The following is a 67,393-nucleotide window of genomic DNA, read 5'->3' as shown; positions in this document are numbered from 1 at the left end:
GTGAATAGGTTTATATGACGCAAGGCTTGGCTTCAGTAATGTTGAAGAGCACTGTGAAAAACAATTGCCCTTTCTAATTTGTTGTCAGTCCTTCTAATTAGGTTAAGGAGAAATTCTCAATATGGTGGTAGTAGGCCCTTAATACCTATATTTTGTATTTTTTAAAAAAAGATTTTATTTATTTATTTGACAGACAGAGACCACAAGTAGGCAGAGAGAGAGGGGAGGAAGCAGGCTCCTTGCCGAACAAAGCTCGATGCAGGGCCTGATCCCAGAACCCTGGGATGACCTGAGCCAAAGGCAGAGGATTTAACCCACTGAGCCACCCAGGTGCCCCTCTCTGTTGTCTTTTTAACAAAGGGAGAGTAGATGTTAGTTTCAGACAATAGTGTAAAGTAAGAATTACTAACAATCTTTGGTTTTTTGAAAATGGTTTCTCTATTTATGGAATGGTTTCTCTATTTATGGCAGGTGATACTGGTTTTCCATTTGAGGTAGTGATACAAAGTTTGCTCTAAAAAAATCAGTGGTTATCCATTTTGGCTGTACATTAAAATTATCCAAGGAACTTTAAAAAATACTGTTGTCTGGGTTTCATCTTGGATATTGGGTTTTTAAAAAGCTTCCCCAGGGTGTATAACCATTATTTTAAAGCACAGCAGTGCAGTCCTTCTCACATTTTATGTGTGTATGAATCACCTGGGATCTTGTTAAAATTCAGATTCTGGTTCAGCAGGTTAGGGTAGGGCCTGTGATTCCACAGTTCTTACAAACTCCCAGGTGATGCTGATGCAATATGAGCTGCTGTTAGGGGGACCACAGTTAGAGGAGCAAGGCCCCAGAAGAGTTTGCTTTGTAAGCAAGAGAGATCCTATCTTAAATAGTTTAATAAAGGAATTAATACTATATCAGTTTCTTTTCTAATGAGAGGGAGCAAATATGTATCTTTATACATAAAATTTTCTTAACATGGGGCACCTGGGTGACTTAGTCAGTTAAGCATCTTGCTCTTGATTTTGGTTCAGGTCATGATCTCAGGATTGTGAAATAAAGCCCCTCATCAGGCCCCATGCTGGACATGAAGTCTGCTTAAGATTCTCTCTCTCCCTCTCCTTCTGCTCCTTCCCTGCCTCTCTCCCTCTATGAAACAAACAAAAAAACCCAAAACAAAAAAAAAAAATTTTTTTTTCTTAATTGATACTGCCTTTCTTGCTCAAAATCTTAGTTGTGGGTAAATGATTTCAGTACCTTGGACAGAGGCACAGGGCTAGCCACTGAACTGAAAGACGAAGAGGTGAAATCTGTATAAGAACAGTTGCAGGGCGCCTGGGTAGCTCGGTGGGTGAAACCCTCTGCCTTCGACTCAAGTCATGTTCCCGAGGTCTTGGGGTTGAGTCCTGCATTGGGCTGTCTGCTCAGCGGGAAGCCTGCTTCCCTTCCTCTCTCTCTGCCTACTTGTGATCTCTGTCAAATAAATAAATAGGAAAAAAATTTTAAAAAATTGTAAAACATTGTCATTGAAAATATTAATGCAGTTTGTTTTTAAAAGTATATACTTTTGGGGTATCTGAGTGGCTTAGTTGGTTAAATGGCTGCCTTTGGCTCAGGTCATGATCCCAGGGTCCTGGGATTGAGCCCCGCATCAGGCTCTCTGCTCAGCAGGGAGCGTGCTTCTCCCTCTCCCTCTGCATGCCTCTCTGCCTACTTGTGATCTCTGTCTGTCAAATAAATAAATAAATAAATAAAATCTTTTTTTTTTTTTTTAAAGATTTTATTTATTTATTTGACAGAGAGAGATCACAAGTAGGCAGAGAGGCAGGCAGAGAGAGAGAGAGAGAGGCAAGCAGGCTCCCTGCTGAGCAGAGAGCCCGATGCGATGCGGGACTCGATCCCAGGACCCTGAGATCATGACCTGAGCCGAAGGCAGTGGCTTAACCCACTGAGCCACCCAGGCGCCCCAATAAATAAAATCTTTTAAAAAAAATCTTAAAAAATATGTACTCCTAAAGTTTTAAAAAGTGTGTGTGTGTGTATGTATTTTTTTTTTTTTTTTGCCTTACCTACCAGTAGGGTCTATATTCTTTTTTATCTGCAGTCTTGTGTGACTAATACTCTGTCAGATTTCATCAGACATATGGATTGGGTCATGAAATAGAACCATATGCTATCATGAACTGATGATTTCTGACTTTTCATTACTGGAATTAGAGGGTGGCTTTAGTCTAAGTATCAACTTGGGTAATGAAAAGGCTAATGGAAACAAGCTGCTAATTCAGAAGAGAGAGTGTGAGTTGTGAAGGGAAACGTGTCAAAGTAGCCTGATATCAGAGGGAAGGAAAAGAGAGATTGGGGATCCTCCACTTCCTCTCTGACATCACATCTCTGGCAGTGGTGTGTCACCTGCTTGCTGGAAGGCCTCCCCTCCAAAGCTCTGCTCACACTGAGCTGCAGTAACACTATTTTTTCCTGTTACCCATCAGGCCTAGAGAGGTAAGGCTTCCTATTATTTCTGGTTCCTGTATCTCAGTTGCTCTTGTTGGTTCCTTTAATCTTGCTAAGACCATTTAGAAAAATTCCTGGTTAAAGGCTTTTCATTGAAACCATCTGAGTGAGATTTGCTTCCCTCCAGGATTCTGATATACAGTCCATTTGGAAGTATACCTAGAGAAGCAGATGCTAAGAACCTATTTTGTGGAGTGAATAGACATCACTATGAAGACATCCCCTTTGGGTTTCGTCTGGATCTCTCATACTTGAGTTTACGTCTCACATGCTTTTGTTTCTTCTCCACTAAAGAGAAATACTGTTATTGCCATTCAGTAGGTAACAAAGCTCTGTGGATATAGTAAACTCCTCATACGGAGAGTTGATGAGAAGCAATCTCTTTACTGTAGCCCTGTTTTGCTCCTGTTTCTCAGAAAAGTTTTCTCCTTCTGGCATGCCAGTGACACATTCTCCCAATAAACCCGGGAAATTCACAGTATCTATTTATCCCCTTAGACACAAGTCTCTTATCCCTCTTGTTGTGTCTGGCAAGTACATGGATTTATTGCACACCTCCCACAGAGGCTGAGCCATCACATTTAGCCAAGTGTACTAATAAAAGGGTTATTATTTAACAGTTCAACCTTCATCAACTCACTTTTATCCCACCTTCCTGAGCTGGTGAACAAAATTAATGAGGATGCTGTGGCCATGCCTTAAGGCTTCTGCTTGCCACCTTCTCAGCAGGTTCCTTAATTTTCTGTACTTCCCTCTCAACTTGTAAGTTACTTTCATTTTCCAAGTTAATGCAAAGATAGATTGTGACAATAGTTTTTGGGTGGCTGTCAGAATTGATGGTGGTTTGTGTGGGAAATGGGAAATGCATAGCTAGTTTAAGAACTATGGTTAGAATTCCAGAGAGTCAACTTAAAAAAAATTCTGCCGCACAGGGAAAGGTCAAGCCAAGTGTTTTAGTTATGATGCTATTATAATATATCTCATGCTTGAATGACCTGGGTTTGAAAGGTTGGAAAACTATTCAATATACTCAGGTCTAAAAAGGGCACCAAAAAATGTGATCTTTGGGTGGGGGGATGAGTCAGAATCTTGCAGAGAAGGCAGTGAGGTAAAGAGGGAAGCATGAAGTATTTAGTGACTACTCTGAAAATCATTAACCTCTTTTGGTCTAGTATCCTTACCTATAAAATGATATGCAACTAGAGGCTCTTTTTAGCTCTATCATTAATAGTCACCCCATGAGGTATGTACTGGAATTACTATTAGTCCTATTTTATGGAGATGAAATTGAGACTCAGTGAGTTTGAGAACATTGCCCATGGCGCACAGCTAGAAAGGGCATAGCCTGCAAAGTTATAGCTTGCCATAACTGACTCCAGACCTTGATTTCCTGACTTTGAGAGCCTCTTTTTACCTTGGAGGCAACTGGAAAAAATTAAATTTTATACCATTTTTATCTGAGGGCAGTCTTTCATAGATCTTAAAGGAATTGTTAAAGGCCACCCATCTAGTAAATGGTGGAGCTGGGACATACCCATTGTCTGACTTCAACATCCAAGCTCTTACGAAATATGAAAGCAGCTTAAGCGTCTGTTAATAGATGAATGGGTAAAGAAAATATGGTGTATATACACAATGGAATGCTATTCATCCATAAAAAAGAATGAAATCTTGCCATTTGCAACAACACAGATAGACCTTGAGGGCTTTACAGTAAGTGAAATAAATAAGTCAGAGAAAAGACAAATACTGTATGACCTCATTTGTATGTGGAATTTAACAAACAAAACAAAACTAAAAACAAAGCTCTGATACAGGAAACTGGTGTTTGCCAGAGGTCGGGGATGAAGGTAGGAAAAATGGGGGAGAGGGGTCAAAAGATACAAACTTTCATTTACAGATAAGTTATGAGGGAAAACAAAAGTCCAAGCTCTTAGCTGTTATGCTAGATCTCCACTTATGATTATAGCCATCACTATCTCTAGGACATGTGGAGGATGAAGTCAGAAGAGAATTAAGATTTATACCCAGTAAGCTACTTAATTAGGATTATAGGAAGCAGAGTTCAGTGGTCTTAAATTCTGAAATATATCTGGCTAAAAAGGGACAGGTGGGACTTAGGTCGCATTCTCGCACCAGTACAAAGTACAAGGAAAGCGCGCATTTAAAATTAAAATTTTAAATTTAAATGTAAGATTTTAAAATTTTTTAGTCATAAAAAATGTAAACGCAAATTCCAGACACCAAGAGTGCACCATGTTAGAGTTTATTATAATACAAACAAGTTCAAACACAATAGATTATCTAATTAAGAAAATATGAACATTTACTATTCTTCTATGGTAACATTTTATTCCATTCTTTGAACTGGAATAGCCAACATTATAGTCTTTAATTCACTTCAGATAGGCCCCTTATGTTGGACCAGTAGGCACCAACTGTGCAAAATAACCTTCCAAATGCAGAATGTTTGCAAAGTGGAAGTTCATACCTTCTCATGGTCTGTCTTTTATGGTTTGTCTGTCATGCTCCTCATTTCTTTCCCCATGAGATAGTTCAGTGCTTGAGCTGTCCAATTAAAAAGCATGTACATGTGTAGGTAGCATCACTGCATGTCCACCCGAGGAAACAAATCACACAAGAGAGATGCTAGTTAACAGTCTTTCACAAAAAACCTGGTATAAGGCAATTGCTTAAATGCCATCAACAGCAGCTATACAAGACAGGCTTCAAAATTCAAGGCTCTGTTTCCAAAACTGGCCTGAAAGAAAAGGCTTAAAAGTTTTCTTTTAAACCTTATCATTATTGTCCACAGTTATTACTATAAATAATGATAAATTAAAAGATCCATAGGTTATCTAAAATAAAGTTTAGGATATATGTATCAACCTAACCCAATGGGGGCACTCTTACTCATTTTAACCAGAAGACAACAACTCATTGAAATGCCTTCAAGAATCGGGCCTTTTCTAAATATTATTTATCAAAATTTAAAATATAGTCAGAAGGAAAAAAGATCACAGTACTACTTGGTACAACCTCTATTGGTAAGAGAAGTAATAAATGAGTGTATGAGGAAAACATTCCAAATGCACACCCAGTTGTTTTACTTTTTAAACATCAACAATTTTTACATACAATAAAAAATGTGGAGCAGAGGGCACTGAGACCCACACACCTATTTTCCATGTTGCTTACATTCTTAAAGAGGAATTGCTTAATCTTTATAGCTATTGCACTGTGACTCATCCACATATAGCTCAAACTAGTATTTTTTGAGCTATGTGTTTAGAAAAAAATAAATAAATACATATATATATATATATATATATTCGGTGTAGGTAGTAGCCTTTGGTCAATGTTCATTCATAAGGGGGTGTAGTGGAATCACATCATACACACATTTAATGAACACGACATATTCAGACTACACATGCTTGGCAAAAGAGAAACAGAAAGAAATGGAATTTAAACGATGTGGAGGAGTCTGTCCACCATATGGGACATACTAACCTCCTTGTCCCTCAATTTCCATGAACCTCTTCTATTGGGAGCATTTTGTTGCACCAGTGTGATCTTAAAGTTCTCATTGAGATACATTAGAGTCATACAATGTGGTCCCTAAGTGCACACCAACTATTTCTTGTCCTTGATCTAGGAAATCTGTTCTGTTGCTGGAGAAAAACTTTGCTGAGTTAGATTTTATAAGGGATACAATGTGGTCTCCAACATGGCTCCTTCCTGATGACTTTGCAGAGTTAACTTTGGCTCTGCTAGGTTTTTTTTCTTTCATACTGACTTTAGAATCTAATCTTTGGGTCAGATGAGACCCTACTACAATCATTTAAAGGGAGTAGGAATTTGGATCATCAGGACTACCATAACCTAAAATTATATTGAGTTAGTATTGAGGGCATTGACTCAAGTTTAGGGCTTGTGTTGCTCTGGGGCCTTTTCTACCGTACTCATTTACTGCAGATTCCCTTAAAAAGGGTGGACATGCCTTCCAACTTAGGACTAAAAATGTAGTAAGAATCCAACCTGAGGAACCAAGTGTTCCAGGAGGGCTGTTTGCTTTTTGTTTGGTCACCAAAAATATCATAAAATTTCAAAGTCATTTTGGGAGATTTTTTCTAACACAGGAAAAATACTGGGAACCTGGAAGAGAAATTTTTAAAAAGGCTAAATAAGAGGAACTCCAGCATGGGTTTCCCTTTTAAAACACATCACAGGATACACAGAAGTTTTCTATAATCAAGCATGTGTCTGCATGTGTGTGTGCACGCATGAGTGGTAAATCCCAGGGAAGCCCCTATTAATTACATTGTAGAGCTGTTCTTGCCTTGGACAGGCAAAGGGAGAACAAATAAATAGATTCATATTTTATCATTTTGCAGAGGATCTGGATTAAATCGCTTCACTGAATACTGGCACCACCCTTTTGAGCCATATGGATCAAAGGGCAGACAAGCAAACAACATGGGCACCTTTCCATGTCAGTTGTATCTGCGTTTGTGGCTGAATAGCAATGCCAGCTGGACTGTGGGGCAGAGCAAAGAATGTCTCCCTTCACACCTGGAGAGCTACAGTTCCTGACCCTTGAAAATTAAATCCAGTTTGGAAGTCACTTCAAATAAAGCAATTTGGTGAGGACTTCAGCAAGCAAGGAGGCAGGGTTGGCAACTCTACACGTAAAAGGCTTCTCCAGGAAGCTTAAGTGGCACTGCAATAAGAAGCTGTTTTGAGTAAAGGGGTCATACACAGCTGACGTGGGGATGGATTGAAACAATGGCAAGAGTGGGCTTATTTTTTTGTTTTTCTGGGCTCAAGAGATCCTCCTTTCCCCCCCACGCACCAGACGGGGGTCTTTATTTTGGAGGAGATAGATAAAATCTATACATAATGGCGAATAGAAAGACTGCATTTTAGACCCAGGTCTGAGGGTCGTAGTTATATTGGTTTGGAGCCTTTCCAAAGAAGCTCTGGCCAGAGTTTGGATGGGATTATACTCCCTTGTCCCCACAGTGTCATTCTGTAGTATAAGGTTCCAGGGCCACTTCAAGACCACAACCTTCTCTAAGATAAAGGGCACCTTGGTAAAACCCCGAATTGGTCAGCACTGTTAGATGCTGGGGATGGTACAGGGAAGCAGTGGTTGACCTCAGCTCTTGGAAGAAGAGTGTGGAATCAGCTACCTGCTACTGTGGCTTGGTGTGTCACATAAATGAGCGGTTCCCAATGACTGTGGATGGTGCCGAGGCAAAGTCATAGACTGTTTCTTTACTCTGTGTCCTCACTGGCCACAGGATGATGACACAACCTCCAAAGGTATCTTCAAACTGGTAGGAACTTTTGCTTTCAAGTAACATTGTGAAAATAAATGCATAAATGAAAACAAGATTGGTGCTTTTCTTTCTTCTTTTCCATCTTTTCTCATCTACCAGTCTGAAAGTTGCTCAGTCCATGGAGACAGGAAATCAGGTTAGCACTCTTAAGTGGGCTACCCTCCCATCTGGAAATAGATTAGACAGAGGCACTAGGTGCCAAGTCTTTGGGGTCATGGGGATACTTTTATAGGTTTTCCATTTTTGTCGTACTGGTATACCAGCATCTTGATACAGTGTGAGTTGGCCGGCGAGATCCAGGGACTACTTGTTATGGAAAAGTTATGGTTGGTGTAAAACTGTACAGGTTGCTTCTGGCACTTAAAGAAGGCCTTGAGCGTGGCAGCCGCCATTGTGCGGAACCTCTTGCTGATGAAGCAGTAGAGGAAGAAGTTGATGGCTGTGTTTAGAAGGGCCAGCATGTTGGCAATGTCGGACATGATGTGCACCAGCCAGCGGTTTTGGATGGGTGTCCCATAGAGGTGGTAGAGAATCATAACAATGCGGGGGGCCCAGAGTGTGGCAAAGATGGAGGTAATGGTGAACAAGATGGCAGTGGTTTTCCCTGTGGAGTAGCCACGCAGGCGAAAATTGCTTTTCCTCCGGAGCTTGTACACAATGATTGAGTTTAAGATGAAGAAGATAGAGCAAGGTACCAAGTACACGGTGAAGCAGTGAATCCAGATAAGGACATGATGTACAGAGGTGCTGATATAGTCTTCAGTCCAGATGTTGGGCCACCAGTAGTAGGGGATGCTGGTCAGGAAGCAGGTGATGTAAACACTTACAATGACTTTCCTGGTGCGGGCTGGGTAGGAGACCGTGTGGTACTTGAGCGGATGGCAGACGGCGATATACCGGTCAATGGTTAATGGAACAGTAATCCAAATGGAGGTGTGGATGGATGAGAATTCCAGCACTTCTATGATCTTATTGGCCACCTGGGGCAACTGCATGTTCAAGACAAAATCTTCCAACAAGAAGTCCACAAACACAATGAAAAAGAGGACCAAGATATCAGCAGCAGCAAGTGCCAAAAGATAGTTGTAGGAGGACTTCTGCCTTCTAGCTACCAGCTGAGAGAGGATGATCACTGTTAGGATATTTGCTGTGGAGAGAAGAGAATCTAGTTTATCTCTGAAGAGGGATGACTTTATTGGCTGCTAGGGCCATAGGCATATGTTTTTGGGCACTCCCATGGCAGCCAAAGGGACCAAACCATTGCTTTTGAGGAACAGTCTCTGCACTACAAATTGTATCTCATACAGACATCTGAATAGTATTTTGACAAAACTCTGTACTCATATTGTAGTTTATTTATTCCTCACACAGTCATTGGAGGTGGCGCTGCCATTGTCCTCGCTTCAGAAATGAAACTGGGCCTCACAGGGCTTAAGGAACTAACTTAGAGTCACACACTTAGTAAGCGCTTGGGACAGGAACAAAACCTAGATTGCCTAGTCTCAAATCCCATGCTCTCTCCTTTATCCAAGTACATTTATCCAAGGGTGGGATGGTTTTCCCTGCTTCATGTGTTCAAGTAAGACCTTTTAAGAACCTTTCTGCAACCTGGATTTTAGGACCTTTCCTTTTTTTATAGAGATTTAGTATTGAATGTGTGGAGGAAATCATGACCTTCAGATTAGTTTAAAGATAAATTCTACTTATTTTTAGAGAAGGTGCAGATGGTCCCTGATTTATGATGGTTTCACTTACGATTTTCCGTTTTTACTATGGTGAAAAAGCTATAGGTATTCAGTTTCTACTGAATTGGAATTTTGAATTTGGATCTTTTCCCAGCCTGACGATATGCGTTATGATACTCTCTTATTATACTGGGCAGCAGCAGCAAGGCAGAGCTCCCAGTCAATCACGTGATCATGAGTACTTAAAACTGACACACTCAAAAGCATCTGTACCTGTACGACCATTCTGTTTCTTCCTTTCGATACAGTATTCAATAAATTATATGAGATACTCAATACTTTATTATAAAATAGGTTTTGTGTTAGATGATTTTCCCATCTGTAGGCTAATATAAGTGTTCTGAGCATGTTTATAGGCTCTACTATGATGTTTTGAAGGTTAGCTGTAATAAATGCATTTTCTTTCTTTCTTTCTCCTTTTTGTCTTTTTTAAAGATTTTATTTATTTATTTGAGAGAGAGAGAGTGAGAGAGAGAACAAGAGGGGAGAAGGTCAGAGGGAGAAGCAGACTCCCCATGGAGCTGGGAGCCCAATATGGGACTCGATCCCGGGACTCTGGGATCATGACCTGAGTGGAGGCAGTTGCTTACAGCTGAGCCACCCAGGCGGCCCCTCTTCTTCTTCTTCTTCTTCTTTTTTTTTTTTTTTCAAGATTTTATTTATTTATTTGAGAGAGAGAGAGAGAGAGCATGAGAGTGGAAAGGGTCAGAGGGAGAAGCAGACTCCCCATAGAGCTGGGAGCTGGATGTGGGTCTTGATCCCGGGACTCCGGGATCATGATCTGAGCTGAAGGCAGTTGCTTAACCAACTGAGCCACCCAGGTACCCTAAATGCATTTTTAATTTATGATGGGTTTATCAGGATATAACCCTATCATAAATTGAGGAAGAGTTGTAGTCTACCATATGGTACATTATTAAAAATAATAGCAGAGAGAAGTAAATTTCCCTTCTTGTTCTCCAACCACCCAAGTACCCACCCCCCACAGGACCATCACAGTAATAGTCTGTCTTCATATATGTCTATATAATGCCTCTATGTAGTTTTTGAACAAACAGGAGCAGTTACTATTTTTTTGGTGTCCAATTTGTTTTGTATGCATATAATTTGTATGCATATAATTTCTTTCCTTTTAAAAAAGTTTTTAGTTATTTAAGTAATCTGTAGATCTAATGTGTGGCTTGAACTCATGGTTGAGTTCAAGAGTCACATGCTCTTCAGGCTGAGCCAGCCAGGCACCCCTGAAACTGCATGCCTATAATTTCTGAGCAATTAAAAAAAAAAGTGTCTCTGAATTAGACACGTCTGGAAAGTTCTTAGGGACTCATTCTAAAATGATGTTCTGATGGGTAATGTCTAAAATTCATTCTGTACATTTAACCTCATTAATTTTACAGTCAACACTGTTAATCCTGTTTTACAAGATTCTCAGAGAATTTATGTCCCTTTTCTGAAGTCCAGTGGCAGAGCTGGCATCTGGATCTCCCTTTCTCAATCTTACCTTTTAAAATATTATGTAATAGTTCATTTATAAAATTGTCTTGTAATATACTCATTCTGGTACTCTCATCACTCAGATTAAAGAAATTTTAACATTTTGACATATTTGCTTCAGTTATTTTATTTTTAAAATTAACTTTTTGAGAGAGAGCATGAGCGGGGCGTGGGGGAGGGCAGAGAGGGAGAGAAGGAATCTTAAGCAGGCCCCAGCACAGAGCCTGATACAGGGCTTGATATCACAACCTGAGATCATGACCTGAGCTAAAAATCAAGAGTCGGATGTTTCAACTGAGCTACCCAGGTGTCCCATCTTTTCACTCTCTTAATAGTATCCTTTTTTGTAAAATTTTAAAAATTTGATGGGGAACACTATATAAATATAGATATACATACATATTTATATTATATATAATACAAATATATATTTATATATATTTATAAATATATATTTACATATATTTATTTATTTATTTTTTAAAGAACTGACAGTATAGATACAACTAAAGTCCTAAAGTCCTCTTTGAAATTTCTCCAACCCCATTCTTTCCCCTCCCTCCTCCTTTCTCTTCCTGCAGGCAACCTGTAATCTTCAGGGCCCCATTTGCATCCCCTTACTTTGTAGTGAACCATCCATTCTACATGCTGCTTTTTCCACTCAGCATTAGGTTTTGAGATCTATTTTGTTGATACATGTAGCTCTCATTCACGCAATTTAATGACTATATAGTATTCCATTGTATAAACTTAGTGTAATTTATTCATATACACATACACAGAGACATACATGTTTCTCTATATTTCTATATACATGCTTATTATATAGACACATATACACACATATATGTGTCTGTATATACATATATTGGGTAGACATGTGTGTATGTATAAAACAATGTACATTTAAATTGGTTCCAAGGTTTTGCTATTAAAAACTGCTGTACGGGGGGCACCTGGGTGGCTCAGTGGGTTAAAGCCTCTGCTTTTGGCTCAGGTCATGATCTCAGGGTCCTGGAATGGAGCCCTGCGTCGGACTTCCTGCTCACTGGGGAGCCTGCTTCCCTTCCTCTCTCTCTGCCAGCCTCTCTGCCTACTTGTAATCTCTGTCAAATAAATAAATAAAATCTTAAAAAAAAAACTGCTGTAGGGGCGCTTGGGTGACTCAGTCATTAAGCGTCTGCCTTCAGCTCAGGTCATGATTCCAGGATTCTGGGATCAAGCCCCACATCTGGCTCCCTGCTCAATAGGAAGCCTGCTTCTTCCTCTCCCACTCTCCCTGTTTGTGTTCCCTCTCTCACTGTGTCTTTCTCTGTCAAATAAATAAATAAAATCTTAAAAAATGCTGCAGTTAGGGATAAAAATATATGTTTATAAAAATTAAAAAAAAATAAACAGGACGTGGCCATTCAAAAAAAAATGCTGCAGTTAACAACTTGATAGGACTCTCCATGAGAAATACTTATATGTGAGAGTTTATCTTGGGTAGTATGTATGTAGAAGTGTACATGTTATGTTCTAGAGTATATGCATCTTTTTTTTTTTAAGATTTTATTTATTTATTTGACAGATCACAGGCAGAGAAGCAGGCAGAGAGACAGGTGGAAGCAGGCTCCCTGCTGCGCAGAGAACCTGATGCAGGACTTGATCCCAGGACCCTGGAATCATGACCTGAGTCGAAGGCAGAGGCTTTAACCCACTCAGGTACCCCGAGTATGTGCATCTTTATCTTTACCAGATTCAGCTGAATTGCTCTGTAAAGTGGTTTTACTAATTTTTACTCTCAGCAGCAGAATATGAGAGTTCCAGTTGCTTCATATCCTCTCAGTATTTGCTACTGTCAGTTTTTTGTTTGTTTTTGCTTTACGTCTGTGCTGTTTTTATTCTTGTGCAAGGCACTTTGAAATAACATTTTGAAGTTGTGATTTAAGGTACTGATTATATTAATTAACCAGGATGCAAACCCAGGACCAACACTCATGCTCTAAACCTCTCTGTAATATTGATAATTCAAGTAGGAGTGGGGGTATCATGCAGGTATATTACACTGTATGCAAAAGAGGAGAATAATGAGTAAATTCTGCTTTAAGTCACTCTTAAGAAAAGATGTCCCATTAAAGCAAATTTCTTTGTATTTGTAAACTTGAAATTTCAAAAGTGTATTGATGCATTTAGCAATGTCTTTATGCATTGATTATGAGCTATGCCCTGGGAGGAGATGTTGAACTAAATAGACACGGGTGGTATTGCCTCCAGGGAGCTTAGAATCTTTGAGGCAAGAAAAATGTCAACTGAAGAGCCACAGCAGAAAGTGTATAATTGAAAGCTGTAAGTGTTATTAGTGGTCAATAAAAGCTTTGCTGAAGAAATCATGCTCAAGGTGAAATTTGGAGAATTGATACAAAGTAAATAGGTAAAAAGGGTGGGAGCTGAAAGTGTGTTTCAAGCAAGGGAAACAGTGTGTGCAAAGACCCTGAGGTGAGGAAAGCGTGAAGAGTTGGGTTTATAAGGAATGCTTATATTGATTTTCTACTTGTTCTGTCTATACTTTTGCATTTATAGCTCTTTTTTATTAAACAGTCTTGCTATGTTCTGTTGAGAAGTGTTCCAAAATGTTTTATTCATTTAGAAATCTTTTCAAAAAGCATTCAGCATCTACATTCTGTGTGTCTGGGCCTATGGTAGAAACAAATTAGTATTATGCACATTTAGAATCTCTACTCAAAGTACAGAAAAACACAAAAGTAGCTAAGTATTAAAGAGATAAATGAGAATACACATAGTGATAAGGAATGGGCTGGTGAATAGATACAGAATGAAGGGTAAAGGATTTGGAAGAGGGTGTGGGCCAAAAGGCTGGCTACTTTGATCTAATTATATACAGTGAGAACTTCATGAATACAAGCTGTGAAATCAGGTCTCATGTTTACCCATCAAAGTCAAAAGCATCAGGACTTGGGATTAAGTGTGTAGAGTCTGGGGCTGGGCTGCTGAGGTTTCATCCTAGTTCTACTACTTCTTGGCTTTTAGGCTTTGAGCAGATTTATTCGATCTCTCTGCACTTCAGTTTCTTTCTTTATAAAATGGCTTAATAAGAATATCTGCCTCAGAGGGTTGTTTTGAGAGTCAAGTGAGGTAATTTTTATAAAGTGGTTAGAACAGTGCCTGGCATGTGGTAAGTTCTCAGTGAATGTTAGCTATTGACCGAGAGTGCACTCATTCAACAAATGTTAACAGAACATTTACTCTGTGCCAGGCACTATATGATGTGTTGGAGATGCAAGGATTAACAAAATGTGCAGGTTCCCTTTTATCATGGGGCTCATTTTGTGGTGGGGAAGACAGACAGTAAGCAAATATAAAAATGTACAAGGGAATTTCAGACAGTGATACTATCCAGAATAAAACTGAGGGATGAGATAAATTGATGGAAGATTATTTTTTTAGATTGGAAAGTGACATTTAAGTTCAATTAAGGATAAGGAGAAGGGCTCTGCCATGAAAAGATCTGTGGGAAAAGAAATCTAAGTAGTGGGAATGGCAAGTGCGAAGGTCCTGAGGTGGGAGTAAGCATGGTATTCATGGAACAGAAAAAAGGCTTCTTATAAGTCCTATTACCATCCCCATTTTATAGATAAGGATACTGAGGATTCGATTTTTAGGTAATTTGCCCAAAGCCACATACTGAATAAGTTGGGGAGCCAGGAGGTGACTCTGGTTCTGTCTAATGTTATGGCATATCAAGTTCTGCGTTATTTTTGGTCATAGGAAGGGCTTCTCAGCTGAAAGAATGTGATTCCTGTTTCCTGGTTTGCCTCTGACTTAGAAAAGTACTGTCATTTCTCTCTCATGTCTTTGTTGTACCTGCCAGCCTGTAAGGAGGCAGGAATGGATAAATGCTGGATATATTCTTCAGAGAGTGACTCTTCACCACTCTCTCTTACTTCCCAGGTGAATGCTATTTGAAGTGTGGTGTTAAAAATTCTCCATGTCCAAACTCTTTAAAAATATTTCAGCCCCATCTAATTATTGTTTTAAGTCAGGCAAGTCATCATCTCCAAACGAAATTGCTGGTATTCATATTTGACATTTTCTTAAGTTTCTAATAATTGCCTCTCTTGAGAAACTAACCCGCAGACACTAAACAAACCCATTTCTTTTGTACAGTTAGATTTGCCCCCAAGGCAACATCAGGCACACTTAGGAGATCCTTGGGATGAGAGAACATGTGTGTGAGCCACACAGACCTAGAGGGAAATGGAACGATGCCTGCGAATTGATTTTCTGAAAAAGAAATGAGAATGTAGAGTTTTCAGCTCTTAAGGTTTGACATTTTCTATAATTACCTACATCAAAAAATTTCTTCATTTCCACCCAGACATGTTTTTCCCCAAAGAAAAGGAGTGGTGTTGACAGGGTCTGTGTGTATTTATAATGGGTGAAAAAACAAAGAAACCCAAGTTATCATCGCCTGAAATTCTTTTTTTCAGCTTTTCTCTCAAACTAACTGGCCCACGACTCTTTGTTGTGGAAGCTCAAGCAAGCCCCAGTGTACTTCACAATCAAAATGTCAGTGCTTCTAAAAAGCAAATCTTTTCTGTCAATGGTGTCACTGGACAGGTTTAAGCTCCTGGGTAATAGAAAGCCCATGTTCTGTGATTGCAAAGCTTCTTCGCTATATTCTGGGGGGAATTCATTTCCTGTAATTTGCAGCTTACTGTGCTCTAACTTGAGAGGATTTGGGGAGTGGCTGAAAGAACAATACAGGTTTGGCTGTCAGACCCCACCACCGAACCATCTACTGGTACAGAGGGAAAGGCTCAAGGTTTTCCAGCATTATTTTCTACAAGGTCCCTGCAAGTTCCCTGAAAGAAAAAGCTGGAACAGAGCACTGACTGTGTGTTGTGAGTTTCTCTCTCTTAGTTGTGCTGTATTACCTTTTTTTCCCCTTGAAAACTTGTTTTTTGGAGGCACCTGGATGGCTCAGTTGGTTAAGTGTCTGCCTTCAGCTCAGGTCATGATCCTGGTGTCCTGGGATTGAGCCTCACATTGGGCTCCCAGTTCAACGGGGAGCCTGCTTCTCCCTCTCCTTCTCCCTCTGCTCCCTGCCCCTATGCTTTCTCTCTTGCTATCTCTGTCTCTCTCAAATAAATACAATCTTTTTAAAAAATTTTTTTTATTTCTTTTCAGCATAACAGTATTCATTGTTTTTGCACCACACTCAGTGCTCCATGCAATCCGTGCCCTCTCTATTACCCACCACCTGGTTCCCCCAACCTCCCACCCCCTGCCCCTTCAAAACCCTCAGATTGTTTTTCAGAGTCCATAGTCTCTCATGGTTCACCTCCCCTTCCAATTTCCCTCAACTCCCTTCTCCTCTCCATCTCCCCTTGTCCTCCATGCTATTTGTTATGCTCCACAAATAAGTGAAACCATATGATAATTGGCTCTCTCTTCTTGACTTATTTCACTCAGCATCATCTCTTCCAGTCCCGTCCATGTTGCTACAAAAGTTCGGTATTCATCCTTTCTGATGGAGGCATAATACTCCATAGTGTATATGGGCCACATCTTCCTTATCCATTCGTCTGTTGAAGGGCACCTTGGTTCTTTCCACAGTTAGGCGACCGTGGCCATTGCTGCTATAAACATTGGGGTACAGATGGCCCTTCTTTTCACGACATCTGTATCTTTGGAGTAAATAGCCAGTAGTGCAATTGCAGGGTCATAGGGAAGCTCTATTTTTAATTTCTTGAGGAATCTCCACACTGTTCTCCAAAGTGGCTGCACCAACTTGCATTCCACCAACAGTGTAAGAGGGTTCCCCTTTCTCCACATCCCCTCCAACACATGTTGTTTTCTGTCTTGCTAATTTTGGCCATTCTAACTGGTGTAAGGTGGTATCTCAATGTGGTTTTAATTTGAATCTCCCTGATGGCTAGTGACGATGAACATTTTTTCATGTGTCTGATAGCTATCAAATAAATAAAATCTTTAAAAAATTAGTTTTTTAATTACAAAAGTATAACATTTGAAAAAATTGAACATATTAGCATGTAATTATATATTTTTAAAAAGATTTTATTTATTTATTTGACAGAGAGAGAAATCACAAGTAGGCAGAGAGGCAGTCAGAGAGAGGGGGGGAAGCAGGCTCCCTGCTAAGCAGAGAGCCCCATGCGAGGCTCCATCCCAGGACCGTGAGATCATGACCTGAGCTGAAGGCAGAGGCTTAACCCACTGAGCCACACAGGTGCCCCTGTAATTATTTTATTATTAGCTCATTTTTATTGAACATTTACTTTTATTTATTTTTTTTTTTTATTTTTTTTTTTTTAAAGATTTATTTATTTATTTGACAGAGAGAGATCACAAGTAGGCAGAGAGAGAGAGAGAGAGGAGGAAGCAGGCTCCCTGCTGAGCAGAGAGCCCGATGCGGGACTCGATCCCAGGACCCCGAGATCATGACCTGAGCCGAAGGTAGCGGCTTAACCCACTGAGCCACCCAGGCGCCCCGAACATTTACTTTTAAGTATCTTACACACAATATCTCATTTAATCTTCACAACCACCTATGATGTTGGAACTATGATTTGAGAGCTTCGAGGCTTGGAGAGGTTAAATAACTTGTTTGAGGTCACACAGTAAACAGGTGGTGAGCAAGGACATTAAACCAGGCTTTTTGCCTCCTTGGTTTGTATATTTAACTACTACATTAGACCTCAGAAAGTAAAAGCTGCCCAAATCCCATTTGTGGAGGACCATGGTTGAAAGCCCTAGGTGATCTCATAGCCAAATCCAACATCAGGCTTTCACGTGAGTGAGCCATCTTTGATATCTGGCTCAGTGGAACCCCCAAAGTGACTGTATTACAAATTATAAATATAATTAGTAATAACGAGTACTGCCACACAATGGTATCATTCAAAACTGTTGTGCCAGTTGATTTTTTTCACTTAGAAATAAGTCATGAATTTTTTCCTTCTCTATGTCCATAATATTCATGAAATATTCATCTATGGCTGGACATTATTTATTTTATCTTATTTTTTAGCCACTACAGAACTTCTTTAAGCATCTTTTTATATTCCTGTGGAATAAATTCCCAAAAATAGAAATGCTGGTTTAAAAGATAAAACATTTTTCCCTCTTCCTCCCCCCTCCCTTTCCCTCTTTTTTCTAAATGCAGCTAAGAAATTAGCAAAAAGGAAAAGCACTCAACTTGAAGCTACAAAAGGATTTAGATTAGATACCAAGAAGAACTTTTTTTTTTTTTTTTTTAAAGATTTTATTTATTTATTTGTCAGAGAGAGAGTGAGTGAGAGCGAGCACAGGTAGACAGAGTGGAAGGAAGAGTCAGAGGGAGAAGCAGGCTCCCTGTGGAGCAAGGAGCCCGATGTGGGACTCGATCCCAGGACGCTGGGATCATGACCTGAGCCGAAGGCAGCTGCTTAACCAACTGAGCCACCCAGGCGTCCCCAAGAAGAACTTTTTGATTGTATTGACAGTTAATATGAACAGGAGCAGGCCATTGACATCACAGTTGCTTGGTTCATGAAGGTCTTCAGGAAAGAACAGAGAATTTCTTATCTGGGCTGATTAAATTCCTGAGGTTCCCTTCTGCAAATTTTCTTTCTCTACATCCTAAACTATGTTCTTGTGAATTTCACCCCTTTTAACCACCGTCCAGGGTAACTTAAATGCATCGCTCCTTCTTTAGAGTTGCCTATTTTTTTGCCTAGAAGTATCAGCCCTCATGTCCTATAGAAGTGCTAGGACCCACAATTACAGTGGTGTTATTTTAGCAGTTCCTTGGAGGTGCCCCAAGGACAGATTTCTAGGAGAAGCAAGGTTTAAGCCTCCCAGGCAGGAGGTTAGCACTGCTGGTGTTTAGGTCAGCTGGGGAGGGAGTGCAAACTGAGTTGTGTGATGGGCGTTGCCTCTTGGAATTTATCTTCCTCACTGTTACCTGTCCCATCTTGATCTCTGGCAGAGGAAGAGGAAATAAAGCAATAGGCAGACAAGAATTGTTCAGTCTTTTTGGCCTTTGTGGATGGTGCTAAAAGGTCTTCAGAAATTTCTGCCCTGAGGGTTCCTAGGAGGTGAGCTGGAAGGGTTTCCCTGAGGGCAGCTTTCCCACCTGTGGTTCCAACCTCAGGCACTACTAGCAGGCTAGTTGCCATTATTGTTTTCTCATTGTTCCACTTGCCCCAGGGCAGAAGCTTGGGAATGAGCTTGTCTTTTCTGCATTTGGTTATCAGGAAAACAGAACTGACTGAGGACTACTGAGATGGAGGTCAGGCAGTGTGTCCCCACACTGTGGGAAAGGCAGTCCCTTTCCCACTCCAGCCTTCCAGAATCCCTGGAGGGCTCTGAAAATACCCCTTCTTTTTATTTTGTCTTTTGTAGTTTGAGCAAATATCCGAGGACTTAAGAACCTATTCTAGGGGCGCCTGGGTGGCTCAGTGGGTTAAGCCGCTGCCTGCAGCTCAGGTCATGATCTCAGGGTCCTGGGATCAAGTTCCGCATTGGGCTCTCTGCTCAGCGGGGAGCCTGCTTCCTCCTCTCTCTCTGCCTGCCTCTCACTTGTGAACTCTCTCTGTCAAATAAATAAATAAAATCTTAAAAAAAAAAAAGAACCTATTCTAGCTGGAAGAGGTTGTGAAATGCAGTGGTTAATCTCTCTGAGCCTCAATTCCTACATCTGAAATGGGCATCTTAATAAATTTACCCTCATGGGTTGTTATAAAGATAATGTAGAAATAACACGTGTGAAATGTTTAGCATAGTTTTTGGGTTATAGTGAGCACTCAGTAAATGTTACCTATTGTTACTTATTATACTTGGCCAATGCAGTTCAGCAGACAATTACTGATTTACAGGCCAAGGCTTTGTGATGGAAGGAGAGATGAGTCAGAGAGAGTCTGAGCTCTCCAGGAATCCTAGAGATTTTAGTTTCCCTCCATGGATCCTTATTGCAGGCACTAACAGCCCTGTCACCCTATCTGAAACCCTTCTTTGCCTCTAACCTAATCCCTCCAGCTGTAGCTCTGTCCCACCACTACCCCTCCATTTAGTTTCTCTGCTTGGTGGAAGAGAATATTGGCTGTTATCTAAGGCCCTAAGAGCCATTATTACAGGATGACTCAGTTGTCTCTTGCTTTCTCAGAAATAACCTTTGTTCTTTTAAAATTTTAGTTTTTATTTTGATAGCTCTTTAATTTTCTTTGTAGCTTTACTGAGACCTTCTTCTCTTACTCTTTTTCTCGTGGACACCCCTATTTGTCACTCCCTTTAGCACTGGAATGGATTCTTTTCTTTCTTTTTTAAGATTTTATTTATTTGACAGAGAAAGAGATAGACAGAGAGCACACAAGCAGGGAGAGTAGGAAAGGGAGAAGGAGGCTTCTCACCAAGCAGAGAGCCTGATGTGGCCAGATGAGGGGCGTGATCCCAGGACTCCTGGATCCTGACCAGAGCCCAAGGCAGACCGACCCTTAATGACTGAACCACCCAGGCACTCCTGGAATGGATTCTTTTCAAAGCTAGGGGCAGTATTTCCTCTCTTTCTAGGGTCTCCTGTGAAGGGTGATCGCATAACCTGAGGTAGAATGGCAAAATACGCTTCCTCTTCAATCTATTGGTGGTTGTCGCACCCTATTGAAAAGGATTCTATAGCTGTGCCTGGGCTTACTGGTGCAGGAATTGATTAGTGGTATGTGCCATGGTGGAACAAATGCTGTGGATTTGCCCAAGGGTCTTTTGCCCTGGTTATCCTGGATACCCTGGCTATGTGGTACAGCCTTTTTTTTTTTTTCTAAAGATTTATCTATTTTTGAGAAAGAGAGTGAGCATGAGCAGGGGATGGGGCGGAAGGAGAGAGAGAGAGAGAATCTCAAGCCAACTCTGCATTGAGCAATGTGAGCATGGAGCGGGCTCGATCTGACTACCCTGAGATCATGACCTGAGTCCAGATCAGCCCAACCAGCTGAGCTACCCAGGTGCAGTCTTACTGGTTTCCCCAGATCCTAACCAAGCAGTGGTTTCCGTTATAGAACAGAATGACTTGACACCTAGTAAGGTTGCCCATTGCAGATGAATAGGCAGCAAGTGCTAAGGTGGTTACCATGGCAGTCTGACTCAAAGCAAGGGGGAAAAGCGAGTTAGTATCTGGCTGGTCATCATGTTCATCTGGGCCAATTGGTTGGCATTCTCTTGACTGAAAAATCGCTTTTGCCTTTTTTTTTCTTTTTAAAGATTTTACTTATTTATTTGACAAAGAGAGATCACAAGTAGATGGAGAGGCAGGCAGAGAGAGAGAGATAGAGGGAAGCAGGCTCCCTGCTGAGCTGAGAGCCCCATGCAGGACTCGCTCCCAGGACCCTGAGATCGTGACCCGAGCCGAAGGCAGCGGCTTAATCCACTGAGCCACCCAGGCGCCCCCCGCTTTTGCCTTTTTGACCAGGAGCAGTGTCTTTGGGTAACCATGACAACTACTAAATCTCAGGTTGGCCAATAGACTCAAAAGTTTCCACACCATACTTCTCAGTGCCGAGGTTCATTATCTTATGACTGCCATACATTGAGCACCTATGGCAAGCCTAATGTCTCTGTAGAGAGGAGGTGACTTTTTGGGATTCACTGATGAACAGTTTTATTTTTAAAAAGTTATGTGTTTAGTTTAAATGGTATTAGAGGGTTGCTATTTAGGGTTATTTAGGGTAGTGATAAAAACCTCATAAAATAAGTTCAGTTTATTAAAAAACAAGTTGATTTAAAGAAAATTATGAGGGGAGGACAGTGCAAGGAGAATGTAGGCTGTAGTTTCCATTTTACAAACAAGGGAACTGAAAAAGAGATAATTAGTCACCTGCTCAAGGTAGCAGAGCTGGTAAGTTGAAGTATTTTGAAATCACTCAGTGGTACCATCCTGGGTCGAGTTCCACTGTGGTTCTATTCTGGGTCACAGAGACTGATAGGGGCAGGGCTTTAACTATCTCTCTAACAAATGCCGGGCATGAGAGTTACCAGAAAGGACAGGTACCTTGAAATCACAGGCAGGTATTTTGGAGTATGGAGGAGCTAAGTTAGCCCCATATCTGCTTGTTTCTAGCTGGTGCTCTTGGGTAAGTAACACTAGGAGCTTTAGCTTCCTCTTCAGTAGAGTAAAGAGTGGTGTCTGCTTTGGAGGGTTGTTGGGGGATCAGAAGAGCTCACATGCATTAAGTTCTTAGCACAGAGCCTGGCATAGGCAGAGGACACAGTAAGTGGCCATGGTTAGTATGTGTGAGTGTAATGACCAGTCTTCCGAAGGTGATGAACTGAACTAGGCAAAGGCCTGACATAAGAAAGAAGCACTGGCAAGTCTAGGCAAGGGATTCTCCTGCTGTATATCTAGAGGATGGGAGAACTGGTTCCAGAAAAGACCTCTGACTCATTCATACTCCATTAATGAAAGTGTCCCTAACACTGCTGTCTGTTGTACATGTAAAAGTTGTTAATGTAGACTAGAGCCTAAAAGTTCTCATCACAAGGAAAAAAAATCCTTTTGCTTTCTTATTGTATCTGTTTGAGGTGATGGATGCTAAGTAAGCTTACTGTGGCTCTGATTTCATATGGTATGTAAGCCAAACTCTTATGCTTCACACTTTAAACTTACACAGCCATGTAGGTCAATTATATCTCAATAAGACTGGGAAAATGATGACCTAGGCATCCCAATTTTGTTAGGAGATGCCTCAGGCTTTAATCGGGTTCTGAAGTAGACCCCTGTGTGCTCATGGAAAAGCCACTTCCTTTCTCAGGGCCTCAGTTTCCAGATCTGCAAAATGAGCCCATTATCAGTAAAGCAATAGTAACAAAGATAGTATCATACCTCACATCTAGTGAAGGTGAGTGGGAGTTTAATAGGCATGGAAGACAGGGAGATGGAACTGCATGGGCAAAGGCAAAGAAGCACAAGAGAGGAAGACCCACCACCGTATTCTCAGGGCCCCTGACAGACATGAGTGCCTACTGTGTGTCAGGTCCTGAACCCCTTCTTTTGTATCCATGAATCACTTTTCAGATCTGTAATATCAAATATCATCTAAAATTATAATATATAAATTAAATATATAGGTTATATTAGTGTTGAGCACATTATTAATAATAGTTCCCTTAATTAAGCATTTACCACATGCAGCTCACTTGTTAGAAGTTTTACTTGGATTAAATTGAATCCTCACACGACATTAGGAAATAAGTACTATTAATATCCCCACTATAGAACACTATAGAACACATTATAGAACACTAAGGCTCAGTGGGTTAAGAAACTGGCCAAATCAGACATCAAGTGTGTGCTGGACTCAGGATTCAAAAACAATTAGACTTTAGAGCCCATTTGACGCATGTGCTTGTCCAGATGCTTCTGTAATTAGCTCTAGTGAACTGACCATTATACTGAAATAGGCCAGTTTGTTCTTTTCCCTTTTTTTTTTTTTTTTTTAAATAGTGTGTATCAGCTGTCACTCTCCGTTGCCCCTTCCAGTATTGAATGATGCTCCCCACTGGCTGATTCTCCCTCCTATTTGTCCTGGGTGCTCAGTTTTGGCCCACACCGCCCATCCCCTGACTTCCAGCTGGTGACTGCCTTGCACACAGGATGTTCATTTGTTTGTACTGTTTTGTGGACCCAGAGTGATGGTCACTGGGCTCCAGGGGACCAACAGGAAGTCAGAGACTTTTGGACTCTTCATCTGGAGTTCACTGGGGTGTCAGAGGCTAATTGTGGCTCTACTCGGGTTGTCACTGTTTGATTAAACATCTTGTACTAAGCACCATCCATCTGCCTCCCAATGGCTGCCAGGGGTAGGTATTTTTAGCTTTGGGCAAATAGCTTATCATTTGTGCATACAGAACGCAGTCAACACAAAACCTTCGTTTTCTGTTTTCTGTTGCCTGTCTTCCATGCAGGCAAGGATAGAGGAAGAATTAACTGAATTTGGCACTCACCCATTCATTCAATAAACATTCACTGAGCTGCCCACCATGAACTAGGTGCTGTGCCAGATGTGGGTGATACAGCGATATGGAAACACATACAAGTGGATGAAGTCCACATGGAGCTTACAATCTTTGTCAACCAAGTAGAATTCTGTTCTGCTATCTACTAGCCCTGTGGCCTTGAGTAAGTCATGCATTTCTCTGGGCCTTCTTGCACTAAAAAAGCATGTGCTGGGCATGTGCTATGTGCCATTCACAGGGCTGAGGCTGCTGATGAGGGGAGGTAGGTTTCTCCTTGCTAGCAAGAGTCAGAGGTTGCATGACCAAGCATCAAGTGTGAGTGAGGCTGGCCTAGGCGTTTTCTCCAGCTCATGGAGAGAAAGCTGCAACAAGGGCCATCACTGGGACCAGGGAAGGCTGCACAGAGGCTTGAAGGAAGAGACCTGGAAAATGGGCACTTCATCCAGAAATGGTATTAGCTAAGGAGGCAGGACTGTGGGTGGCACAGTCAAGAGCTAGGAACGTAATAGATATAACATCAATTAAACAAATAATTCTTCAGGCAATAATCAATGCTGTCTTTATAGCCTGAAGGCTTCCCCTTTCAGGGGCCACTTCTAGGGACAGCTGGTTGTCCTGAAGCTAAGGCTGTGTATAAACGGCAGCAATTACCTGGGGACTTTGTACCTCTAGCTGCTTTCCAGTTTTAGCAAGGGTCTCCAACTTAAAAAATAGAAAAGCAGTAACATGATATTTGGAAAAACCCAAATATTCACTAGTATATAAATTCCAGAGCATATTGCTATGATTGATCTACCTACCTGCGGTTCTACTGCTATAAACACCGTGGAGCTGACCACAACTATAACGCCTGCCACTTTCATGATTTGAGAGGCATTCCAGAAAGATAAGGGCAAAGAGAACAGATTCCAGAGTCAGACCATTAGGATTCAAATCTGCCTCTGCCTCTGCCATTTTTTAGCTGTGCCATCCTGGGCAGTTTACTTAACCTCTCTGTGCAGAAAAGAATGATGATATGGCACCTATCATAGGCTTCTGTGAACACTGAATGAATATAGGAAAACTGCCTAGAACAGTGCCTGGTACCATGCATGCCACATAAATTTTAATCATTATTACCATTAGGTTAGAAATCTTTGAAGGGCAGGAAGTGTTAGGACATTTTTTATTATTACTAATATATTTCCAGCTGCTTACACAGTTTCTGGCATGTAGTAGCTGCTCAATAAATTTCCCTTGAATGAATGACTAATTACAAATGTAGATTAACACAACATCACAGGCATGCAGAAATACTGGTTAATGGTTTTGAATGGACTGGAGGATTACTAAGGGTTTACTGCAGAAAATGAGTCAGGTGATGTGATAAAGAGCAAGTGAAAATTAATTTAGTGTGCAGTGTGAGAGAGATCTTTTTGAGACTATCATTCTATCCTGAAGAGGTTTTGTACCAGAATCTTCCACGTGAATCCAGGTCAGTTCAGTATAAATTTGGTGATGCCCAACTATGTGTCAAGTCTGGAATAGACTCTTGGGAGTATAAGACCCATTCCTTGGGTTCAGGGTGCTCAGAACTTACTGCATAAATCATTCCAAGGCAGCATGAGGAATCATTTTAAACTTACTGCTCTCCTGTCAATGGCGGTATGCCAGCATTTGAAAACTCTAGTGGCAGCAGGGCCAAGGAGGTAATATCGATATGTGAGGTAGGCATGCTGGGGCCTTTAATGAACTGGACAGTTCATGCCCCCTTCAAGAGGGTAGCCACTAGTTGTACCTGGTGGTTTCCCATGAGGGAATGACAGCCGTCTGTGGCCAGGTCTTCCAGTATTTCAAGAGAGGCTTGCAAACAAAACACGTGCACGCACATGTGCGCCTGTGGGTAGCTGATTTGAGACCTCTTCTCTTTAGCCAAAATCCAGGGTCTTTGCATGACCAACCAGATACCTCTCATGCCATCAGCTCCCTCTGCAACCCATGAAAATGCACCTTGCTCCTCACTTTATGAGCTGCTGCTTGAATGCACAGCACTCTTTCTTTCCTTCATAGCATTGCATGGGCTATTTCTTCTGCCTGGAATAACTTCCCTGCCTACAGCTCTTAAGCTGGTAGACTTTTTATTTTTATAGCCTTCCCTGATCTCAGTACACTGAGTCAGGCATCTCATTGGATAGAGTATTTAACACATTTTTGTAATGATTTCCTTCAAAATCTTTATCACCCATTCACCAAGAGCCCTTGAAGGCAGGGACTATATCTCTTTTCTCTGAACCTCGAAGATTTGCAGGGCAGTCAAAGAGTATGTACTCCATCAACATTTATGGAGTAAGAGTGACGGATGGATGGATGGATGGATGGATTGGGTGGATGGATTTCCCATGACATTCTCTGTGGAACATTTATCTGCTTGTTGTCACTTCTGTGGCATTCCATTATACACATGATAACTTGATTTTATGTCCTCCCTCCTCTTGCTTCTCTCCAAACCCAATCTCTCTAGGTAGCTTCTTGAGAACTTTTCCCTCTTACCTCCTAGGATGGCTGATAGATCTGAGTTCACGTTGCCCATTGACTTGCCTGAGTGTGATACTTTTTTTCAGTTTCCTTATCTGTGTGGAAATGGTTATATGTTTGGGAACTTCTAACAGGAACATTCCCATACAGCTTGTTAAGAAGACTAAGCATTTATACCATGCCTTGCATGTAGTAGATACTCAAAATATTAGTTTATCCCCTGAGTGTGATAGACTGACCCTTCCCCTTGTTGAAAAGTGGAGAGGTAAAGAGTGCTGATTTTGAAACCAGGCTTTGTGGGCTTGAATCCCGAGTTTTCCAGTTTCTTGCTTTATGTTCCTGACTAAGTCTCTTAAATACTCCATGCGTTAATGTTCCTTATCTGTAAAATGGGGATAATAATACCCGTCTCGTAGTGTTCTTGTAGGAATTAAAGCAGATTCTCAGAAGAATACCTGGCACATAGCGAGTGCTCAATAAATGTTATTTTTGTTGTTTACCAGTCCAACCCAAGAGACTTTGGAGTGAGTCTCTCTCTTTCTTTTTATTGCATTATCACAGACTACTCAGGCCAGCCTCCTCCCCTTCCTTTTGTCACAGATACTGACTCCCTGCTGTGTTCAGGCACCTTGCCACAGCTGTGGATGTCATGGTAAACCAGAAGAAATTGTTTCTTCTTTCCTGGAGTTTTTAGCCTGGCAGAAGCCAGACAGAAGCTCCTCAACAGCAGAAGACAGCATGCAATGGGAGCCTTTAAGAAGGGGTAACAGTCTAACGCGGAGGACATGGAAGGCTTCTTGGAGGAAGTGGCATGTATGCAGTGACATGGGAGGAGTAGGAACCAGTCAAGTGATTGGGGAGCACAGTATTCCAACAAGAGGGACTAGAATGTGCAAAGGCCAAGAGACAAGAGAGAGAGAATGGCTGTTGGAACATCTAAAAGTTCAGCATGGAATGGAGCTCATAGCCTGGAGACTTAAACGGGGTAGATTCCAGGCTGTAGATGTGTCTTTAGGATTTCTGATTCAGTTGTCATATCTACAAATTGGTATTTCACATCTAGTTGAAGATTTGAGCTTCTTTTGAAAATCAGAAGGAGAGGCCATGCTGGGTGACATTTCCATGTGGGGGTGGTGTCCAGCTTAACCAGACCCCACTGGACCTCACTCATTTATGTTGTCTGCCTGCCCCTGCCTGGAGAGAGAGCTAGGGTGTGGGGAGGTCTGACTAGGGAAGAAGTGGGGAAGTAGTGGCATCTAATTCGAATTATTCAAACAGCTTTGCATCCTGGTTTGAGTAGAATTTGTCCTGAGGAAATGGAGAGTCATTGAAGGGCTTTAAGCATTAGGTTTTACTTAGTAAAACCCCTAATGTTTGTTATTTCTGTATCAAAATGTAAGATGTTTGTTATTTCTGTATCAAAACACAGACATCAAGGAGGGCTGGGGAGGGGGTAGTGAGGCACGGGGGAGATAAAGAATAGAGGGTCCTTTATAAACCTCATTAAAACTTTCAATATGTAGCTTCCTCATATATAAAATTTGATAGGAGCCATCAGAAATGCTTGAGAGGTAACATCTTTCAGCTTAATGTGTCCCCATTTCCCTCTTGGGCTGGCAGGGGAAGGTTCCATGGGATCTGGGTGTTCAAGATCATTGGAACATTCCCTGACGCACACCACCAAGGCCATGGTCCTGGTGGATGTTCTGTTCCATCATGAGACCTGTATTCTAGCAGATGCAGGGTTGAAGTGGCAGCACCTATGCCAGGAGATGGGGACAGACAGGGAACAGGCCATGCCCAGAAGACAATGTCTAATTACCTACGTGCCTCAAGAAGCAATTTTCTCTGGTTGGAGAAATTGGTTTTTGTTCCTCCAGTCCATGCACACAGCTGAATGACATGTAGGTCAAGGAGGCGTAATTATATGGAAATGGTTTTATGTTTGGGAACTTCTAAAAATCTACCTCTGTACACTGGGAGGTGGCAGAGAGAGAGTACTTTCCATTCTGCCCAAGCTGAGTTCAGCGGTGAAAGATGGCTTGCTTCATCATGGCTTTGGAGGGGTCTGTTTCTTTTCTAGCTTTGGGACACATGCTTGAATGTCACAGAGAAAAAGAAGCAATGCCTTTTTGGCATGCTGGTAATGAGCATGGACACTGCACCTAGATCTGACATGTTCTTGCTGTGTAACTTTGGGCAAGTTACCTAACTTCTCTGTGCTTCTATTTGCTCATCTATAAAATGGAGTTGATTTTGAGGACTAAGTAAGTTAATGCATAGAAAGTACTTAGAAGAGTTAGGCTGCCTGGTAGGCACCATTGTAGTTGTGCCCTCTGCTCCCCTATCCATCCCATTTCACTCAAGACTTCTGCCTACCCTGTGTCCCAGCTGAGAGGAACCACTGTACCTGAAGGTCCCCACATAAGCCACATTCTCTCCAGCGTTTGAGACTTCACCTGTGCAGTTCCCTTTTTCTATAACACTTCTTCTGTCCACTCTGTCTGGATGGCTTTTGTTCTTGACTCTCCATGAGCCATCTTGTTCAGAGCCCAGATGGGTGTCCCTTATACTTTGCTGTACCCCTTTTTATAACAAAACAAACTACCTCTCTTTCTCCTCCGAGCAGAAATATCATTTCTAAGAGAGGACAGGGAAAGTGTCAGTAGGAAAAGCAAGGGGTTTTTTTTTTTTTTTTTCCTTTAGAATAAGTGAAAATGTAAATAATAGTAGCAGTGGAGTAATGATGCTGATGGTGAGAAATGTTTACCTTCTTCTGCCACAAGGGAATTGGTCTTAATAATGAAAATAATAGCTTCCACTTAGCAATCTCTTATTATATGCTGGAAACTGATAAGTAGTTTGCATTAGTTACTGCTGCTTCCCTCATTTTTAAAAATAGTTGTTATTATTATTATTCCTTTCTATAGAGGAAGGAATTTAGGATTAGTTTAGAGACTTGCCCAAGCTTACATAGCCAATAAATCACACAGCCAGGATTTAACCTCCGTACTGTCCAACTGCATAGTGTTAACTGCTGCATGCTTTAAGAAGGCAGAAGGCCTTGGGACCATTGCTTCCAAAGATTCCGAAGTCAGCTGCAGGACAGAACTTGTGCCTACTGGCCTGCTAGTCTGTCCTGACATGGGCACCATTAGGATGCTTCGTACTCCAGGAGGCTAGGCCTTCCTCACGGCTCTAGGGTAAAAGGCATTTTTCTGCCTGTCCAGGGTTTCCCAGAATGACTAGGACACACGTTGGTTGAACAAGGAAGGGATGGGCTGCTTTCTCGGCAGAGGGAACCGCAAGTTCAAAATCAAGGAAGTGTGAAAGCATGCTTTGTTTGCAGAACCGTAAAATGACAGGCTTGGCTGGCAAGAGGACCAGAGGGAAATGAAGGATGAGCATTCAAGAATCCAGTGTGATAACCTCAGTGAAATTGCTCTGCAAACTCCCAAGGTTGTTGTGGGGACTGAAGGAGACAAACTTGGGAAGCCACTGCACACACTGGAAAAGCATTAGACAAATGTTAATTATCACAAATTATTTCACAGGTAGCGTGATGGGTATTGGGAGCGAGATAGCAGAAAATTAAAATATCTGGTAATTTTTCTTGAATCCACATTCACAAAAGCATTCATAAATGAGGAATTCTAATTTCATCACTTGGATCTCCTTTTTTTTTCAGATGAATAGATTATAAAAAGATTTCAGAAGCTAATAAAAATTCAGTCAGTTTCCTGGTCATTATTAATTATACTCCCAGGTTTTGAGACTTGCAGTAATTTTTTGTTGCCCACCTGTAAAACCATATCGGCTAATTCTTGATTCAGGTATCTCTTAGAACCACCTTGTCTTTTCTCTTTCCATGGTCATCCTGTTGCTGCGGGCTCTTGGAAAGCAAGTCTGTGTCTGTATTATTTTGGGCCACATTATTAGTCTTTAGTATAGTCCCTGATACATGGTAGGTGCTTGGCAAATATTTGTTTCGTGCAGCCTTTAAACCTAGATGGCATCATATTATACCCGAGTTACTGCAGAGTTAGCTCTGTCTTGGCCCCTGCCCCTCTGTTCCCAAAGCAATCTGTCTGTGTTTGCTCCAAAACTCAATCCATTTTCCTCATTCTGATAAAATACTATTGGTAAAATTAATTTAACCATTATTAAATATTAAAGCTGGTAACAAAGAATCCAGATCTGTAGTTTAGCCAAAATGATAAAGTAGGAAACCCCTTATTTTAAAGGGGTTCAGCATGGACAGATTTTACAATTCTGCATCCTGAAGGTAGGTGCCTCAACCCGCCATTTCCCTTTCAGTGGAGGAGATCATGTCTTGCCTCTTTTTTGTTTGTTTGTTTAGATTTATTTATTTATTAGAGAGAAAGCACATGCAAATGTGTGCACACAAGTTGGGGGGAAGGCAGAGGGAGAAAGAGAGACAATCTCAGGGAGAATCCCTGTCCAGTGCGGTGCTGGAGGTGGGGCTCGATCTTATCCCCCTGAGATTACAACCTGAACTGAATGAAGTCAACTGAGCCACTGAGGGGCCCTGAGATCTTTAATGAAAGCACCCCCCTGGGTGATCCTGGAACCAAAGACCTTGTCCTGACCAAAAGCACTATTAGTGCTTCAACTGAGTAGGTGGCTACACAGGCTCTTGCTCCTGATGTCTGGGGCAGAAGCCTGGCTTTGCCATAGCACTAACTGCGTGACTGCACTTAAGAGCTTACCATGTTCCTCAGTCTTCTCATCGACAGAATGGGAGTAATAATAGTACCTTTTTCATGGGGTTAGAAGGATTAAATTAGTTAATTCATGGGAAGTGCTTGAAACAGTGCCTAGTAGGTAGTAGGCATTCTGTTAATGTTCGTTATAATTATGGTAAATGACTGTTTCTAGCATCAAGGCTTTAGCAACTGTACTATCCAGGGTTCAGCCATGGATCCTGCTGTATGTGGGGTGTGGTAGTAGAGACATGAGTACAGTATTCGAACACTGGTTTGGGTTTCCACAGCATCTTGAGCTTTTTTTTGGAACAGCAAATTATTACATTACAGGGTAGTAGGTTGAATATTTTAAAAGGTAAAAATTGGTCAAATATTGATAATTTCACATAGTGCAACCTTATAATTTTCAATTTACTTGTTTTGTCCACTGGACGGTACATATCTCAAAAGCATGGGCAAAATTCATTTGTCTCTCTGTCTTAGCAAAGGTTCTCATGTGAAGGAGATATTCAGTACATAAATAAGATGAAGAAACAGACTTGTGGTCAGAACTCACATTGCATATTGGTTCCCAGATAGGAGAAAGGTGAATTCCAGACAGTAGGGGCAGAAAGTCTGCCCTGATTAACCCCTACAGCATTCCCAGCACTGCCTCCCAAACCAAGAGTGGGGTTGATTTCTTCCTCTTTGTATGTGGGCTTCCTTCTAGCTTATCTCTTATCAATTTCGAGGCTTAATGTGGGTTACTTCTTCATCTCTCCAACTAGATTGTGTCCTCCCTGAGGGCAGGAACCTGGATCTATTTGTTTTCATGCCACCAATAGTTAGCACATAATTTAGAAGTGAATGAATGAATAATAGAAGGTCTTGGCAGGATTCAGAGGGGTGGCTCCATTTTGAGGATCATTCTTGCCTCTGACACCTTTGCATATGTCGTAGAATGATGAACCCTGGATTTGAGGTTCAAGGATGTAGCTTTGCTTTTCAGCTTGGCCTACCAGTAGTAATTTGAGAAGGCTATTTAACTCCTCCGAGGTTCAGTTTCATAAGGATGAGAAAGCCCTTTGTAAATTTTAATTCTCTTTGCTTATTGGCTAGCACTATATTAACATTAATGGCTATTATTGATGACTCTTTTTGAGCATGAGGAATAGAGCCTGGCATATAATAGGTGGTCAATAAACATTTACCACATGAACCGGATTTGGAATTCTGAGCACTTAACTGAAACTAAGCCCACTTAGGGCTGATAGCAGAAACCTTAGCAGGACTTGGAAGACCACAGAGTTTTCATGGAAATTGTCTCATCATAATATGCTACTTAAAAAAAAAAGGCATCAAGGGGGCGCCTGGGTGGCTCAGTGGGTTAAGCCTCTGCCTTCGGCTCAGGTCATGATCCCAAGGGCCTGGGATCGAGTCCCGCATTGGGCTCTCTGCTCAGCAGGGAGCTTGCTTCTCCTCATCTCTCTGTCTGTCTCTCTACCTATTTGTGATCTCTCTCTCTGTCAAATAAATAAATAAAATCTTAAAAAAAAAAAAAAGTTAAAAAAAAAAAGGCATCTCAATTTCTGTTTTGTAGGTTAGGTGTGGGATGGAGGCAGGGAATTCACCTGCCTGTCCTTGCTTAATAATAATTTCAAGTAATTAAACCATCTGCTTGGGGAGAGGGCAATGGGGACACTGGGAGAGTCTTTAATCAGGAAGGAAGACATAGTCCCTCAAAATGCCTGCAAAGACCAGGCTGGGAGGGTGAACCAAGACAGAGGTCTGTAGACACAGCATTTGTCTTTTCCCATGCCCTGAATACCAATGTCTGCAGTAGGCCCAGTGGCAAGCAGAATAAAGCAGTGGTACACAGGCCTGCTCTATCTCAGCTGTACTGCTCAGTAGCTGAATTACTTTGGGCAGGTTATTTTACTTCTCAGGTCCTCAGTTCCCCCACTGTCAATCTTATATATTCTAGATATAATAGAAGTACTACCTCACAGGCATTGCTGTGGGGATTAAATGAGGCAGTGTGGAATAATAGGTTTGGTTTGGAATAAGTGCTCAGTAAATGGTAGTTGTGGTGGTGGTGATGATGATAGTTGTGCTCAAGATGCTTCTTCAGTCTCTGCAAGGTGAGTACAGACATTACATTTATGGGATCAAGAAAGCAGTCACCTATTCTTCTGATGTTGTATCCATCCACACATTCATCTACCCACCCACCTACCCATTAAGTATTTGCAAAGGCCCCCCAGAGGGGGTCCTGGTATCATGGAGATAACTCAGATCCAATGTGTTCTGTTGGGCTCAAAGCCTAACTCGGCATTTTTTTTTTTTTAATTTAGAGAGTGAGTGAGAGTGGGGGTGGGCAGGGGCAGAGAGAGAATCTCAACCAGGTTCCATGCCCAGTGTGGAGCCCGACGTGGGGCTTGATCTCCCTACCCTGAGATCATGACCTGAGCCGAAATCAAGAGTCAGATGCGTAACTCCTGAGCCACCCACGCACCCCAGCTCAGCATTTTTTGATGCTCCCAGGCAAAGATAAGTTTGAAGACCCACAGGAAGTTAAATGCCTTATCCTCACCTCTCCTGTGTTATGAAACTTGTCACATTATATTATGATTATTGACCTGCCTTTCTACCCAACTAGAGTGTGTGAGTTCTTTAAGGGCAGGGCCATGTCGTGTTCATGTTTGTCTTTCCCCCATCCTTATCCCCTAGAACCTCTGGGACCAAGTAGGGTCTCATGAAGTAGAGTCTAATCCTTAACATAGCCTAAGGAGCCCAGGTGGGAATCTGATAGGAAATGCTTGTAATCTTAAGGGAAAAAACTCTTCTATTTATTAAGCACCTGTTGTATGCCAGGTACATTGTCTCATGTGTTCTCAACAAGAGGGACATTCTTTTTTTTTTTAAAGATTTTATTTATTTATTTGACAGAGATCACAAGTAGGCAGAGAGGCAGGCAGGCAGAGAGAGAGAGGAGGAAGCAGGCTCCCTGCTGAGCAGAGAGCCCAGGACCCTGGGATCATGACCTGAGCAGAAGGCAAAGGCTTTAACTCACTGAGCCACCCAGGCGCCCCCAAGAGGGACATTCTTAGCCTCATTTTACAGATATGGAAATTGACATTCAGAGAATTTAATTGCACACAGCTGGAAAGTCCTGTGGATCTCAAATCCAGGTTTTCACCTTCTCACAAGAGACCATTCAGTGCTCACATTTAGTGTGGTTGGAAAGAGTAGATGAGGCTAAAAGTGTGGTAGTATAAATGGATATGGAATGTGTGTGTGTTTGTGTGTGTGACATCTACATAGCCAAATTTGGGGAAGGCAATAACACAGTAAATTTAAAATTCTATAGGAGCACAGCAGGAAACACAAGTGAGAGAATCAGGCCAGGGGTGTGTGTGTGTGTGTGTGTGTGTGTGTGTGTGTACATACATACATACATACATATACACAGATACACATATATATAAATATATAAAAATATAATGTATTTATAGATCTGTGTTAGGGTACAAAAGGGAAAGGTGGGGACTGTGGTGAACTGGTTAGTACAAATGCCATATAAAGGAGGCTATGGCTACTTGGTTCTTGGCACTTGATGGCAGTCAGGGAGAGCTCAGTTTTCAAGACTTATGAGAAAACTGAATTTTTATGAGATTGCTTCTGAATCTTAATAGGCAAGGTGATGCTTTTTAAGAAGACTTTCAACAGACTTCTTTCACATTCTGTGGGGTCTGATTTTCAGGTCCAGGCCTCCTCAGGAGGTTATATGAGGGTGGTTGGGAAGGATGTTAACTAGCAGCATGTATCTGACTAGCATTTTGAGGAAAGCATTCAGTACTGACAGTGATATAAGGAAAAAAAAATCCTCTTACTTCCTAGAGCCATCCTCTTCTGGCTAGAAGTTCTAACTCTGAGAAAATCCAAGGGGAAACCACCATTTTCTCCCCTCTTCCATAAACTCTCTGTCCATTTTCAGGGTGTCGTTGGAGTTTCCACCTCAGTCTTAGGGGCATCATTCCATTCTTCTGCTGTACCCTGGGTCATTAGAATTGAATGCAGTCACGGTGACGTTGTCCCTCTACTGGGCTGGCCAGAACTCAATTCTGTTCATTTGTCAGATGACAGTGCTGAAGGTGACCCTTTTCTTCTTGTCCAGACACTTGCTTTCTCTCTGTTCAGGACTCTTGCGACTGACAGCTGGATCATTAGCAGGACTTGCCCACTGCCACAACGAAGATGACAGCTCTCTTTGTGCTGTGGGCACTTTGCCATGGTGCCTGGAGAGCCAGGCACAGACGTCCTTGATGTCTGAGGACGTTGTTCGTTTGCTCGTTTTACTAGTCTGACGCTGTTTTACTTGGAGACTGAGGTGATGGTTGTTGGGGTAGGAGTTGGACTGGAGAGGCTGTGAGCATGAACCTTGACCCATACTCCTACTGTGTGCCAGGCACTGTGTTGGGCATTGTACAGGTATTGCTCACTTTTTCCTACCAGAGCCCAGAGATCGTTCACACTACAACATGTTCTTGCAATTTCCCTCTTAAAGCACCTTCCATCTGTTTTTCACAGCAGCCAGAAAGACCTTTGAAAAACTCAGATTAGGTCATGTCAACTTCTTAAAAGGCTCCCATCTCTTCTTGCAACACTTAGAGTGAAATCCGGATTAGTCCTGTCTGTATACCTCTTCTCCTCATCTCCTGCCACTCTCCCTCCTGCTCATCATACTCCAGCCACACAAGTCTGCCTTTGTTCCAGCTCACCTCTGAGCTTTTACCCTTGCGGGTCCTTGTGCTTGGCATGCCCTTCCCCTGTGCTTCCAAGGCCAGCTCCTTCCAATTGTTCCAGTCTCAGTGCAGACATCGGCTTTTTGGATAGCCCTTTCCTGATCACCCTGTCTGCTGTAGCTTCTTATCACCTTACCATGCTGTTTTCCTGATAGCATTATCAGTATCTCATATAGTGTTTATGCATCTGTTTACTTGTTTACCACTTGTCTCCCTGGTAGAATGTACACCTGTGCAGGCATTCTTTGTTTCTCCTCCAGTGCCTACATGGGTGCCTGGTGTATGAAAGAGGTGCCACATAAATGTGCTAAGTGAATAAAGTTGGTGTTATCACCCCCATTCTTGGAAGAGGCTCCGAGAAAGGTAAATTACTGCTCACGACTTCACAGCTAGCAGGGTTGCAGTGCTGGGACTTGAACCCCCAGTTATGCCTAATTCCTAAGCCAGTATTACTTTCCCGATGCCTGCTGGCCAGGACGGGTGGTGTTCTGGAAAGGTTCTGAGTGTGGAGGGTAGACGTAATAGGGGGACCACACTCTGTGAAGGTCAAGATTTTGGGCCTGTGATTCCTTTAAGGAATGCCCATCTCTACCATCTTCATGGCATTGCTCCCTCTTGAGTTCTTTCTCTAATCACTGCTCCATTCTGCCACCTTCCAGGGAGGCCACTGCTTTTCGTTCAAGAGGCAGATGATGGTTCTTATCAGCAGCTCTGTGGAGCTGAACCGTGGTGTTGAGGCCAGGAATTCTAAAAGCAGAGGGCTGCAGCAAGAACAGAATCACCAGGCCATTCTATACCTTTGACTGTGGGAAGAGGGGGTATGTGGGTGTGCATGTGTGTGTGCGTGCACATGCATATCTGTCCCCATGTAGGTGTATGTTTATGCATGTTTCTCTGTGTGTACAAGTCTGTACACACATCTCTGTGTCTATGTGTGTGCATACATCTTTGTATGTCCGTGTGTGTGCGTGTATGTGTGCACATGTCTCCATGTGTGGGTCTGTGGAGAGTCCCTCCTGTGAAGCGATGTGGCTGATAGTTTTTGCTGCACCTAGCTGAAAACAATAAGAAATGTCTTTGGTGGAAATGCAATCACCCCAGGTCTTCAACTGGTAAACATTCTGGCAGATGAGGGGGGAAAGAAAAGAAGTTACTGGCGAATATCAGAAGTCAAAAGAAGTCAACACTGTAAAATGTGTTGTCCCAAATCAGGGTCACTTTGTGTGGTTTCTACAAAGCTCTGGCTTCCTGTTTCCTCTGCTTGCATCTCACTCCCTGTTTTCCTCCTGTCCTCAGTCTGCCTTTTGGCATTCAAGACTCACCCTCTTTCTGTTCTGATATGTGCCACCAGTCCCCTCTTGCCTAAGAGTCACTGCTGAGCCTGTCCCCCTTGACTCGTCCTTCCATTCCTTCCTTCCTCGGCCTTCAGGTTCCAGTTGTTCTCTTTAGGGAACTTTCCTTGGCTTCCCCATTGGGCAGGTCCCCCCATGAAAAGTTCTTCTAACACCATGTGCCTCTCCTTCATGTTCTTTCCCACGTGACTATTTACATTTATTCAGGTTTGGGATCATGCTGGTCTTTCCCATGTGTATCATATGAGCATGCAGACAGGGAGCGGCTTTTTTTAGGCTTGCTATGTGCCTAGCACAGTGCCTGGTACTTGGTAGTGCCAGGCACATGGATGGATGGATAGACGGATGGATGGATGGATGAGTGAATCAATAAATGCAGATGTAGTTGTCTAATTGCACTTTCTTGTATCTTGTCTCATTGTTTTTGCCATGGAGCAAAATGGAAACATATTTGGGTTCAAAGTCCCAACTCTCAATGTAGTTCAACTGGTCATAACCTTTACTCAAGAGAAGCCCAAGTTACTCAGCCTCTGAGATAGAAAAGTGAAGATCCTGGCTTATCTACACAGAGAAGTTCCCTCACTTTGAATCCCACCAGATCTAAGGTAACCACATCTTCCCCAAACCCCAACCTTCCCTTCCTTACATTTCCCTTGATGGAGTAGAGTCGGCATGGTTATCACTATTGCCATGGTCAAGGCACAGTGGACGTGGAATCTAAAAGATTTGGGATCAAGGTTATACCTCATTAGCTGTGTAACCTTGGTCGAAATTCCTTGTCCTCTCTAGGGCCTCTGTTTCTGTATTAAGAGCATTGTACTAGAGATCAGGGCTCCCCAGATAGTAGTGACTGGCCCACCAACATTATGATTTTTTCCATCTATTTGTGTTCTCTGTACAACTCTTTACTCAACATTTTGTTTTAAAGTGATTTCCCTTCCCTGCCCCCCCCCCAAATTTATACCTTTTATAAAACTGCTGTCCAGGGATGCCTGGGTGGCTTAGTTGATTAAGTATCTGCCTTCAGCTTAGGTCATGATCCCAGGGTCCTTGGATTGAGTCCCGCATCAGGCTCCTTGCTCAGCAGGGAGCCTGCTTCTCCCTCTGCCTGTACTCCGCCTGCTTGTGGTTGCTTGCTCTCTCCCTCTGACAAATAAACAAAATCTTTAAGAAAAAATTTAAAATACTGCTGTCCAATATAAATACAATGTGAGCCACATATGCAATCTCAATTTTTCTAGCAGCCACATTAAGAAAATAAGAAGAAACAGGTAAAATTAACTTTAGCAGTATGTTTTATTTAACTGTATCATCAAAGATGTAATCAACATAAATTATTAATGGGATATTTAATTTTTTTCATATGAAATGTCCAAAGCATGGTATATATTTTACATTCTGAGCACATTTCTCTATGGATGCTAAATCTTTCAGTGGAAATCTTTGATCTCTGTTTAGATGTCATAAAATATACAGTTGAAAAGAGTAGATTCACATACCCACATTGTCCCAAGTATAAATTTATTTTCCCGCAACTGAACTGAGTATCCAGGCTTAATTATAAATTAACTGAAGTCAGATTAAAAAAGTCAGTTCCTGAGTTATGCTATGTCATGTGCTCTATAGCCACATGAGACTTGGGGTTACTATATTGGACAGCATGGACAAATAACAAACCTGAATCACAAACCCACTTCCCTGCTATAAACAGAAGATATTCTTAAAAATAAATACAGTGATAATACAAGGGTGACCTTACATTTTAGCTAGATTCTGAGCCCTAGGCCTGCTCTGTGTCTGTTAAAAAGAGAGATTTAGCACACATGAAAAGGTGTTAAAGACACTAGCACCAAGATGAAACTTTCCCTTTGACAGAGTCAGAAGGTTTGAGGAAACTGAAAAGAGATTTAATAATGATTTGGCCTGTGCCACCTAAAATAGTCCCACATAAAACAACAATAGCAACAACAAAACCCCTCAAAATCCAGATAATTACTCCGAACTCTAAAGTTTCATAGCCCGTTTCCCCTTTACACCGATCACTTTGATTCCTCAAGAGACCACTAGCAGTGTGACTTTGTAAGAAGGGAACTAAATAAGAGTTGGGAAAGTAAGTTCTGGTTTATTGCCATTCCTAGCTCTGCAACTTTAGGTAAAGTCTCAGTTTCTTCCTGTTAGTGGCAGACACTGGGGCCCCTGCTAGCTATGCATTGCTTTATTTTGTCCATATCATACACCCTGTGGAAAAAGACACTGTTATACTCATTCTGCAGAGAGGAACACTGATGCTCAGAGAAGTTCAAGCAACTTGCCAGAGCTCCACCAATAGGAAGTCACGAGGCTGGAATTTGAATCCAGATCAGTGGGGACCATAAGACCACATCCTAATCCACCATGCTGTCAGGTTTTGAGGGCTCTTCCATTTAAAAAAGAAAAGGTGGATTTGTCTTCCAGGACATTGTTAACATGCAATTTGCGGTACTACTTGGGAGCTCGCTCTTCTAGTCACGCCAAATCCCTGGTTTCCTGAGTTGGCATGCTTTTTTTTTTTTTTTTAAAGCCACATATTCATTTGGGTCTCCATCTCCTTTACTGCTTGCTCCTCCCCCTAGCATCTTGTTTTTATTCTCCACCCACTGTGACCCCCTTAGCATTTCTTGGTGCTTAATGAAGCTTTACCCACTCTAGAGTTTGTGAATTTGCATCCTGGTGGGCTGTATCAAGCCTGCAGATATGTTTGGTTTGGCTCATGCAGTGCTGGCTTGCATAGTGTTTTTAAAAATTTTCGAATTAGTTGCCAACATTGAAACATTGGGATGTTTCACATAAAAATCTGGATTCCTAGATTTTTGGAAGAATTTGGCAACACTGGATTGGCTGAAGAGGGGAGTGGTGGTGGTGCTTTCTGACCTCCCCCAGTCCCCACTCCTCTCTGTTCTCTGTCACCCTCATTCCTTGTGATTTAGCCCAAGTGTCAGTTGTCAGCTGTCACTGTGTGTGGGCTGCCATTTTCTTACAATAAAGCTAGCCAGTAGTACTGAGTATCACTATCAGCTTCTAGCTATGTGACTATGGGTATCTTAGCATTCTCATCTGAAAAACGGGCATGATTACTATACATGTCTCAAGGGGTCAGTGGGGGAATTAAATGAGTTAGTGCCTATAAAATGTTCTGAAGAATCCCTAGCACATAGTAAGTGCAACATACGCCCTAGCAGTAGTTAAGAGGAAAGTGCAGTGGTTTTGGTAAATATGTCTCTATCACTGGGGGGAAATTAGAGAGGCCAAAAGAGCCACAGGCTTTCAGAAACACAGTAGGGAAGCATGATTCTTTGGGTAAGTGAAGCGTTTCTTAAAACTGGGCCACTGTGTGTGCATTTACACTATTTGGCTGCTCCTAGCAGGTCTCTGAATTTGAGACACCTGCTTTCCCTTGGCCCCCACATTTCAGGCACCCTCTGCAGGGCTAGCATCCCCTATCAGCATTGCCCACATAGTTCGATCACATGGAGGTTCAGTGGCAGGGTCTACCTACCACTGAAGGTCTGAAGAGAGGTCTCCCTACCTCTCTTCTGTCCATGGTCCTGTATGCAGCATGCAGAGCAATCTTGCTGAGTGCTGGTCAGACCCTTTATCAATTTTAGTTGAAGAAGGTTTCATGTTCTGGACTGACAGTTTTTCTGAGGTTTCACTGAACCTCAGGCACCTCTCTGAGAGGTACCAAATTCCCTAGGCTTATGATGGAATTGATTTAATCCATTGGATAATTCTTTCCTAGTTTTCCAGGGCAAAGAGTTTCATTCCTGGTGGGTGCACTTTGAGTGGAATTGTGCAGTTATGGAAAAGACCTGTATATATAAAGTAATGTTTGGCTTCAGGGGATTTATAAAGTTTGTTGACATGTCAGACAATAAAAACAACACTACCTATTATTTATTGAGCTCCCACAATGTTTTAGGGATTGTGAGAAGCCTTTGGATATTTTCTTTGGGATTACCATCACAACAGTGGAAGGCACAGAAGATTAATCACATTTACTAAACTCTTACTCTATTTGAGAGCACACATGTGCCAAGAATGCTGCTACACATTTTTACAATTTCATTTGTTCCTCACAACAACCCTGTGAGATAGGTATTATTATGATCCCATCTCACTGATGAGGCTAAGACACAGAGAGGGTGAGAAATTTGCCCAAGGTCAGAGGCTAGCAGGTAAGGGAGCTAGGATTCAAACCCAGGCAGTTTGGGATTAGAGACCTCTTGATTAATTGCTGAACTTGGCTGCCTGCTTTCTTATAAATGAAAACTGAGGCTCAGAGAGCTGGAGTATCGTATCTGAGATCACACAACACACATGGGTAAGATACAGGATTCAAATCCATGTCCACTCAGTTCCAGTGCAAGGCATTTTATATTCAACCTCAAAAACAGAAATGACACATGAGGTCACTACAGAAATCACGCAGAGAAATGGACAACATAGCTACTGGTCTGGACCCCAGCCGAGCCAGCTTCCAACATAGCTACTTCATTGGTCTGTGCTTGGGTCTCCAACAAGCAGAGCCCAGCTCTCCCAGGTCTTTGACAGACTTGTAGAGTGAATTATTGCCAGAACCAAGCCTGGAATCTAGAACTCCTCACGCAGTGCTCTTTCTCCCATTGTTATAACAGGGATTCTAAGGCCCAGTGTACATAAAGAGGAGCCATACAGGTTAAAGAGGACAATTAAGTGCAGCATGTAGGAACTCTGACATTAGGGTATCCATGTGCTTTTGAAAAGGGCAGCCATTAAATAAATTATGGTAAAATATATAGTGGAATACTATGCAGCTTCATAAAAGAATGAAGAAGCTTCAGTATAACATTATGGATGATCAATATGTTAAGTGAAAAAGAACAAGATGGAGGACAGTGTGTACAATGTGCTCATTCTGAGGAGAGTTAAAGTGTTGAAATCCTTTATTCTTACTTGTTTATGTGTACACTGAAATACTCTGAAAGAACAAATAAGGAACCAAGATACTGACCAACTGTTACCTGTTGATGGGGTGGATTTGGGAATTGATAAACAGGGGAAAGGGAGAGAAGGGAGATTTTGCAACGTGTGCCTTTTTATATTTTTAGGTTTTTGAATAATATTAGTGTTATTACCTATATAACATATAATGTGCACACATATGCATGCATGCACACTGCCCAAAAGCAGCTGCATAGGAAAGCAGCCTATTCCTCAGCCACAGCTAGCTGTCTGGGAATATGAGCCTAATGTTAGTTTTTCTGGATTTTCAAAGGAACTTGGAAATCTTTTTTTTTTTTAAATTCCAAGTTTTAGTTTCAAATGTTTGTTGCTAATATATAGAAATATGATAGGTTATTGCAAACTAACAGTGTGTCCTGCAGACATGCTGAACTCACTTATTAGTTCTAGGAGCATTTTTTGGTGGAGTCTTTGTGATTTTCTCTGAAGTCAGTGTTATCATCTGTGAATAGAAACAGTTTAATTCCTTCCTTCCAGTAAACCTTTTCTTTCTTCTTCTTTCCCAGCTAGAATTTCAGCTAGTGTGATGTTCAGTCAGAGTAGCAAGAGCAGATACCCTTGTCTTGCTCCAGATCTTAGAGGGAAGACACTCCATCTTTCAAAATTAAATGTGATGTTAGCTATAGGTTATTTATTGATGCCCTTTTTCAGGTTAAAGAAGTTCTCTGTGTATTCCTAGTTTGATAAGTTTTTATCATTAATGTTGAATTTTGTCAAATACTTTTTTTGCATCTATTGAGAAGATCATATGGATTTCTTTTTTTAGGTTTTTTAGTATGGTAGAGCATACTGATGATTTTCAAATGTTGAACCAGCCTTGCATTTCTGGAATAAACCCAAGTTTGTCTTGGCTTATTATCATTCTTATATATTCCTGAGTTAGATTTGGTAATATTTTGTTGAAGATTTTTGTGTGTGTGTGTCTGTGTTCCCGAAGAATATTGGTCAGTAGTTTTCTTATAATGTCTGTTTTGTTATTAGGGTAAAGCAGGTGTCATAAAACAAGTTGAGAATTTTTCCTTAATTTTTTAAATTTTTAAATGCTGAAAAAAATGACTTACAGAGTGCTGCAGGCAGTGTGTTAAGTGAATAACTCACCACAGCCTCAGAGCAACTCTGTGAGGTATGTGCCATTATTACCATCATCCCATTTTACAGAGGGGGAAGGTGAGGCACAGAGTAGTTAAAGTCACTTACCTAAGGTCACATAGCTTATAAGTAGCAAAACCAGGACTCAGACCCTAGAGGTCTATCAACAGACCGTGTTTACTAGATTTTCTCAAAAGATGTTTACAGGTGGATGAGAACACATCTGGAGTGCTCAATCCATCTTACTGGTCACCATTTTCCCATTCCTGGTCAACAGCAACTGTAACTACTGTGTGTCCCAGCACCGACTCATCAACTCCATCTCTCACTGACCCTCACAGGCAGGTATTAACCTGTGCTTTCTCCTGGTTTCTGGCTCCCCTACCGGCTGTTGCAGAAATGCTCCTCTCTGCTGGGTGGTGTGTGGTTTCAGGCTATCATCTTCCTTACCTTGTCTCCTTTAACATCCCTGGTGCCTTTTAGAAGGTAAATTTAAAAAATATCTTTCAAATCTCGTTTAATTTTGTAGCTACTCCTTCCTTATCAGCTAGGCTCACCTGTCTTCTCAGCCGCTTCTTCCCCCAGGCATCAGGCTCATCTCTTCCTCCTGCACTGCCTTTTGCTTTTTACAGTTTTGTCCCAGTTGGCCCCATCAGTGTCCCCAACTCTACCTTGTTAGCTTGGCTGGCTTTCTGTATGCATTTTGAAAGGTTAGAAACATCTTGCTTACTTAAAAGGAGGAGAAAAGAGACAGAGTTTTAGGAACAGCTGGGACACCAGTTTTTTCCATTGAGCACAACATGAAGAACTGAGGTTAGTTAAAAGAACTTCTGGCAATAATGAAGGCACTGTGGTGGACTTGAAAGAGCAGATGTTTGCACACTGGCGTGTCTGTGTAACTATAGACAAGATGCCCCACATCTCTGAATCTCAGTTTGCTCATCTGTAAAAATGGGTTCAGAGAAATGTACAGATCCCAGGGATGTGTTGGGGATTGAGTGCAATAATGTAAGCATTTAACATAGAAAAAGATCCAGTATGGAGAAGGCACCAATAAGTGTTTTCCTCAGTCCAAGTGGTGTGCTAAACCATTTTATATAGACAATCTTATTTAATATACACCATCTATGTGGGTAGTAGATAAAATGAGGTGGGAAAAATTATGGTACAGAAAATTAAGAGTTCTTAAATGGCAGATTTTTAAGAGTTCTTAAGTTCTTAACTGCTAATAGTTCACATTAGGACCCCCGAGGACCCATTCCAGACCAGTTAACTTAGATTGTCTGGGGCCATTCCTAGAGGCAGAGTATTGGACCACATGGCTTTTCCCAAGCTCTTCCTTTCAGTCTAGACACTGAAGGTGGTAAGAAACATCTGTGCTTCTCCCAGTTAGTGACTCCCCTGTTGCCAAACACTCAGCCACTCCCCACCCACCCTTTGGTTTTCACCCATGTTGCCAACCACCCTGTGAAAATTTGGAAATGAGGTGAGTCCACTGCCAGGAAAAGTGATTCAATTAAAATCTCAGTTTTCAACAATATTACCAAGCCCTGTGGCCTGTTACTTCACACCCAGCATAGCTGTGCATCCTGGTCAGTAGCAGAGTAATGAGGGCTTGCTAATTGCTGGTGGCTGGGACTGGGGAGGGGATACTGTAGTGAGCTCAGCAGGAGTAAGGCCCTGAGCTAAGTGCTTTTCTTGTGGCTCCCAGCCCCTTCTCTGGCTCACATGCCAAGCAGCCCCCTCCTTACCACCAAATCAGCTTCATGATGACCACAACTGCAGCACCACAACAATAATCGGGCCCTCAGCTGGTGTCGGGCCCTCAGCTGAGTGCTTAACTTGCACCATCTCCGTCAGTGTTTTTATTTCTCACCATCATTCAAGGAGTCAGCTGCTTTCCTAATGCCAATTTTACAGATGTAGAAACCGAGACACAGAGTCACAGAAGGTCCACATGTTAACACCAAGCTCTGCTTCATTCTGCAGTCTGCATTCTTGGTTACCAGGACATAATTGTCCCCCTTTATGGGTCTAAGGGAATGACTAAAGGATTTTACCTTTGAACCACCTTGCAAGCCATTAACAAAACCAGCCCATGGTCTTTCCGAAAGCCAAGCCTCTTCAGTCATCCTTTTCCAGAATGCTTGGTCCTTCTGCCTCTACACAAGCTCTGCTTGTGAGCTCCTTGAACTCTGGGACAGCACCTTAGGGATTCCCTGAGATCCCTTAGGCCCCTCTTCAGCACTTGGCACAGAGTAGGTGGTCACTACTCTGTACCCATCAATACCTTCCAAGTATCCATCAATACTTTACAAGTTCTCATCCCAATCCCTCCCTCTTTTAAGTCTCTAAATCCTGGGCTCAGCCTTGATGAGCCTGTGCCTAGCACTGCCTGGCACACAATAGGTTCCAGTGCTGTGGGTCAGAAGGCCCTAGCTGGCATAGGAGTTAGCTGAGCACGTGTGAGGTACCTTGTCTTCCACCTTGAGGTGTTTCAAGGTCTGAGCTTTCCCCTGTTCTGCTCATCCTCATGTTCCTGCTCTGGACCTTTGGAGCCTCCTCTTGTCTTTATGTCTCCATCCCTTAAAGCGTTTTCAGAAGAAAAGCCAGAGACAGTGGCTACTTCAGTCAGCAGAGGAGATGGAGGGGTGAAGGTGGAGGGGTCAGAGTAATTCTGATATGAGAGGTGAAGGGAAAAGGGGGCCTGTCACTTCTCTGGGTCAGCAAGTGTCACCAATAACCAACCTTTACAAAAACTCAATTCACCTTAAGAGAGCTCTGGGAGAGGCTGCGGAGGGCTGAGAGGGGGAGGTGGGGACTGGACTGAAATCAATTCCTGTTCAAGGTAATTACAGGACACGTGCTGCTGCCCCAGCAGGGCGAATCAGAGGTTGAGCATCTCCCAGGGCAGCCAGAACCATTAGTTAGTAATAAAAACCTCATCACTCGCTGGGAGAGAGGTTTGGTGATTGTAAACTTAGCTTTCTCATGCCTGCCAAAATTTGGGTGCAGGGGGGTTGTAGCATTTATTTAAACAACCTTATCAGGGCCCCTGACCACCAGGTTTAATGTTGTGAAAAGGAAATCTCAGCAAGTCTCTCAGAAATCCAGCTCCCAAGTTCCCAGGATCCTGGGATGCGGAATGACAGAGTAGATAATGCTGTGATTCTAGGCTGTACATTGGATTTTTTTCTTAGTGATTTCCTTTTTCTCCTCTCTCATCTCCCTGTAAGTGATCTTTAGGAATCTTTTTGCACATAGACTGTCTCAGGGACTATCTGGAAGAAGGGATTATCTCAAGCTGGGAACCCCAGGAACCCCCTCCCTGCTTCACAAATAGCAAGCACCCCCCAGCCCCCAGCAGCTCAGCTCTCTTCAGGAATTCAGCACCAGTCTCAGCCACACTTTGGAAAGGATGTTAAGATGTGGGACCAGCTGGACATCCGCAGCAGTCGTCAGCTGCCCAGGGTGGGTAGACAGGGAAGCAAAGCCAGGGAACAGGTATGTCCTCAAGGAGACTGTGACCCCCTGAAGTGGTGGCCTTGGTAGCCTGTGTGTCTCTGGATCCTTGCCCTGGCCAAAGCATGGTTCCAGAGCCAACCTGGAGACCACCCCCCTCCGTTTGCTTAGGGGATCACAGGGGCTCATCCCTTGCCCCATCCCACTGGCTCCAGAGAAAGTGTGCGGGGTATCAGTCTCCTGCTTCACCTCAAATCAGGCAGGGACACGCAGTGGGGCGGAGGGACAGAGGTTTCCTAGGGCTGGGGTGGATGTGGGAGTGAGTGACAGGAGAAGTGAAGCCCCCCACTAAGCCATCTTTATAGACATGCGGTCAAATCTCATACACAGCCCCCACTGGGCACCGTCAGGGACACGGATCCCTTCAGATGCGCATACAATACTCCAATCCACGCGCACACTCACACCAACCCGTACTCAAATCATGCCCATCAGCTGCCGCGTACCCTCGTGACACACACACACACACACACACACACACACACACACACACACACACAGGAGCAGACAAGAGTCCCCGCCAGGCCACAGCAACTTCCTTTCTCCCAGTCTGGAAATGTCCGCAGTTGCCCTTAAGGCTTAAACTTTTTCAGAGGGAGCGCCAGGGATCGCACAGCGAGCATATCGAGGCCTGGGGGTTCTGGGCAGGGTTGCTTCTCCCTTGGGGCTCTTGCCTTCCTCCCTCTCCCACACACTCCTCACCTGGTAAACCGAGGCACAGCAGAAGGCTGTAGTAGACCACGGGCACGAAGCCCAAGCCGCAGACCGAGCCGGGGGACCAGGACAACGAGCTGTTGGCTACGAGGTGGGCGTGCGTGTGCTCCATGAGCTCGCCCCTCGCTCCCCTAGTCTCCGCGCCCGGCCTGCCAGCCCCGCTCTGGACGCCGGTTCGGTGGTGGCGGCGGCAGAGGCAGCAGCTGGAGCAGCAGCGCCTCTCTTCCCGCAGGACTTGCTCCTACCCTTTGCCGTGGTTCCCTCTGCTCCCTCCGCACCTGCTTGCCTGGAGTCCTGGCACGGCCCTTGTGTAGGGCACAGGGCGCTGGGCGCAGGGACTCGGGAGGGGCTCCCAGAGCTGGTCAGTGCGCCTCCCACCTCGGACCTGCTCGGCTCCCGCCTCGGAGACGGGAAGCTGGGACGCTGCTCCCTGCAGCCAATCAGCAACTGCCTGGACGCGGATGATGGGTGAGGGGGGTTGGATGCACGGGAGGAGGGGGTCCCAGCTGCTTCTTACAGCTCCGGCTTCAGGAGAGCAGTGAGACCTGGGAACCCCAGAGGAAGACCCGAGTGGGGATCGGCTACCCCTTCTCCACCCCCTTGCGGGAGGGGCGTGGTGTGGGTGGGACCTGCTTCTCCATCATCGGCTCAGTACTCCTCCAGCGTGTCCTCAGTTTGCCTTTCTCGACTCTCCTAGCCACTGCTCTTATCCCTTCCCAGTGCTGTCAGTCCATCTCCATATAGAGGATACTCTACCTAGGGCATGGGGTAAGAGGAAGCTGTCGGAGGGAGGATGCTCAAGAGTTGTCATTTCCCCCGGGCCAGAGGAGCTGCACTTGAAAGGAAGTGTGCATGCGTCTCAGTGCGTGTGTTGATTCTGGGGAAGGCCAGAGGTGCAGTGTCCCTGAGTGGATTGCCTTTGAAGGGGTTACAAGCTGGCTAAGAGAAGCCCGCCACACTGAGACCTTCTGTCAGGAATAAGGATGTTGCAACCATTCACACACATACTCCCCCCCACTCACACAAAGATACACAATACCCAGTCATGTGGGTGCACTTATGCGGGCACGCGGAGGCCCTCACCCAGACACACGTGAAAACAGAAGTGCACCCTTATCAACACGCACAAAGACCACACTCACATGACATCCCAGACACACACAAACCCGTGTGGGCATCATCTAGGCGTGGTTTAGTGTTTGAAAGTTGTGTGAAGTATAGGAGAGGTAAGCAGGTGGGACCTAGGCAGCCTTGGAGAGTTGGGGTGAATGGGCACCTCCCTTTTTCTTCGGTGTAGGAGGTTGAAGAGTTCCTAGTGCAGCTCTTCTAGAGGCCACAACAGATTCGGGTAGGGAGAGAAATCAGGGGCTCAAGACAGCATGTGTGAGAATTAGATTCTGTAGAAATATCTAGGAGAGGCATTTCCAGGGGCTGGGTGTAGCTGCTGCCAGTTAGTGCAAGAGCATGTGATAGCTCAGAGAAGCCTAAGGCCCCTTTCTGTTCTGCCCCCCCCCCCCAACATTCATTCTGGGGGAGAAGGAACTGGCTGGGCTTTCTGCAGCCTCTTTCAGGTTTCCTAAGATGGAGGAGACCCCTGCTTTTTCCTGCCCAGCAAAGGGCATGTGTCCATTCCCCATCATTGTTAGGGGCTCCCCAAGACAGGCACTGGGGGTGGGGGTGGTAGTAAACTCCGGTGAAGCCAGGGCCAGGCAGTCTGCAGAAGGGAGGGATCTGTTGGGTCTGACTGGGTCTGTGGTGAACAGAGAGGCTTGTGGTCCCCTAAAGGGACAGATTATTAAAAAGAGTCATGTGGGTCTGATGAGCACAGGTCTGATATCCCAAGCCAAGTTGGATATTGAAATTTTGTTGTGAACTCTCTCATTTAAATGTGACTACCCTGAACAAAAACAAAACAGAAACTCCACTGTATTGATAAATAAAGCAGTATCATTGCAGAGGTTCAATAAATAATGATTCAAAAACCCTGTAGATTTGTCTGTAGGCAACCCAACTGAGATGAGAAGCTGGGGCTAAGAGGGGGAGTGTGGTTTGACTAAGCTCCCCAATCTATTCAGGGACCTCTCAACATTGTGACTCAAGGATAATGCCTCAGGGCTTTTGCCCTGGCTATTCCTAAACAGTCCTATTTAAAATTGAAATCTTGGGGCACCTCAGTGGCTCAGTGGGTTAAGCCTCTGCCTTCAGCTCAGGTCATGATCTCATGGTCCTGGGATAGAGCCCCGCATCAGGCTCTCTGCTCAGCAGTGAGCCTGCTTCCTCCTCTCTCTGCCTGTCTCTCTGTCTACTTGTGATCTCTCTCTCTCTGTCAAATAAATAAATAAAATCTTAAAAAAAAAAATAGAAATCTCTACTACTACCCTCCAACATGCTCACTTCCTCTGCCTACCCCCCCACTTAACTTTTCTCCATCGTGCTCAGCACCATGGTCATACCACATGCAGTCTATTTAATTAGTTGGTTTCTTACCTGTTTCTGTTCTCAGAGGGGCAGGGCCTTTTGTCTGTTTTGTTCACAGTTGCATCACCACCTTCTGTACTGTGCCTGCATATTGTAGACTCTTAGTAAACATAGAAAGAATGGAAGGCCCCAGCACCCGTTGACCTAGGACATGTGGGACGTGGGGAGATGAGTTTATCTTTGTCTCTCTTTGCAGGCCAGACTGTCAGAATGTGGGATGCTGTGAGGGTTGGGGGGCATAGTCTCAGATTTAGTTTGTAATTATCGTGTCTGACTAGCCACTCTGAAAATGATTTGTGTGGTTTGGATTATGGGGATCTAGTTAGAAATTCTTTATAAGGCTGCCTCGATGGCTCAGTTGGTTAAGTGACTGCCTTCAGCTCCAGTCATGATCCTGGAGTCCCAGGATCAAGTCCCGAGTTGGGCTCCATGGGGAGTCTCCTCTCACTGACCTCCCCTCTCACTCACTCTCTCTCAAACAAATAAATAAAATCTTTATTAAAATAAAAAAGAAACTCTTTATAAAACTAGAAACTTGGCTGGGCATAGGAACAAGGCTGCATGGGGAATCTTGAGGGACCTTATTTTTTGGTGAGCCTCTATTTCCCCATCTATAAAACGGGGATGAAAGAAACCAGGGGTATACCTTGTTTCCAAGATACTGGACAGGATGGGAGGCAGTAGAGAGGTGGGAACAGTATAGACTGTGATCTGGAGAATGGGGGAATTGAATGGGGTGCTCAGCTGGCTCCATGGAGAACCTTGGCAGCCTGTCAAGGTCAAAGTTTGCTGGGAAATGGATGGTTAGAAGAGAAGAACTTTAAGATCCTAGGTCAGGCTTTTAGTCCTGGGAAGGGACAGGTTGAGTCAAGAACAAAGTCTGTTTAATTTTGCTCAAGGGCTGAGCCACTTGACTGGCTCTGTAAGATGAGCATCAACTGTGGCTAGCTAAATTCATTCACTTATTCTCTCAGCAGACTTTTACTGAACATTTAAAATGTGTGTTGATCAGGACCTGATGCATCATTGCAGGGCCTAATGCAAAAATGAAAATACAGGGCTTCTTGTTCAAAAATTGAGAATTTTAGAGTGGCAGTAGCAGAGCATTAAACCAAGCTTTGGAGCCCTATTAAGTATGGGGCCATGTGTGCCTGTACAGGTCACACACCCATGAAGCTGGTCCTGATTAAGATACAGAGGTGGGAAATAAAAGTTAACATTTACTAGGTAGGGGTTTTATGATGAGACAGCTGTGTCTTAACTCATTATCTCCTCACGATAACACTAGAAGGAAGGTACAATTACTAGCTCAATTTTACAGGCGAGGAAACCAAGGCACAGAGAATTTTAGTAAATTGCTCAACTTCACCTGACTGGGATTAGGTCCAAGGTAGTCTGACTCCAGAGCCTGTGCTGGAACCACTTCCACTTAGTGAAAGGATAGGCATACAACAGGAACCTGTCACACTGTGATATAGGCCCCATGGGACTCAAGGACGGGGACTTCCATCTGTCTTTTCTGCTGTATCCCCTGTTGCAAGGACATACCTAGTGCCAGGTGGATGAACAGAAATCAATCTTAAGTGAGTAAGTGAATTAATATAATAAATATATACGAGTAATGTTGGAGGAAGGAGTTGAAAATTTAAATGCCTATTAGTCTGGACATGTAATAAACATGAATGAGACAGAACTACTTATTGCATATTCTTTACTTCCATAAAGAAATATGCTGTCTCCCATTTTCCTGGAAACACTTGGGCCTCTTGGTCTCGCTTCCACTTTTCTACCATTTGATGGAGGCAGTGGTCTAAAGGAATAATTCTTTTCTCTAGGAAAAGTGGAAACACAAACATAAGTTGCAAGGCTGTGGTGGGGACTGTACAGATTAGAAGTATGTGCTAGCCACTGTACTGAGTTCTGGATATATAGATGTTTCTAGGAAGTTGACATGGTCTCTGATTTCCTAAATCTTAAATGTAAGACCTAGGCATGAATCAGTTCATCTGAAACACACACACATGCACACACACAGAGTTCTAAACTTGGATAAGTGCTATCAAGAAGAAAATCAGGGACGCCTGGGTGGCTCAGTTGGTTAAGCAGCTGCCTTCGGCTCAGGTCATGATCCCAGCGTCCAGGGATCGAGTCCCACATCGGGCTCCTTGCTCCGCAGGGAGCCTGCTTCTCCCTCTGACTCTGCCTGCCACTCTGTCTGCCTGTGCTCGCTCTCTCTGACAAATAAATAAATAAATAATCTTTAAAAAAAAAAAAAAAAAAAGAAGAAGAAAATCAGATGGGGAATGCCTGGGTAGCTCAGTCGGTTAAGGATCTGCCTTTGGCTCAGGTCATGATCCCAGGGTCCTGAGTTCGAGCCCCACATCAGGCTCCCTATTCAGCTCTGAGCCTGCTTCTTCCTCTCCCTCTGCCTGCTGCTCTCTCTGCTTGTGTGTGTTCTCTCTCTCTCTTTCAAATAAATGAATAAGCTCTTTAAAAAAGAAAAAGGAATGAGAGAACATATATCAGTGAGATCTGATATAGTCTGGCAGTCAGGGAAGGCTTCTCTCAGGTAGTGATATTTGAATCTTAGGCGAAAAGTGAAGGACGAGTAAGGGTTAATTAGGTAAAGGGACGTGGAGCTGGGGTTAGGGGGGGCATCCGCAGTCAGAGGAAAGAGCAAGTGCAAAGGCCCTGGGGTGTGATAGAGAAGGACTCTTTGAAGAACTAGAAGACCAGGGAGGCTGGGGTGCAGTGATTGGGGGTGGGCGGTGCATGGAGCTGGATGTGGTTGGAGAATGGGAGGGGCCTTGCAGGCTGTGTCAAGGAGTTTTGTCTTATCCATAGTTTAAAGCAGGGGAGTCCCATGATTAGATTTGCATTTTAAAAAAACATTTGCTTTGTCAGGGAGGTGGAGGATTGATGGAAGGGAGGCAAGAACAGAGGTGGGAAGACAAGTTAAAAGGCTGTCAGGTTGGACATGTGAGAAATGATGGCGGTTTGGACTAGGGCAGTATTGGGGGAGTGGACTTAATCCCGGAAGCTCAGAGAGTAGTGCATGAAGAGAGTGGGGAGAAGGAAGGAGTGGGAAAGAGAGATGGAGAGAGAGAGACACACACACCCACACACAGAGACAGACAGGAGAAGAAAAAAGAAAGAAACAGAGATACGGAGAGAAGGCACAGTGAGGATGGGTGAATAGACTGATTAATAGGGAGGGAGACATATGCAGTGATTGTGACTGAGGTGGTTCTGGATGGTAAGGTTGGTGAAAGGGACTTGGAGCTCCCTAGGACCTCCCTGCTGACCCATTTTGTGCCCCAACCTCCCACAAGAGTGTAACTTGTCCTTTGGTTTCTCCTTACTTTTTAAGGCTCCGCTAAAGGGTTGCCTCATACCCTAAGGTACCCCCAACCTCCCTGACACTGACACCCATCTTCTCCATCACTTACCACATTGTGTCCCTGATTGAGGGTTACCTCTGCTTCCTGGATTCAGATCACCTCGTGGGCAGGGTAAGTTTCCCACCTCTTTGAATCTTCAGTTCAGAACCTAACTGCACTGTATATAGTGTACCTGTTAACAGTTGAGGCCTTGAACCCAGACGTAGGTGTGAATTCCTAGTAACTGTAGTCCCCAGGACTCTGTTTTAATTGAAATTGATAGGAAAAAAAGCTATTTAGTTTTTAAAAAGGAATGTATTAATCCTTATAACCAAAAAATCCAAAAGTTGGCTGGACTTTAGGCCTGGCTGGATCCAGGAGCAAAAATTACCCACCCCCTTCTGCCTGTGGGCTCTTCTTTTCTTTGGATTAGTTGCATTCTTAAGCAACTTCTTACAACATCATAAAAAAGTTGGATACCAACATCCCTGCATTTATCCTATTGGATTAGTAACCTGAGTTGTGAGGAAATTTCAGTGTGAGTCCTGGGGAAGGCTCTCAATGGACTACCCAGACCCATGCACCCATCTCAGCTAAACTCACCATTTGAATTGGGTTTCTTTCTTTCTTTCTTTTTTAAAAATATTTTTATTTATTTATTTGACAGACAGAGAGGAAGGTAGAGAGAGAGGAGGAGGCAGGCTCCCTGCTGAGCAGACAGCCCTATGCGGGGCTCGATCCCAGGACCCTGGGATCATGACCTGAGCCAAAGGCAGAGGCTTAAACCCACTGAACTACCCAGGCACCTGTTGAATTGGATTTCTGTAGCCAACCAGACTGCATTGATTGGCCAGGTGGGGCTTATGGGCCCAGTGATGGAGCCAAGAGAAGGGATCAGTTCTTCCCAAACCACATGGATTGACTACGAGAGGAGGTGGATCATATAGTCAAAGGAAACATGGTATTTTGTAACAGGAGAAATGAGAATAGATGTTGGGCAGGCAAAGCAGCACATGTCTGCAAGCTGAGTTCAGCCTGTGGGATGCCAGTTTGCTAATCCTCTGTTAAAGATAGGTCACATATTTTATTTTATTTTCAGTTATCTATTTAGTTAAAAAAGGAATGAAAAAATAGACTTTAATTTTTAGAGTATTTTTAGGTTCACAGCAAAATTGAGTGGAAAGTACAGAGATTTCCCATATAACCTCTGCCCCACATATGCCAGACCCCCTCGTTATCAGTGTCCCCCAGCAGAGTGGTACATTTGTCATAATGGACGAACCTACACTGATGCATCATTATCATCCAGCATCCCTGATTTACATTAGGGTTCACTCTTGGTGTACATTCGTGGGTTTGGACAAAATATGTAAGAACATGTATCCACCATGACAGCATCACAAAGAGTAGTTTTGCTCCCCTAAAAATCCTCTGTGCCTTACCCATTCATCCTTCCTTCTCCTTAATGCCTGTGTTTTATTTTTTATGTCAGAAATACTCTGTATGTGCACCATAAACAGATACTGAACTGGTTAGGAGCATGCATGCTGAAGCTCAGAGGTGAAGTGTCCTATTGTGTGCCACTAACTATGAAGTGTACCTAAAATCAAATGGATTGTTGGGTAGGCAAAAGAATGGTTACATATGTGTTAACCCAAAGAGATCTTAATAGTAGAACTAGGTCATGGGTAAATGAGTTTTTGCTATAAAATTCTTTCAGTTTTGGTGTATCCTTGAAAATTCTTGTAGTAAAATACAGGAAAAAATATCTTGAGTACTGTGTCTTGGGCACATTGGTTATTACAAGCTATTGTCAAAACCAACAGCTTCTGTTGGTGTTGCACTTCTTTACAAATTCAGTCTTGGAAATAGTTGCAGAAGACAATTCCTTCCCTGCTATTAGGCTATCAAAATAGTACCTGACATTTCCCCTGATGCTTTGGTTCTTCCCTGACCTTGGCCAGTTTTGCTGGAGTTTTGACCAGTTTGTCTTTGTCTGCAGGCTCTTGTTTGCTTTCCAATAAAAACTGTAGCATTGAGTTTCTCTGCATGTTTCTTTTACTCCACGTGCATGGTTTGTGGTTGCGGATGTCTAGTTGAGCTGCTGAGAATCCATCCATGCCAGTGCTCCTTGCAACAACCATTCATTACAGTTCTTTGAGGGCCATGTCAGTTCTTACAGAATATGGATAAAGTCTTTTGTTGCTTGCCACTGATCTGTTGAAGAGGTCATGGACTGCCACAGAGCAGGAAGAGGATATTTCCACAGATGTATGCCTCTCTCCCCTGCATTCCTGTGGAGGAAGAAAGGGTCCATGTTGCATTTCACATGGGCAGATTTCATCAAGAGGCGAAGAATGAAGATAAGGTGAAGGACATGTGTATACGTGTATATGTGTTTGGACATGTGTATACGTGTATATGTGTTTGTATGTGTGTGTGCACACATGCATCACACACATCTCTGTGTGTCTGCATATGTGTTTTGTGTGGGTACACCTGTGTGGCAGCTTGAGGGTGGTGTAATTGACCAGGAGGTTGAAGCATGAGGAAAACAGTCTTTTCTCTCTGGTTCAGAGAGACCCAGGAGACTCATGAGTATCTTTTCAGACTCACTTTGCTCCTTTCCCCTTACCCAACAAGAGTGATTTGGGGGAGAGTGAGAAAAGAGGGATAGATGGATGGAAAGGGTGAGTGAATTGGGGGAGAGGAGAAGAGAAGAGAGAGGGGAGATGGAGGAAAGAAATAAAACCATTCTCACCAAACTACCTGTCTCTTACCAGGCAGGGAAACATGTAATGGCGTAAAGTATTCAGTGGGTGACATGTTGTGATAATTTGAGCATTTACGTAATCGCTGGGCAGTAGTTATTTCATATTCAGGAGATGTGCAGAATCTTATTCTTCTTCCCAGCAGGTCTTGATTTCCTTTTGGAGAGTGCACCTCTCTACCTGGTGTGGTCTCAGCAAATTTAGGTGCCTGCTGCTCATTTACAGAAGCTGAAGGGGCCACATTTTCTGACTCAGGACTGTTCGGGTGGAAGGGCAGGTGTCTTAAACTTGGCCAATAGATTCTGTCTTCTGGGGCCCAGAATCTTGAATGAGTGAAACAAGAGCAGGAGAGTTTAGGTTTCATTCATCTCCATAAGGGCTGTCCAGCAGGACACAGTTGCTCTGGGCCATTGTTTCTTGTTACTTGCCTGTTCTCGTATCTATGGTTCCCTGTTTCGCAGTGAGCCCTCAAGTTATCTCTTCACTCCCATACCCATAGCAGTATAATTCATAATCCCCAAGATGTGGTCACAGCCTCAATGTCTATTTATGGGTGAATGGATAAAGTATAGTATATTCATACAGTGGAATATTATTCAGCCTTAGAAAAAAGGGAATCTTGTCATATGTGACAACATGGGTAAACCTTGAGGACATTATACTGAGATAAGTCAGTCACAGAAAGATAAATACTACCTGATTTCTCTTCCACGAAGTATCTAAAATAGCCAAACTAATGGAAGCAGAGAGCAGAAAGGCTATTGCCAGGAGCTAGGGGGGTGGGGGATCGGAGAGTTGCTGCTCGAGGAGTATCAGGTTTCAATTATGCAAGAGGAATAAGTTCTTGAAATCTTACCTTTAATGTCATGCCTATAGTTAACAGTGTTGTATTAAACACTTAAAATTTTAAGTTAAATGTTCTTACTACAAATTTTTAAAAATTAAAAAAGCCCCAGGGGCACCTGGGTGGTTCAGTGGGTTGAGTCTCTGACTTCGGCTCAGGTCGTGATCTCAGGGTCCTGGGATCGAGCCCCACCATCAGGCTCTCTCTGCTCGGAGGGGCGCCCGCTTCTCTCTCTCCGCCTGCCTCTCTGCCTACTTGTGATCTCTGTCTGTCAAAGTGAATAAATAAAATCTTAAAAAAAAAATAAAAACAACCCATAGTCTAGATAAGGCTATGTAGAGAGGTGAGGAGTACTTCTCCTAAAGAAGAAAAGAAAAAGAAAAAAAACCCTCCCTTTTGTTTAAGTTAGGATTCTGTTGCTGGCAATGCAAAGACATGCATTGCTCCATCAGTGATCTTTGCTGTCATTACAGTAACACTTCAAATATGATAGAACTTTACTTTCGACAGATACAGCCATGTACACCGTTTTATTTTAATCCTCATTATTACCTGTGTGAAGTGGTCAGAGCTTAATTAGCTCTTCTCACACATAGGAAATTCATGGCCTGAGAGAGCAGAGTGCCCACACGATTACCTAGTGTGTGAGAATTGCGATACCCACAGAGATGATTCTGTCCAATTCCTACATTTTACAGCTGAGAGAATTGAGGTCCTGGGAAGTTAAGTGAGGTGCCCATGGTCACACACTGTATCACACTGTATCACAGCTGGAACTCTTAGTCTCATGCCACTCCCTGCAAAATTGACAATTGGTTCCAGAAGGGACATTAACTTGTTGTTGACATCATGTCTATATGTTGTGTGAGTAAAAAAGTTACCGAATACCATTTTCCTCTAATTTGTGTAATTTCAGAGGCCAGGAATTCTTATATACCGTATAACATCTAGAACAGATACTCGGGTTGTCAAACTGGAAGATGAGAGAAGGTTTGAATATTCTTTCTAGCTAGGTCATCATGAGAACATTCCCCCCATCCTGGAGCCTTTCTTTCTTTCTTTTTTTTTTTTTTTTCTCCCAGCCACTACATTCCAACTGCTGAAAAGTTCAATTTTCTTTAAGAGCCTCAGAAATAGTCCTAAGAGGAAGGCATGGGGTATTAAGAGCAGTGAGAGTGAAGGTACTTACCAGAATCTTCCCCGCAGGGATAAAACATTGAAATGTACAGAAAGCATGACTCATCAATGTACAGATAAGGCTGGTTCTGTGAAGCAGCAACGGAGACTGAAGCAGAGCTGCTAGAAAGGCCAGCAGGTAGGCAATCTAAGTGGCTGGGCCAGACTAGGTGGGGGGCAGAGGAATGAACTGTCCTGCTCAGAAAAGTTTCAGAATGTCCTGAAAACCTGAGCACCAAAGACTGTCTTCCCTGGAACGGCAGTGTCATCCCCTGGACTCCGCATTCTTGATCTAAGAGACTAATTCACAGTGCAACATTGGATCCTACTACCACTCTGCCTCTCTATAGCTGATGCTGTGGGAAGAGAAGCTGCAGGAGGCTTAGAGAGAGATTTTAGTATTTAGATTTAGTATTTTAATATTCAATATTCAATATTCAGGTGATGGTCAGTCATATATGTGATAGCTAATTTTTTAAGGCCAGCAGTCACTGGAGCCTTCTCCAGAGATGCATAGGAGGCTTTCCCAGGTTGAAAACTTCAGTTCTGGAAGCAAACATCGTGATCAGTTAGCATGGTGAGACTTCAGATTTTGCAGCTAGGTAGAACTGGGTTGAAGAGGCCTTTGGCTGGGTTGAAGAGACTTTGGCTGGGTCACTTTTCCTGTCTGCGTCATAGGTTCCAGCATGTAAGCTAGAGATAAAAATGGCATCTACCTCATAAGGTTGCTATTAGGATAAATGAAATAAATCCATACTTCCTGAAATTTAGCGATTTGAGTACCGTGTGCATGATTTTTACCACTCGTACTATTATTGTCATGATATTGCTCTTTAATTAGAGATTTAAAATTTATTTTAAAATTAATTTTTATCATATAGAAGCAGACTCGTTTCTCTTGTTCTATAAAAAAGGGAAACCATTTAAAGAATCATGGGGTGAAAAAAATGAATGTCATTAAAATTCTAGCTAGAACTGTAGCCTGCCAAGGCTCTAAGACTTGTTCATTCTTTGTTGAAAAGAGAGATTAGCAAGTGGTAGAGAGGCGTTAAAGACATGCTAGCACCCACTTGAGACTTTCCCTTGATGTAATTAGAAAGATGGGAAAGGGATGAACTGTTCACCATGTGATTCAACGTTATTTAATACTGGGTCTAGGAACCCTTAAAATTATATCCTCCATGGTCTTTTGTCTTAGTCTGTTCAGGCTGCTATAACAGAATACCTCAGAGTTTATAAACCACATAAACTTATTTCTTGTAGTTCTGGAAGCTGAAAAGTCCGAGATCAGGGCCAGCAGATTTGGTCCGTGGCTGGTGAGAGGTTACTTCCTGGTTCATGGCCAGAGCCTTCTCACCGAGTGCTCACATGGTGGAAGTGGCTAGGGACCTGTGTGGGGTCCTTTTCATTAGGCCATTAATCCCATTCATGAGGCTCCACCCTCATGACCTCACCACCTTCCAAAGGCCATACCTCTTAACACCATCATCTTCAGGGGTTAGGATTTCAACATATGAATCTAGTATATGAGGGGGTGCACAGCATTCAGACATAGCATCTCTTGTGACTATATTTGGGAAACACTGCAGCAACGTATGCATCTTGCATAGTGCTTGGCCCATAGGATGCATTTACTCTTTTTCCCTTGTCCTTTGTCATTGTTGCTTTTTAAGTGACTGTTGGGAGTTTCAAGCATGGTAGCAGCATTTCCAGGGCTGAATATACCTTTTTTTTTTTTTTTAATCAGTTTTCAGGGTTGGTTTGATTTTTGAAAGGTGGATGGGAAATTTGTTCTCAGTTTAAAATGCAGGTCAGAACCCACGGCGCTATAGGGTATTTTCTGGTCTAAATGTAGCATTATAGGTCAAAATCTGTCATAGCAGGAAGGGGAAAGAAGTAAAACTTTTTTTTAAAGACTTCATTCATTCATAACAGTGAGAGAGGGAACTCCACAAGACCAGAGGAGCTGGAGAGGGAGAAGCACGCTCTGTGCTCGAGCCTGATATGGGGCTCCATCCCAGGACACTGGGATCATGACCTGAGCTGAAGGGAGCCACTTAACTGATTGAGCCACCCTGATGCCCCAGAAACTTCTATTTTTATTTATTTATTCTTTAAAGATTTTATTTATTTATTTGACAGACAGAGATCACAAGAAGGGAGAGAGGCAGGCAGAGAAGAGGAAGGGAAGCAGGCTTCCCGCTGAGCAGAGAGCCCAACACAGGGCTCGATTCCAGGACCCTGGGATCACGAGTTGAGCCAAAGGCAGAGGCTTAACCCACTGAGCCACCCAGCCGCCCAGAAGTAAAACTTAAAAAAAAAAAATAGTTTGCTCCATTCCTGTTTATTTCATTTTCTACTACTTTATTATATTTAAATATAACTTAATTTAATTTTTTAGATTTTATTTATTTATTTGAGAGAGAGAGAGACAGGTGGAGGGGGCGGAGCAGAGGAAGAGAACTAGCAGTGAGTACTTAGAGTGACACAGGGCTGGATCCCAGGACCCTGAGATCATGACCTGAGCCAAAATCAAGAGTCAGATGCTTAACTGGCTGAGACACGTAGGTGCCCCATTTTATATATATATATATATATATATATATATATTTAAGTTTTTACTTGAATTCCAGTTGGTTAACATACAGTGTTATATTAGTTCCAAGTGTACAGTATAGTGATTCAGCAGTTCCATTCATCACCCTGTGCTCATCATGGCAAATGTCCTCCTTTTTTTTTTTTTTTTAAAAGACTTTTATTTATTTATCTGACAGAGCACAAGGGGGCAGAGAGGCAGGCAGAGAGAGGGGGCTCCCCACTGAGCAGAAAGCCTGATGTGGGGACTTGATCCCAGGACCCTGAGATCATGACCTGAGTCGAAGGCAGAGGCTTTAACCCTCTGAGTCACCCAGGTGCTCCCCACTTTTTTAAAGATTTATTTATTTATTTGAGAGAAGGAGGGAGAGAGAAAAGTGGTGGGAGAGAGTGAGGGCACACAAGGGGAGGGGCAGGAAGAGAGAGGGGAAGAATCTCAAGCAGACTACCCAAAGAGCATGGAGCCCCATGTGGGCCTCGATCTCACCACCCTGAGATCATGACCTGAGCCAAAATCAAGAGTCCAGTGCTCAACCAACTGAACCACCCAGGTGCATGACAAGTGTACTCCTTAATTCCCATCACCTGTTTCACCCTTCTCCCTCCCACCTCCCCTCTGGTAACCATTGGTTTGTTCTCTATAATTAAGAGCCCGTTTCTTGATTTGTATCTCTCCTTCTCTCTCCCTCTTGTTTTTTCTTTTGGTTATTTGTTTGTCTTCTTAAATTTCACTTATGAGTGAAATCATACAGTCTTTTTCTGACTGACTTATTTTGCTTACAATTATACCATAGCTTCATCAACATCATTGCATATGGCAAGATTTAATTCTTTTTCATGGCTGAATAATATTCCATTGTTTATATATACCACATCATCTTTATCCAGTCATCAATCGATGGACACCTAGGCTGCTTCCATGTCTTGGCTATTGTAAATAAAGCTACTTTTTGGTAAACATAGTGGTACATACATCCCTTTCAGTTAGTGGTTTTTTTTTTTTTTTTTTTTTTTTTTTTTTTTTTGAATTAGTGTTCTTGTATTGTTTGGGTGACTACCCAGTAGTGCAATTGCTGGATTGTAAGATAGTTCTAGTTTTAACTTTTTTTTCTCTCTCTCTCTTTTTTTTAAAAAAGATTTTATTTATTTTTATAAGAGAGAGAGAGTGAGCTCATGAGAGGGGAGAAGGTCAGAGGGAGAAGCAGACTCCCCGTGGAGCTAGGAGCCCGATGCAGGACTCAGTCTCAGGACTCTGGGATCATGACCTAAGCCCAAGGCAGTTGCTTAACCAAATGAGCCACCTGGGTGCCCTATTTTTTAATTTTTGAGGAAACTCCATACTGTTTTTCCTACTGGCCACACCAGTTTACATTCCCACCAACAATGTGAAAGGGTTTTCCTTTCTCCACATTCTTGCCAACACTTGTTGGCAAGTGTTGTATGGTTGGCAACTCTTGTATGGTTGAATTTAGCCATTTTGAGAGGTGTGAGGTGATATCTCATTGTGGTTTTGATTTGCATTGCCCTAACAATGAGTGATGTTGAGCATCTTTTCATGTGTTTGTTGAGCATCTGTATGTCTTCTTTGGAGAAATGTTAGTTTATATCTTTTGCCTGTTTTAAAATTAGATTATTTGGTTTTTGAGTGTTGAGTTTTATTAAGTTCTTTATATATATTGAGCACTATCCCTTTATTAGATATGTCATTTGCATATATCTTCTTCTGTTCCATACGTTGCTATGGAGAAGCTTTTTATTTTTATATAATCCCAATAGTTTATTTTTGCTTTTGTTTCCCTTGCCTCAGGAGACATATCTAGGAAATGTGCTACAGCTGATAGCAAAGAAGTTACAGCCTCTATTCTCTTCTAGGATTTTATGGTTTCAGGTCTCACATTTAGGTCTTTAATCCACTCAGTTTATTTTTCTGACTGGTATAAGAAAGTGGTCCCGTTCCATTCTTTTGCATGTTGCTGTCCAGTTTTCTTTTTTGCACTTGATATTCTTTTTTGCTTTGTTAAAGATTAACTGATCCTATAATTATAGGTTTGTTTCTGGATTTTCTATTCTGTTCTGTTGATCTATGTGTCTGTTTTTGTGCTAGTATCACACTATTTTGATTATTACAGTTTTGTAATATAACCTGAAGTCCATAATTGTGATGCCTCCAGCCTTACTTTTCTTTTTCAAAACTGCTATGGCTATTCAGAGTCTTTAATGGTTCCATACAAATTTTAGGGTTGTTTATTCTAGTTCCATGAAAAACGCTATTGATACTTTGATAGGGATTGCATTAAATATGTAGATTGCTTTAGGTAGTACAGACATTTAACAATATTTGTCCTTCTAATCTATGAGCATGGAATATTTTTCCATTTCTGTGTCTTCAGTTTCCTTCATCAGTGTTTGATAGTTTTCAGAGTACAGGTCTTTTACTTCTTTAGTTGGTTTATTGCTAGGTATCTTATAGTTTTTGGCACAATTGTAAATGAGACTGATTCCTTAATTTCTCTTTCTGCTGCTCCATTCTTGGTTTATAGGAATGCAACAGATTTCTGTACACTCATTTGTATCTTGTAACTTTACTGTTTTTGTTTATCAGTTCTATCAGTTTTTGGTGGAATATTTCAGGTTATCTGTTAGTAGTATCATGTCGTCTGCAAATAGTGAAAGTTTTACTTCTTTCTTATCAATTTGGATTCCTTTTATTTCTTTTTGTTGTCTGATTGCTGTGGCTAAGACTTCCAGTACTATATTGGATAAAAGTGGTGAGTGTAGACATTCTTGCCTTATTCCTGAGCTTTCCCCACTAAGGTCAGGAATAAGATGAGGATGTCCATGCTCACCACTTTTGAAGACTTCCTTCATTTTTAGTTCTTTGCATACATTTTAAAATTATTATCAGGGGCGCCTGGGTGGCTCAGTGGGTTAAGCCGCTGCCTTCGGCTCAGGTCATGATCTCAGGGTCCTGGGATCGAGTCCCGTGTCGGGCTCTCTGCTCAGTGGGGAGCCTGCTTCCCTCTCTCTCTGCCTGCCTCTCCATCTACTTGTGATTTCTCTCTGTCAGATGAATAAATAAAATCTTTAAAAAAAATTATTATCAGAAATTTTCATTGCCCTCATCTTAGCAGTAATGCTGATATCAGTTATGAGAAACATGCTATTAATAACATATTGGTTGTATTTTCTTATTTTCTGTATTTTTGATGTTCTGACATTTGGATGCCCTGATTCTAGAGTGACTATCCCTCCCAAGGCTAGCTAATTTGTAGAAATGACAAACAAGTCTCTTCAGGCACACTTTTGGTAGATAAACCAACTAATCCAGAGCCCTTACCCTCAAACATCTCCTCTATCAGACTCTTCTCCTGGCAAGCCAGTGTTCTCCCTAAATCACCCGAGGCCAGGTACTAGACAATTAGGGACTACCCTTGTAGCCCACAGCCTGTTGAAATTATGCAAACTCTTCAGTCCAGAGTTATTCACTGTACCTACCCTGCCTCTCCCATTCCTTTCTGTGAGAATTCCCATAAGGCTCTGGGCCATGCTATGCCCTCTTCCATCTCTGCCTCCTGACTGTTTCTGGTGTTTCCCACATGGTCCTACTTGACATGCCCTCTGTTTCTAGGGATCTGCGAATATAAACTTCTAACTTTTTGATAGTCATTTCCATGTCTGTGTGTCTTAACTACCTGATTAAAACAAATTCTGGGTATGAATTTTAAAAGAGATGGCACTCTAGTAAGAACTGTTAAAAAACCTCCATCAGTCTCTTCTCAAGCTGAGTAAAATCCAAAATACCAGCAAGAGTAAAGAGGCCTATCAGCATCCAGTCCTTGACTACCTCATGTAATTTGCTTAGTATATCCTGACACACTGGCTTTTTATTTTCTTTTACTGTCATGCCAAACTCTGTTTTGCCTTGGGGCTTTTGAACTTGCTATTCCTCCTGCTCAACCATTATTCAACTCATTGCCCAAACCTCCTGTTCTGTGTCCAAACAGCTGTAGTTTGATCACTGCTTCATGTTATTTTGCTATTTTAATTATCTGAGTATCCTCTCTTCCCTCCCACTCCAATGCAAGTTCCATGAGAGCAGGGATCTTGTCTGTCTTGTCACCACCAGAACTTACTGGCATATAAAAAGTTCTCAGTGACTATTCACTGAATATATGACTTGTATGATTTAGTCTCCACTATTTTAACAGGTAAGTAAAACTATTTTCCCTGTTTTACAGATGAAGAAACAGCCTCAGAGAGCTTATAAAAATTTTTATGTGCTTTTACACAGCCAGTAGGTGATAGACCCAAGATTTGAACCCAGGTAGTTTGACTCCAGAATCATTATACCGAGGTTCCAAGTGTTAGGCATTGTGCTTAAGATCACCTAGATACTAAGGATTCCAGGCCAGCTCTATCTGACCCCAAATTTCCTGCTACTAGTCCATGTTGATTTTTGGAATAAGGGAGTTTGGGACTTCAGAGCCTTGATTGCTTAAATGTTTGAGGTCAGTTTATGCCCTTATCAGTTGATGGAGAGATGACTGAACTGTAGCCATCACCAACATAGATTTTTGGTGACAAGCGTGCATAATATTTGGATATGAATTTCAGTGTTGGTTTTTTTTTTTTTCTTACACCAATTAAGTGTTCAGTGCCACCTGGGTGTCCTATAATTCAATTCACTTCTGAGACCTGTACCTGGAGAAAACATCAGATTCCCAGATTAAGGGCTTAGTCTTACAGGACTGCCCCCCCGCTTCCCCCAGGCACTTCAGATGCCAGTCACAAGCCTAGATTGTTAATGTGTACTCCTTACTGACTGCCTATAAATCAGAGGTTCCCAAAAACCTTTTCTCAGGTTCCATTAATTTGCCAGAGCAGCTCACAAGACTCAGAGAAATATTTCACTTACTCGATTACTGGTTTATTATAAAAGGATATGACTCAGGAACAGCCAGATGGAAGGGATACATAAGGTGAGGTATGGGGAAGGGGCGTGGACCTTCCCTGTCTCCTCTGAGCTTATAGCACTTCCACATGCTTGCTAACCCACAAGTTCTCTGAATCTCCCCACCAGATGGGTTTTTATGGAGGCTTTATTACATAGGATGATTGATTAAATCATTGGCCATTGTTGATTGAACTCACATCTCCTTCTTCTTTCTGTTCCCCAAAAGTGGCGGTGGGGGAATGAAAGTTCCAACCTTCAAATTATGTGGTTGGTTCTCCCTGGCAAACCAGCCCCCATCATAAGGCTTGACCCAAAAGCCATCTCATTAACATAAAAAGATACCTCACTCTCAGTACTTATGAAATTCCAAGGGCTTTAGGATCTCTGTACTAGGAATGGGGCAAATACCAAACATATATTTTTTACTGTAAATCACAATATCACAGTGCACAAAGCAAATGTAATAATTAACAAGGCCACCTTGGTTGGTGATCCCATAGCCATCCGTGGAGAGTGTGTGCCTAGACTAGCTGCTCCTCTGTAGACTGAGAGTCACCCATCTGATAGTGACCACTTATCCTGCCCCCCACTGCTTCCCTCCTTGACAGTTCACCCAGCATTTTCCCCATGCTCCTTGACAAAGCACAAATGGCTTCATCCATCCTTCCACCTCTCTGTACCAATCCCTGCCCCAAACAGCCTTTGTCATGTAACTACACCCAGTTCTTTGCAACTAAAAACCCGTTAGCTTATTAGCAGTGTGGCACATGACAGCTAACTTAACCTCTTTAAACCTCAGTTTATTCATTTATATAAATGGGTGTAGTATTTCCCAACTTGCATAATTATAAGGAACATTAAATCTTGCACACAATATTTGTTGATTGAATGACCCTCATTTCATCATAATGCCACTTTGAGAGAGATCCAATTATCTTGTCTATTTTAAGGGTGAAGAAACAAGCTCAAAGAGAATACTTGGTAAGTGATTGCCCAAGATCACATGGCCAGTAAGTGGTAAAATTGGATTTCAACAAAGACAGTCTGACTCAAGAGTCTGTACTCTGAGCCATATCCCCAATGTCCTAAGAGGTTATGTATTGCCAACCTACAAATGTTAGTTTTCTTTACTCTATTACATATCTGTAAAATAGAGTTAATGATAATATCTACCTTATGGTTTGTTGTATGAAATACCAAATGAAATTTCAAATCTAAGAAGCTTAGTACAGTATTTTCAATGTTGTAAAGTACAATGAATCCTATTGGTAGTAGTAAAGGAATTATGGTTGATTGTATCAAAATGCATTTGGCTGCAAGTAACAGAAAACCTGATTCAAATGGATTAAGCAAAACGGA

The 67,393-nt window shown here is 42.6% G+C and overlaps 1 protein-coding gene across 1 annotated transcript; it reads right to left on the bottom strand.

Moving 5' to 3' along the window:
• Window positions 1–8,059: 8,059 nt before the first annotated feature.
• Window positions 8,060–47,948, bottom strand: GPR139 (G protein-coupled receptor 139). Its single transcript, XM_059155486.1, has 2 exons — window positions 47,825–47,948; window positions 8,060–8,994 (listed from the first exon to the last, which is right to left on the bottom strand). Exons 1-2 carry the CDS (start codon window positions 47,946–47,948, stop codon window positions 8,060–8,062), a joined length of 1,059 nt encoding a protein of 352 aa, XP_059011469.1.
• Window positions 47,949–67,393: the final 19,445 nt, after the last annotated feature.

Source organism: Mustela lutreola, chromosome 17 (assembly GCF_030435805.1).
Source record: "Mustela lutreola isolate mMusLut2 chromosome 17, mMusLut2.pri, whole genome shotgun sequence".
Classification (NCBI taxonomy): Eukaryota; Metazoa; Chordata; class Mammalia; order Carnivora; family Mustelidae; genus Mustela; species Mustela lutreola.
This window is presented reverse-complemented; position numbering and strand designations above follow the sequence as displayed.

Bases quoted from the DNA above. Each gene is read 5' to 3' on its own strand.
- GPR139 (XM_059155486.1), bottom strand. From the start codon at position 47,948: ATGGAGCACACGCACGCCCACCTCGTAGCCAACAGCTCGTTGTCCTGG. The intron at 8,995-47,824 runs GTGAGGAGTGTG...TTCTCTCCACAG, and splicing joins GCTGTGCCTCGGTTTACCAG to CAAATATCCTAACAGTGATC.